Genomic DNA, 66819 nt, shown 5'->3' on the forward strand with positions numbered 1-66819 from the left:
TTGAACATTTATGTAGTAGCTTTTAAAGTGTTTCTGCTACTCGTAATATCTGTGTCAACTCTGGATCTACTTTGATGACTTGTTTTTTCCCTCTGCTTATGGTCACGTCTTCTTGTCTTCACACCTAACTTTTATTGCACGTTGTACACTGCAGATGCTGTAATGCCGCTGAGGACCTGGGTTTTGTTGTCTTTAGACAGAGTCAGGTTCTGTGGCAGCAGTTAACTAACTTGCTGGCACATTTAGTGTGATCTTCTTGAGGACTGGTTTTAGGGTAATGCAGATTTATAGTAACTGTATTTCCAAGGCTTGGCCAATTTGGGGTCTCAACTGAATGGCCTTTTATTTAACTTTTACAAAAGTAAAGTTGTGGCAAGTTCACATACTCAGACTGCTTAAAACAGAGAGCTGCAACTAAATCTTATTTTTATTGTATTACTTCCAAAACTCCAAAGAGATTCTGCTTTTTAATCATTCTTTCAAGAGCTAGACTTTTGAGGGATGAAGGAGATGCCCTTATCACAGTATGACTAGTCAAAATATTTAGTGCTTTCCTCCCTCCCTGAATAAGTAGTTGGTACTGATGGATAATGACAGATTTAAAATAATGGGACAGAAATTGATCAAGAGTATATATTACAACAGCGAAAACACTTTGATGCTACTCCCAACACAGGGCAGCTAGGTCTGAGGGAGAACTTAGAAATGGGAGGTTACTAAAAATGGAATTATTAACCAGGTTTATTAGGGCCCTGCTGAAGTTTTATTTTCCCTGAAGTCGTTCTTTTTTTGGTGAATGTTTTAATTTTAAAAATGCTATTGAATGGGTAAAAGGGACTCCTCCTACCAGAGGAGTCTGGCAGGCTACAGTCCATGTGGTCGAAAAAGAGTTGGCACAACTTGGCAACTCAACAACAAGAAACCATCTTCATAACAAACTCATTTTCAATTTAGAAGCAACACCAAGAAAAGCATCCCATCAACTCCTTCAGAGTTCAAAAGAACAAACAAGAAAGTGCTCCATCAAGTGTACCAAAGGATGTCACACCATATCAATAGGTGTGAAATTAATTTGAAAAGGTTATGATGATAAAAACTGGTACATCAATTCCAAAATCAAGCTCATCAGACATGACATTATCAAGAGAATAAGAATTCATCCAAAACAACTAGTTGTAGATGTCTATTCCAAACAATATTTTAAGGTGAATTAATACTTTTTAATAAATTCTTAAATAAATCTATAAGCACACGGACAGATAAATCCTGACTTCTAGTCCATTATACCAAAAAAATAGAAATAGACTTTGAATAAACACATTCCAGGTGAAATAAATTTAACCAAAAAGAAAAAAGAGAGAGAAAGACCGGGAAATTCAATTTGCCACAGAGAACTTTTTAACACTTCTTTGTCTAACACAAAATGTTTGGAGATTTGTATGAAAATACAGACATTAAGCACACCTAGGTATAAACCAAGACAGAACACATACTTCAATAAATAACCATAGGATTAAATGCTATGTCATCTCCAACAAAGAATTTCAAAGTAACCATTTGAGAATAGGAAAGGCAGATTTTTACCTTCTATATTTTAACCTTTAATAATTCTGATAAAAATAATTCTGGTAATACTCAAAAAGTACTGCAATATTAAAAGTACTTACACCCAAACATCTTTAAGTTTCAGTGACAGAAATTAACTCAGTGTTCACACAGAAATAAGTAGTTCCATTCAAAATTTATTGAAATGCAAATTCGTTTAAGGGTTATGCTAGTTAACTAGAGAATATAGCTCCAGAAACTACCTTGGTAGGTTCCTGAATATATGCCAGCATTATTAAATGGTTTATTAGAAGCTGAGAATATGAATTGCCTGTCAAGGTTTCAACAATAAAAAAAATCCCATCATATTTGTCAATAAATTAGACATACAATTGATAATTTCAAAATAAATAAAACCTGAGTTGATTATCCCCTCTATTTCCACCCACCCTCAGCATATATACATTTATATCCCATTTTCTGTTAGACCAGTGTGTATCAAACTTTAATAAGCATACATATTTGAGGATCTCATTAAGATGCAATTTCTGATTCAGTGAGTCTGCTATGCGGCCTGAGAGGCTACCTTTCTAACAAGCCACAAGTGGAGCTGATGCTGTCTCTGAACCATCCTTGAACAGCACAGTAACTCAATATATAAAGTGAGGGGAAGCTCTGGCCATTTAATGACTGCAGCTTTATAGATTCAATGCTGTTATATTTTGGGAATCAAACATAAATAATCAACAGTGATCACAAAAAAGTAAGTCTTAGAAGAAAAGAATGTTTCAGTTAAGTGAGAACTTAAAGTATATCAGATTGGCAGTGCTTCTATTTGTCTGACAATTGACACCTTTGATACATTACAATGTAATCAGGACAAAAATTCTAGTTAACTTTAAAAAATAGTTATTATCGCTTGAGGCTCTCCTAGTTAATTCAAGTTCAGAAAATTCAAGCCAGTACACTGTAATATCTCTATTAAAAATCTTTAATGGTAAAGTGTCCATATAAATTACTTGTAAACCTGCTCTACACTATGCCATCTCCTCCTCCTCTTTCAACGAATAAATGCTTTTTTTTCTTCTGTCTTATAGCTAAACAGCGTGTAACACCCAGTGCCCCTCCCTTTAAAAATCGAACAAAATTGTCTCCAACCAATGGACCCAATGCAAAAAGGTTGGCTTCTTTAACACACTCATAGGTATACGCATCTATTTCCACAGGATTACCCTTACATGTGATTGGCAGGCTTGAGTTATGGCCCAGGTAACACCCTTGCTCCTTCAGAAAAGACAGATTGGGATGAGAACCTATCAACACTACTGCTGCAGACAGCCTAAATATTTTCTTCAATCCAGAGATACTCTGAAGAATGCATTTCATGTCCGACTTAAAGGCAAGCACATGGTGCTCAGGAAAACTAGTATAAGCAGATAAAAGATCTGAGTCTAAAGAATATGACTGAGTACACATCATATGATAGACTTTATGGTATTCTGGGTAAAGCTTTTTGGGAAGCTGCTTGAAAATTAAGTCTGGATCAGTTACTCGTCTGCGAAACACATGAATCACAGGGACATTATTGTTGTAAGCACACAGTACTGCATCAGCTGCGGTAAGCCCAGAACCTACAATTAACACTGGATCCACTTTGCCACGCAACTTTCCTTTGCTTACAGCAGCTCCAAATTCAGGCATTGAATGAAACACAAAAGGAAAATCTTCCCCTTCGATTTCCAGACGGCCAGGAGAGTCTAATGTTCCAGTTGCCAGAGCTACATTTTCAGCAAAGAGACAGAAGGGAATATGAGAACCATCTCCTACTCGCTGATAACCCCTGATTTCCCAGTTTCTCTTGGCGAATTTTGACTTCTCTATCTGTAAATGCTGTGTTGAGATATTTCGGCCTTGACCATCATTATCAACTTGATCTCTGTAGAGTCTTGATACCGAGGTAATGTAAGTATTCTCTCTGAAATTCTTCTGAAGACCCATGACTTTGACATAGTGTTTATAGTAGCGAGCTATTTCCTCTGGCATAACTCGATCCCCTTTTAGGTTCCTATGAAAAGAAAAGGAAGAACATTCCATGAGGATAATACTTTTAGTTTCCATGATTACTACTTCTCCATCTAGTCCACTATTTTATCTTTTTATTCCTCTGGACTGTCTAAGCTAAAACTAACTCTTACCCTAACACTTCACAAAGAAAGAAAGCCTTTCCTTTTCTCTAAAAACGCTAATAAATTAGGGGCTGTCCCTGGTGGTCCAGTGGATAGGAATCTGCCTGCTGATGCAGGGGACGCAGGTTTGATCCCTGGTCCAGAAGATTCCACATGCCATGGAGCAACTGAGACCGTGTGCCCCAAGTGCTGAGACCACGCTCTAGAGCCCATGAACCACAGCTACGGAGCCCACGTGTTACAACTACTGAAGCCTGTGCTCCGCAGCAAGAGAAGGCACCACAACGAGGAGCTGATGCGCTGCAACTCAGAGCAGCCCCCTTGCTCATGGCACTGGAGAAAGCCTGCATGCAGCAAAGACAACTCAGTGCCACCAAAAATAAATTTTTAAAATGCTAATAAATTATTTTTTATCAATGGAGTAAGTCCCATGAGGGTAGAAACTGTATTTAAAGCATCCTTGTTTCCCCAATGTCTTGTCTAAGTATCTGTTCAGATTAGCTGTCTTTGTCAATAAACTTCTACTAAATAAATGGATTAAAATGTGGCTTACTGAAAATTACTGTTTTACTCTATCTCACAATTGTAATCTAAATAATTCAGCCTACAGTTATACTATCAGTCTGTATTCTATACAACTGTAGACTGAATTAGATTATAACCATCGAGATATTACAGGTCTGACTGTAATATATATACTTCTTAAAGATAATATCTAGACACAATTTTTAATAAGTTGCTTTTCATTTTCATAATGACCAAAAATAATTCAGATCTGTCTTTGGCCGAACAAAATCATCCTACATTTAAACAGATAACATTTCTCTCTGTATTTTCCTACTCATTTATTCTTCATTCACCCAGCTGTGTCCAGTTCTTTGCGACACCATGGACTGCAGCACGCCAGGCATCCCCGTCCCTCACCATCTTCGAGCTTGCCCAAGTTCATGTCCTTTGCATCGGTGATGCCATCAAGCCATCTCATCCTCTGACGCCCTTCTCCTTGTGCCCTCAATCTTTCCCAGCATCAGGGACTTTTCCAAAGATTCAGCTGTTTGCATCAGATGACCAAAATACTGGAGATTCAGCTTCAGCATCAGTCCTTCCAATGAGTATTCAGGGTTGATTTCCCTTAAGATTGACTGGTTTGATCTCCATGCTGTCCTAGAGACACTCAGGAGTCTTCTCCAGCACCACAGTTTGAAAGCATCAATTCTTTGGCATTCTGCCTTTCTTTGTGGTCTAGCTCTCATAACCACACGTGACCACTGGGAAGATCAGAGCCTTGACTATACGGACCTTTGTTGGCAGAGTAATGTCTCTGGTTTTCAACACATCATCTAGGTTTGCCATAGCTTTCCTGCCAAGAAGCAATCGTCTTCTGATTTCATGGCTGCAGTCACCATGCTCAGTGATTTTAGAGCCCAAGAAGAGGAAATCTGTCACTACTTCCACCTTTTCCCCTTCTGAAGTGATGGGGCTGGATGCCATGATCTTGGTTTTCATAATATTTAGTTTTAAGCTGGCTTCTTCACTCCTCCTTCACCCTCATCAAGAGGCTCTTTAGTTCCTCTTCACTTTGTGCCATTAAAGTGCTATCATCTGCATATCCGAGGTTGCTGATGTTTCTCCTGCCTATCTTGATTCTAGCTTGTGACTCATCCAGCCCGGCATCTCTCATGATGTGCTCAGCGCTCAATCGTGAACCAGTTAGATGTTTGATGCAGGATTCTAACTGTTGCTTCTTGACCCCATACAGGTTTCTCAGGAGACAGGTAAGATAGTCAGGTATTCCCATCTCTTTAAGAGCTTTCCTCAGTTTGTTATGATCCACACAGTCAAAGACTTTAATGTAGTGGATAAAACAGAAGTAGATGTTTTTCTGCAATTTCATTGCTTTTTTTAATGATCCAGTGAATGCTGGCAATTCGATCTCTGGTTCTTCTTTTTCTAAACCCAGCTTGGACATCTGGATGTTCTTGGTTCACATAATGGTGAAGCCCAGCATGCAAGATTTTAAGTGTGACCTTACTAGCAAGTAAGTCAAGTCAAGGCTATGGTTTTTCCAGTAGTCATGTATGGATGTGAAAGCTGGACTGTAAAGAAAGCTGAGTGCCAAAGAATTGATGCTTTTGAACTGTGGTGTTGGAGAAGACTCTTGAGAGTCCCTTGGACTGCAAGGAGATCCAACCAGTCCATCCTAAAGGAAATCAGTCCTGAATATTCATTGGAAGGTCTGATGCTGAAGCTGAAACTCCGATACTTTGGCCACCTGATGCGAAGAGCTGACTCATTTGAAAAGACCCTGATGCTGGCAAAGACTGAGTGCAGGGGGAGAAGGGGATGACAGAGGATGAGATGGTTGAATGGACATGAGTTTGAGGAAACTCTGGGAGTTGGTGATGGACACGGAGACCTGGCGTGCTGCGATCTATGGGGTCACAAAGAGTCGGACATGACTGAGCGACTGAACTGAACTGAACTTACTAGCATGAGAGATGAGTGCAACTGTCCAATGGGTGGCACATTCTTTAGTACTACCCTTCTTGGGAACTGCAATGAGGATTGACCTTTTCCAGCCTGTGGTCACTGCTGGGTCTTTGAGATTTGCTGACATATTGAATGCTACACCTTGATGGCATCATCCTTTAGGGTTCTGAATAGCTCTACTGAAATTCTGGGATTCCATGGTGGCTTAGATGGTAAAGCGTCTGCCCGCAATGTGGGAGTCCCAGTTTGATCCCTGGGTTGGGAAAATCCCCTGGAGAAGGAAATGGGAACCCATTCCAGTACTCTTGCCTAGAAAATTCCATGGATGGAGGAGCCTGGTGGGCTACAGTCCATGGGGTCGCAAAGAGTCGGACACGACTGCGCGACTCCACTTTAACTGAAATTCTTTGACATCCTTCCTACTCATAAGGAGATCTATAAATATAATCTGCTCTTATGGGAAAAAAAAAAGCACATTAATACATCTTTTATTTTCCACTTGAACTGTAAAGCAATGGGCATTAGTATCCTTAAACAGTGCCCCAATTGGAGGTAAGTAGCAGAAAAAACACCAAATTAGGGAATTCCCTGGTAGTCCAGTGGTTAGGACTCTGCACTTCCCCTGCCAAGAGCTTGAGTTCAATCCCTGGTTGGAAACCTAAGATCCCACAAGCCATGTAGTGGGGCCAAAAAAACAAAACAAAACCCACCAATTCATTTCACACAATTCAGTGTAACTTGTAACTGGAATAAGTGAGAAGTTTAATAACTATAGTAATTAAGATTTAGAATTTATTAACTCTCAATTTTTATAGAAATCCTATGTAATAATTATAATTATTACTACCTCAATTTTGCAAACTAGGAAATTGATAGCTAATGAAATGACAGCTATTTTAAGTTATTTGACCAGTGTCATAACATTAAAAGTTACAGAATCAGAATTCAAACTCTGCAGTCAATCTCGAGAGGTCTAACACTCTTCTCAACACTATGCAAGAGCAGGAACTAAAGCTAATATTTATCACAAGAGTCATTTTCATATGTTACTTAAACACAACATGCTCAACTTGGAAGGACGAACACTTCTGGTACACAAATCTTAAAGCTTTTCCTTGTTTACCTGCATCATAAAGGGGAAAATAAGTTGAGCAATTTCACTTTTTTATGAAAATCAAGAATTTATACAATTTGCCTGATTTTGCAATTTTACATTTCAAACTTATACAATAAAACTTCTGTTAAAAAAAAAATCCCAAAGTAATATCTGAAAGGTTAAATTTCAATTACCCATGCTGGTTTAAATTTACTCTCCTTAAATCTTCTCAAATTAAGGAAAACTACTGTAGATTAACATGGTTTTTATCTAGCAGGAAGTCAAGCATTTGAACATTACAGCCCTATTTCAAAGGTTTTGTGTAACTTCCTGTTTTAATTTATTGTTTCTCTGAGCGGTCAGAGTAGATTCTCTGTATTGGTAATTCCTATCTGTAGGAATGAAAATGACTTGAAAATGATAAGGCTTTTCATAATTTCTTTCTTTCAACTTTGAATTCTTTCTCCAAAATAAATACAAAATAAACTTGTATTCTTTCAAGTTGAGATTTTCATAATTTCTATTCTCATACTTTACTATTCTTATTAAATATTTACCTCTATAGCCAAGTAGATGACCACATCATAGAATCTATTTTATTCCATCATTCTAAATTATTCATTATGTATACTCTGGTTTTCCTTCAGATTGTATAAGTCTTTTGCCTTTTTAAATTATTCATTATATATACTCTTCTACTCGGAAAAGTCAGATACTTTAGGTATCTAAGATATGCACTAGATGAAGTGATCCATTTATAAAAGTAAGTATATGCATACTTTAGGAACGTACACAAGAGATATGTATACATGAAGATATACATATCCACTTACAAAAATAAGTTATACAAACCCATTCTTAAAAATAAGTAAACAAGTAAAGGATATGTAGGTGGACAAGAAAATAACTAAACAGAGAGTGGTTTAACAGTAGAGTGAGATAAATTGTGGTAACAATCTGCAGACAAGTCCATACCTCTGTGTACTTCGTGTTATAAAATCTCTAAATAGAACTAGCTCATAACCACTACGATGAGGAGGTTTTATTTGAAAGATACAAACATCAATATTATTCATCTAAGACAGGGTCACAACTATTTTGAAATTTGCTGACAGACTCTTTCCCACTGTATATCAAAATTTTAATAGTTTGATCTTTACCTTCGTTTGCTAGATACCCAGTCTTTAAATTTAAGTCCAGGTAGCTCCATCCAATTTCCAAAGCTGATTGTCAACATTGAGCCTTCCATATTCTATTTGAATAAAAATGTGTAAGAAAAAACACATTTTATCAGTAACATGGTCTTTTTTTTTTTTTTAAACCAAACCCATCTCATTTACTCTAAGTCTGGATAAGGAGAGCTCAAAGAAGTCCTAAATGGTCTGTAAATTACCTCTTGAAATTTATTCCAATTAACTTTCAAATACTTTCAACATTTGGTAGTGTGTATACTCCTTTCATACAGTTATACATTTATAAATCAGATTTACAACATTACCCGATGCCTACACAATGGTGATAGCTTTGGCCTATAAAACGTAATTAGATGCAGAATACAGTGTCAGAGGAGCAAATCAGTTATTTTCACACTTTAAACAAAAGGGAAAAAGTTAATTCCTAACACTTTAAGAAACCAGGGAAATAAGCAAGTGGTTCTGATTAAGAACAGACTCACTGCTGAAGCCAAAGCTGCCTTTAAGGAAGTGGGCCCCTTCACGCTTGCCCTACTTATTTCTATTTTGCTCAGCACAAAGCAAGAAAAGCCCAAAGGCCAAAACCATCTCTCCCAATGACCTCAATGATCTCTTTCAACCAACTCTTTTAAGTTGTGTTTTTTTTTTTTTTTTCTCCTAATCTGAATCCTTCTTTCCCTGTTTCTATAAAGCCCAGTATTGGGAATGGGAGTCATTATTATTACTACTGGCTAACATTTATAGAGCAATTACTATGCACTGTGGCTTACAGTCTTACTATTTGTGATAGTACAAAATCACCACAGGAAGACAATGCATAAGGCTGCCACTGCTTTGAAGCAGGCTGGCCTGATACTAGGATCAGAACCAAGTTTCAGGTATATTTCACGTTACCACTGATTCAAATACGTTTCTAGTAATCAAGGCTTATCCATACTTTAACTTTCTGATATGTAAGTGGGAGAAAAGAAAACATGAATTATTGCCTGCAGCACATTTTTCTAAGGAGAAAACAAACAAGTAAAATAAAAACTCGGGAATTTATAGAAGGTAGCCTAAAACTTAAAAACCGTTTCATGGCTGTTTCAATAAATGCAGTTTTGTTAAGAATGCTACTTATTAACAAAGCAAACATAAACATGTGAGCTAAAAGGCATAGATATTTTGATAGCTGTGATCCATTACCATAAAGGTAATTAAGATTTTAAAAAGTTCGTGATATATTTCATCTACAAATGTTCCAAAACAGTTGTTTGATAAATGTAAACCTTCAGTCATATAACATTGCACTAACACAGGAACATCCAACTGAAATTTATACTCAAGAGTTGATATTAAATGTTAAAATTCCCATGAAGTCTGTATTTCATAACAGCAAATATTATTTAACATTTATTTGTACAACAAATGAGTACTTACCATATGCTAGACACTATACTAACTTCTGAGAACACAGGAGTAAAAAACAATTATTAGTTGCTGCCTGCCAATGAAACAGGCTGGCTCTTTGTGTTGGTCAGTTTTGTGGTTTAACTTCTGCTATAGACTGAACTGTATCATCCCCCCAAATCCATTTGCTGAAACCCTAACCCCACATGTGACAGTATTTAGAGATGGGGCTTTTGTAAGTTAATTAGGGCTAGATGAGGTCATGGGACTGATGCCCTGAAAACAGGATCAGTGACTTTACAAGAAGAGTTTACCCTCTCTTTGGTGAGGGCACGAAGAGGAGCCCTCACCATAGACTGAGTCATCTGGCACCACGGTCCTGGATCTTCCAACCTTCAAAATGTGAGTGTGTTTTTAAGCCACTCACTCTACGGTATTTTTGTTTTAGCAACCGAAGCAGACAAATACAATTTTTTTCTTTTACAATACATTTTTTCATTGAAGCTCTTGAAAATGTAGGGAAATAATAGGTAGTAGTATGAAATATTGTGTGAGATTTTGTAAACTCTACAATAAGTAAACAAACATTTTTTTACTATGCCCAACATTCTTAAATATTCTCTATATAATTCTTAGAGAAACACTTATTCTAAGACACTACCAGTAATCAAATTTGGCTTAATTTCTACTAGCAATTAACTTGGATTTAACTGAACACATTAAAATTCTCAGATAAAGATGTGGTAATCATCATATATAACATTATATCATGTTTAAGAATCAAAACGGTCTTATCAAGACGTCATACAAAATAACTCACACTCACTAAAATGCTAAGAAAGATATACTCACGTGCCAAGCTCCACCAGGTGGACCTTTACCAAGAACTAAGTGAGGGATATAATGATGCTGTTCTAATTTCCAATGCAAAACGGATGGATAATCATACCCAAAGTCAGCATCTGGATGAAGAAGTGTGTCGAAAAGTACTGCAACTGGATTGGATGATCGGCCCTCAAGGCCCTCTGACAAATATTCTAAGTCCTAAATAAGTTAAAAAAAAAAAAAAAGACATAAAGAAAAAAGGCAGAGTTTGGAAAAAACAAACAAACTCCAGCTAACGTAATAGTGAAAACCATTACTCCAATCCAGCATTTTACAGACAGCATGCAACAAAACACTGATGTTCCTTAGAGATCTTAATAGATTCTCAGGTCAAATAAACATGGGAAATGGTTTGTTTCAAAAAGCTAATCAGATCGTTTTACTACAAAATTTAAAGATGGCTTTAATATGGCAGTATGCCTTAATATATCTACCCTAACACTTTAATAATAAAAAGCAGCATTTCCAAAACTTATCTGAGCATAAAGCACCTATTAAAAACTCCATCAGGGTGTAATTTGGGAAATTCTGCTCTAATTAATTCAGGAAAATAAATGGAAGTTAACTCAGCAAGATATACTTACAAATCTAAAATTAAAATGTTAGAAAGTGTTATTTAAAAGGAAAGGTTTTCAGCTAAGAAATACAATGCTCATGTAGCAGAAAATTAATCTTGTCTCAGTATAAAAAATTGAAAAGGACTGACATGTAAAAAATAATACCTGATCAACAATGGAAAGATGTCTTGCTTCCTCTAATTTACTATGTAAGATTGTATTTGGATGGATTGCTTCTGATGATAAATACGGTCTGTAGCCTGACAGCATGTAAGAAAGGCAGATTCCTGAGGGTCCATTTCCTATTTTTAAAAAAGGGGAGAGGGGTGTATCATTAATCTTAACACTCACGTTCTTTGGCTTTTCCATTTCACAGATGGCGTTTCTCCTCCATCAATTCTTCCTTCCCTAAATTCTTAAAACCAAGTATTTGCAAGAGAAGACTTTTACTTTCTCTCCTGTTTTCTTCAGGGGATCTCACCTACTCAAAACTTCAACTCGCTACGCTGCTAACCTCAAAATCAGACTTCTAGGCTGACCTCTTACTATCAAAATATATCCCATATTTCCATATGCCACTGTTTCACTCCACCTGACTGAACGACTAATAACCGTGTTCAAAATCAAATTCATGACTTCCTCCATTTTTGGTGCCCTCTCCTTTAAACCTCATTCCTCCTCAAAGTATTATACTTACTAGCAAAATCCTGAGTTAATTAGATTATAGTTCTAAACCTCTTCTGTCACCTTTATCCATTCAGCTGTTATAGCTATTCTCATTCATATACTCTCACTCAGAAGACAAAAAATCTCTTCTTGTTCAAGAGTCATCTACTCCAAATCATTTCACATTTTACATTCAAATGACTTTCTATAACACAGTCTTCACTGTATTAACCAACCTGTCCTAAAGCCTGTCACTGTCTGTTTCTGATTATCAAGAGCTCTCTACATTTTGCTCTCAACCATCTTCTAAGCCCCACCTACCAACCTCCCTCCTGTATTTGTATCTCCTTTACCTAAAACAAAACTGGAAACCGGCTTTTTTTGTCGAACCCTGTTAAACTATGATTTCTATAGTTCCTTTAGTCTGGATTGCCACTTTTCTATTATCTCCATCTACCAAAAATTTAATCCACCTGGGACAACTTTTAGCCATCAGAGAAAATTCTGATCCTTGACTAATATTTTGCCCCAAATAAAATAAACTCAAAGATGTAAATATGAAAAGTAAAATCATGGTAACAGAAAAGAGAGCAATCCTTCTACATATAATGCTCTAGTAGGAAGCCTTTAGGTGTGACACAAACCTCAAAAGAAAGGAAAATACAAACAATTTTACTTCACAAAACTTTTAAAATTACAAATACTGAGGAAAAGAGCTAATTTCCTTGAAAGAAATGAAAGACAAAACTAAAAAAGTAAAATCATAATACCAACAGAACAGAAAATGCATTTGACAAAATCCAATACCTATGCTCAAATTACTGCACAACTGCACTCATCTCACACGCTAGTAAAGTAATGCTTAAAATTCTGCAAACCAGGCTTCAGCAATACATGAATCGTGAACTTCCAGATGTTCAAGCTGGTTTTAGAAGAGGCAGAGGGACCAAATCAAATTGCCAACATCTGCTGGATCATCGAAAAAGCAGGAGAGTTCCAGAAAAACATCTATTTCTGCTTTATTGACTATGCCAAAGCCTTTGACTGTGTGGACCACAATAAACTGTGGAAAATTCTGAGAGACGGGAATACCACACCACCTGACCTGCCTCTTGAGAAACCTGTACGCAGGTCAGGAAGCAACAGCTAGAACTGGACATGGGAACAATAGACTGGTTCCAAATAGGAAAAGGAGTATGTCAAGGCTGTATATTGTCACCCTGCTTATTTAACTTACATGCAGAGTACATACATCATGAGAAACGCTGGACTGGAAGAAGCACAAGCTGGAATCAAGATTGCCAGGAGAAATACCAATAACCTCAGATATGCAGAGGACACCACCCTTATGGCAGAATGTGAAGAACTAAAGAGCCTCTTGATGAAAGTGAAAGAGGAGAGTGAAAAAGTTGGCTTAAAGCTCAACATTCAGAAAACTAAGATCATGGCATCCGGTCCCATCACTTCATGGCAAATAGATGAGGAAACAGTGGAAACAGTGTCAGACTTTATTTTTCTGGGCTCCAAAATCACTGCAAATGGTGATTGCAGCCGTGAAATTAAAAGACGCTTACTCCTTGGAAGGAAAGTTATGACCAACCTAGACAGCATATTGAAAAGCAGAGACATTACTTCGCCAACAAAGGGCTGTCTAGTCAAGGCTATGGTTTTTTCAGTAGTCATGTATAGATATGAGAGTTGGACTATAAAGAAAGCTGAGAACCGAAGAACTGATGTTTTTGAACCGTGGTGTTAGAGAAGACTCTTGAGAGTCCCTTGGACTGCAAGGAGATCCAACCAGTCCATCCTAAAGGAGATCAGTCCTGGGTGTTCATTGGAAGGTCTGATGTTGAAGTTGAAACTCCAATACTTTGGCCACCTGATGCGAAGAGCTGACTCATTTGAAAAGACCCTGATGCTGGGAAAGATTGAGGGCAGGAGGAGAAGGGGACGACAGAGGATGAGATGGTTGGATGGCATCATTGACTCGATGGACATGAATTTGGGTGAACTCCAGGAGTTGGTGATGGACAGGGAGGCCTGGTGTGCTGCCGTTAATGGGGTTGCAAAGAGTCAGACATGACTGAGCGACTGAACTGAACTGAATACCTATTCATGTAAAAACTTTCAACGAGCAACAAAGGGGAACTTGTTAATGAGTATCAACAAAAATCCAATAGCTAACATCATACTTAATGGTGAGAATTTAGGGTTTTTTTCCCCCTAAAAGATCAAGGCAAGCATGTCTTTTCTCATCATTCCTATTCAATACATACCAGAAAGGAAATCCTAGCTAATGCATTAAGACCAGAAAAGGAAATTAAAGATACACAGATTGGGAAGGAAGAAACAGAACTGTCTTTGTTTGTAAATGCTGTAATTATGCAGAAAGTCCAAAAGAATTCACCAAAAAACTCCTGGAAGTAACAAGCTTACAGTAAGGTTGAATGATACCATCAGTCAGTCACCTCAGTCGCTCAGTCGTGTCTGACTCTTTATGACCCCACGAACCGCAGCACACGAGGCCTCTCTGTCCATCAATTCTCAGAGCTTGCTCAAATTCATGTCCATTAAGTGGGTAATACCATCCAACCATCTCATTCTCTGTCATCCCCTTCTCCTCTTGCCATCAATCCTTCCCAGCATCGAAGTCTTTTCTAATAAGTCAGCTCTTCGCATCACGTGGCCAAAGTATTAAAGCTTCAGCTTCAGCATCAGTCCTTCCAATGAATATTCAGCATTGATTTCCTTTAGGATTGACTGGTTTGATTTAGGTCATACCTGAATGGCCTAAATGGTTTTCCCTACGTTCTTCAAATTAAGTCTGAATTTTGCAATAAGGAGTATATGATCTGAACCACAGTCAACTCCCACTCTTGTTTTTGCTGACGGTATAGAGCTTCTCGGAGAAGGCAATGGCACCCCACTCCAGTACTCTTGCCTGGAAAATACCATGGGCAGAGGAGCCTGGTGGGCTGCAGTCCATGGGGTTGCGAAGAGTCCGACACGACTGAGCGACTTCACTTTCACGTTTCACTTTCATGCACTGGAGAAGGAAATGGCAACCCACTCCAGTGTTCTTGCCTGGAGAATCCCAGGGACGGGGGAGCCTGGTGGGCTGCCATCTATGGGGTCGCACAGAGTCGGACACAACTGAAGTGACATAACAGCATAGAGCTTCTCCAGCTACAAAGAATATAATCAATCTGATTTTGGTATTGACCTTCTGGTGATGTACTCATCTCCTGTGTTGTTGGACGTGAGACCTAATATAGAACACTAAATTATAAAACTTTCGGAAGATGACATAGGAGAAAATTTAGGTGACCTTGGTTTTGGTAATGAGTTTTTAGATGTTTAAGACCAAAAGCAAGATCTATGAAAGAAAAAACTGATATGCAGTACTTCATTAAAGTTTAAAATTTCTGCTCTGCCAAGTCACTGAGACAATGAAAAGACAGGCCACAGACTGGGAGAAAATATTTATAAAGCATATATGTGATAAAGCATTTGTCTTCCAACAACATAAGAGACAACTATACACGTGGACATCACCAGAGTCAGTATCGAAATCAGACTGATTATACTCTTTGCAGCCAAAGATGGAGAAGCTCTATACAGTCAGCAAAAACTGTGGAGCTGACTATGGCTCAGATCCTGAACTCCTTATTGCCAAATTCAGACTTAAATTGAAGAAAGTAGGGAAAACCACTAGGCCATTCAGTTCAGTTCAGTTCAGTCGCTCGGTCGTGTCCGACTCTTTGCAACCCCATGAATCACAGCACGCCAGGCCTCCCTATCCATCACCAACTCCTGGAGTTCACTCAAACTCACGTCCACCGAGTCAGTGATGCCATCCAGCCATCTCATCCTCTGTCGTCCCCTTCTCCTGCCCCCAGTCCCTCCCAGCATCAGAGTCTTTTCCAGTGAGTCAGCTCTTCGCATGAGGTGGCCAAAGTACTGGAGTTTCAGCTTTAGCATCAGTCCTTCCAAAGAACAGGTATGACCTAAATCAAATCCCTTATGATTATACAGTGGAAATGACAAATAGATTTAATGGATTAAATTTGATAGACAGAGTGCCTGAAGAACTATGGAGAGAGGTTTATAATGTTGTATAGGAGGTGTTGAGCAAACCATCCCCAAGAAAGAGAGATGCAAAAAGGCAAAACGGTTGTCTGAGGAGGCCTTACACACAGCTGAGAAACAAAGAGAACCAAAAGGCAAGGGAGAAAAGGGAAGATATACCCATCTGAAAGCAGAGTTCCAAAGAACAGCAAGGAGAGATAAGAAAGCCTTCCTCAGTGATCAGTGCCAAGAAATAGAGGGAAACAATAGAATGTGAAAGACTAGAGATCTCTTCAAAAAAATGAGATACCAAGGGAACATTTCATGTAAAGATGGGGACAAAAAAAGACAGAAATGGTACAGACCTAACAGAAGTAGAAGATATTAAGAGGTAGGAAGAATACACAGAAGAACTGTACAAAAAAGATCTTCACGACCCAGATAACCACAATGGTGTGATCACTCACCTAGAGCCAGACATCCTGGAATGGGAAGACAAGTGGGCTTTAGGAAGCATTACTACAAACAAAGCTAGTGGAGGTGATAGAATTCCAGCTGAGCTACTTCAAATCCTAAAAGATGATGCTGTTGAAGTGCTGCACTCAATATGCCAGCAAATTTGGAAAACTCAGCAGTGGCCACAGGATTGGAAAAGGTCAGTTTCATTCCAATCCCAAAGAAGAGGAATGCCAGATAATGTTCAAATTACCACAAAATTGTACTCATTTCACATGCTAGCAAGGTAATGCTCAAATTTCTTTAAGCTAGGCTTAAACAGTACGTGAATGGAGAACTTCTGATATACAAGCTGGATTTAGAAAAGGCAGAGGAAAGAGATCAAACTGCCAACACCCATTGGATCATAAAAAAGCAAGGAAATTCCAGAAAAAAACACCTACTTCTTTTCTTGATTATACTAAAGCCTCTGACTGTGTGGATCACAACAAACTGTTGAAAATCCTTAAAGAAATGGGAATACCAGATCACCTAATCTGCCTCCTGTGAAACCTGTTTGTAGGTGAAGAAGCAATAGTCAGAACCAGACATGGAGAAAAGGACTGCTTCCAAATTGGGAAAGGAGTACATCAAGGCTGTCTATTGTCATGCTGCTTATTTAACTTACATAGAGAATACATCATGCGAAAACACCAAGCAGGATGAAGTTCAAGTGGCAATAGATATTGCTGGGAGAAATTATTAATAACCTCAGATATGCAGATGACACCACTAATGGCAGAAAGCGAAGAGGAACTAAAGAGCCTCCTGATGAAGGTGAAAGAGGAGAGTAAAAACCTGGCTTAAAACTCAACATTCAAAAAACTAAGATCATGGCATCTGGTCCCATCACTTCATGGCAAAGAGACTGGGGGATAAAATGGAAACAGTTATGGATTTATTTTCTTGGGCTCCAAAATCACTGTGGAAGTTGACTGCGGTCATGAAATGAAAAGATGGCTGCTCCTTGAAAGAAAAGCTATGACCAATATAGAGAGCATATTAAAAAGCAAAGACATCATTTTGCCAACAAAGGTCTATATAGTCATAGTCATGGTTTTTCCAGTAGTCATGTATGGATGTGAGGGTTGGACCATATAGAAGGCTGAATGCCAAAGAATTGATGCTTTCAAACCGTGGTGTTGGAAAAGACTCTAGAGAGTCCCTTGGACTGCAAGGAGATCAAACCAGTCAATCCTAAAGGAAATCTACCCTGAATATTCATTGAAAGGACTGATCCTGAAGCTGAAGCTCCAATAACTTTGGCCACCTAATGCAAAGAATTGACTCATCTGAAAAGACCCTGATGCTGGGAAAGATTGAAGGCGGGAAGGAGAAGGGAACGACAGAGGATGAGATAGTTGGATGGCATCACTGACTCGATGGACCTGAGTTTGAGTAAACTCCAGGAGTTGGTGATGGACAGGGAGGCCTGGCGTGCTGTGGTCCATGGGGTCGCAGAGAGTCAGACACAACTGAACAAGTGAACTGAACTGAGTATCTGAGACAAAAAACCAAAAAGAAGTAACACGCGAAAGACTACACAAAAAGAATACAAACAAGCACTTCACAGAGAAATACACACACAAGCAGAATGCACCTCAAGTCCCAAAGACTTTCCATTCTTAACACCAAGAACCTGAGTATGTTATGTTACAAAGAAAAAGGACTTTGTAAATGTGATTAAAGTAAGGACCATGAGCTGGGGTAGAGTACCCTGGATTATCCAAGTGTGCCCAAACTAATCACACAAGTCCTTAGAAACAGTGACCCTTTCCCACCTGTGTTGAGGAGGAATCTAACTATGAAAGGTTAAAAGAAAAACAGCACTGCTAGCTTTGAAGATGTAGAAGTGGTTCAGGAGCCAAAGGAATACCAGTAGCCTCTAGAAACTAGAGGCTAGAAAAGCAAGGAAACATTCTATCTACCCTAGAGCCTCGAAAAGGAATGCAGCCCAGCTGATACCTTGATTTTAGTCCAGTGAGACCAGTGCTGGACTTCCATTCTATAGAACAGTCAGATAACACATTTATGTTATAAAAGCCACCAGGTTTGTGGTAATGTGTTCACAATAGAAAACCAATTACATACAGTAACTAGGACATTAGCCCATTATGGTGCTAGTGCCAGCAACAATGGCCCTATATACATAAGGTTAAGCCACTCTTTGGCTTGCTAAGGCCAAACAGGAACAAATTGTTTTGGGGGAACGTGAGGTGGGTGAGTAGGTACAGAGGATAGTTTTTCCTTTTGTAACCCTGCTATGGCCTAACCAGAAGAAGAAGACAGGCTTCCTTTACCTACTGCAAGATATCCAGAATAGAAAACCAGGTGGACATGCATGGGAAGTGGAGCACGGGGTTTGGTTTCTGGCACGGGACTGCTGCAGATGCTCTATCGGCTCCCTTACAGGAGAATCTAGTACAGAACTCCCTTCCTCCCCTCTTTCTTTCATTTATTTTGTCTCCTAGGGAGAGATGTCCAAATGCCAGTCAGAGGGCAGAAGTTTCCTCTGCATTAACTTTGAAACAGGCCATCAAAGAAACTAAGGAAGTTGTATGCCATCAAGGTTCATTACGTCCCATAACTCCTTCCTTTAGCTTGGCTTCACACTGGAGTACTTGTCCACATTAATGAGTGCCTGCAATGCAGGAGACGTGGGTTTGATTTGTGGGTCAGAAAGAGCCCCTGGAGAAGGAAATGGCAACCCACTCCAGTCTTCTTGCCTGGAGAATCCCATGGACAGAGAGGAGCCTGGTGTGCTATAGTCCATGGGGTTGCAAAGAGTTACAGATGACTGAGTGACTAAACATACAACATACATACTGGGTTTGCCAAAAATTTTGTTCAGGTTTTTTTGCCTCATCTTCTGGAAAAACCTGATTGAACTTTTTGGTGAACCTAATACATAACAGGTAATTAAATACAGGCAATAAAACAAAACCATAAAATTATATAATTCTGAAGTAATCAGGTTTTATTAATAGCTTAACTTTTAATATCTTATATACCTATCTATTGAGGTGGATGGATATATAATAGTAATAGGTGGTTAAAATATTATAAACATAACTGTAGAGTACTATAATGTTCTACTGAGTACTGACTACCAACATACACACGTTACTCAACTACTGAGTTTCCCTGTCTGTCCATACTTTACAACATCAGTGTGCTATAGGATTCTAAGGCACAATTCAATAATGTACATAGGAATCCTCTGTACAGGGTTCTAATAACACTGATTATCATCGTGACCATGACACTGTCATATAAGTAACATAACTGATAGACTACTGATGTTTTAAAATAATAGAGCAATCTCAGCCCTTCAATGAAAAAATGTTTCACTCTAATACAGAATCTAATGTCAGATAAACCAATTCCTCTTTCCAAAGACTTGGTTACTGGTTATCAGGCAACCTAAGAATACTTTTCAATACAATCCTATGGATTTGTGCTACATATAACCATACATTTATAAAGGTAGTAAGGATCATAACTGTAATTTTAAGAGACAAAAGGCAATAAAACTTACCTATTACTACCACAGGCAAAGTCACTGATGAATCTTCAAGTAAAGAAGTTTCTTCAACTAATGGCATAGCTTTAACGTTTTGCCCCAAATTATCACCAAAATATTGCACTAATGAATTTAAAATCTCTCCTTCAGTTTCAGTGTCACTGTAGTTTCTTTTAAAAGAAAAACATGGAACAAAAAACAACAGATATATAGTCAATATAGCCTTTATAAAAATCTGTCTCTATTCACTTTTTATTTAGGCCACAAAATATTCAACAGTTCCATAAAAGGAGAAAAGGAAATCCTTTTTATTAATGCTTTCAAATTAGCTTAGCTACATTTCAATGTACACCACTTTCTCAGAAATCCTAAATACAGTGGTCCCTTGCTATCCAATGGGGGTTGGTTCCAGAACCCAGCCCCCAAACACCAAAATCCATGGATCCTTAAGTCCCTTTTATAAAACGGCATATTTTTGCATATAATCTACCTCCACCCGCCCACAGAATCCAAGCTGTCTCTAGATTAACTATCACCTAATACAATATAAATGCTATGTATGCAGTTGTCTTCATGCAGGAAATTCAAATTTTGCTTTTTGAACTTTTTCTTTCTCAAATATTTCCCATCTGTAGTTGGTTGAACCCATGGATGTAGAACCTGTGGATATGGAGGGCTGACTTTAGCTGCTGTCTCTTTAATGACTTGAAGGCAAGTTTTAAATAAGAAGCTATTTTTAATGACCAAAGACACAGGACTGTATTAGGCATTTTTACAATTCTCTGACATCTCCTAGGACTGGAAAGTGTCTCCTTCACTTTTTTTTTCCTTCCTCATTAATAAAAAGTTGTGTGCATTAGAGGCAGTATATATATATATATATATGTGTGTGTGTGTATATATATATATATATATATACATATACGTAGGCTTTCCTGGTAGCTCAGACAGTAAAGAATCTACCTTCAATGCGGGAGACCCAGGTTTGATCCCTGGGTTGGGAAAATACCCTGGAAAAGGGAATGGCAATCCACTCTAGTATCCTTGTCTGGATAATTCCATGGATAGAGGAGCCTGGCGGGCTATAGTCCAAGGGGTCACAAAGAGTTGGACATGACTGAACAACTAACACTTCCACTTTTCATGTGGAACAAGATAGCTACATACAGTATTATAAGGAAAAGTTACTGAACTTATATATTACAAATTGTGTGTTTTGGCTAAACAATAAGGTTTATACATCTTATTCTCAGAGATACTGAAAAGTGCAAAAATCTTAATGTTGATTTCCAATCTACCTTCTTTCCCAACTGCCTCCCAAGAAACTAGTTTTGGCATTCTGACACGTTCATGCAATAAATGGAGCATCCTTTGAGCACAGTTAATTTTCTGCATTATCCGAGATTACTTCAAAATAGAATTCCTGAGTTAGAAACAGGCCAATTATCTGAAAGTTAACCTGAGTACTGACTAGTGGGCGAGTGTGGTTATTGCTATTCCTCAAATGACAAACATGGGAATCAATCAGTTATTTCACAAGACTCACTGATCCTAGGGGAGGAAGACAAATGGAAAGAATTAGGCAGAGAGCAATAATTTCTCCTTCCTGCTGCTGCTGCTAAGTCACTTCAGTCGTGTCCGACTCTGTGTGACCCCATAGACGGCAGCCCACCAGGCTCCCCCGTCCCTGGGATTCTCCAGGCAAGAACACTGAAGTGGGTTGCCATTTCCTTCTCCAATGCAGGAAAGTGAAAAGTAAAAGTGAAGTCGCTCAGTCGTGTCCGACTCTTAGCGACCCCATGGACTGCAGCCTACCAGGCTCCTCCGTCCATGGGATTTTCCAGACAAGAGTACTGGAGTGGGGTGCCATTGCCTTTTCCTTCCTATAACCCTCCAATTTCCCAAACTACCCTTGGAAAGGGCAGAGTTCCCCCACGAACAGCTTTCCTTCCCCCAATAATTGGACTTCCCTATCAATACATTGGCGCATTATTGCCAGAACAGATTTCATTTAATATGGCTACTCCTCACACTGCAAGGCTGCCCCTGGAAGAAACAACTTAAGATCAATCATCCCTTTCAGATCATTTCATCTCTTATCATTGATCAGATCCAGATGTCCTAGCTGTCTTGCCTTCTGCTTGACAACTTCTTGCTTGACGACTGAACTCAACATGAATGCATTATACTTGGGCTTGCCCCTCATACTTCTCCTAAATGTGTGTCAAGGACAGGTTCCTCAGCTTCCTTTGGATGCCTCTTTTTTCTTAATATATATACTTATATACTTTATTGAAGTATTCTTGACTTACAATGTTTCTGGTGCAGAGTCATTCAGTTTACATATACACATAGATTATTTTTGAGATTATTTTCTATTATAGGTTGTTACAAGATATTCACTATAGCTCCCTGTGCTATACAGTTAACCTTTGGGGCTTTTTGCATATCTATTTCTTTAAAATTAGAACTCTAGCATTCTATTCACACTAAGTCAAACAAGTGGAATCAAAACATCATAAATTTTTCAGTTAGGCAAAAATTCATGTTTTTTAAAAATATATGTATTACATACTATTTAAAAGATTTTCTACTATGCTTGATAAACGTTTGAGAAAGAACATTAAAAAAAAAAAGATGGAATGGCAAAACTGGAAAACAAACTAAATGAAATCGTGGGAGAATTGAATGAAATACAAGAAGTGAAGCAAACTAGATAAAAGTAAAAAATCATCATGTAGTCCAGTAATTTTTAAACAAAGCTACTTATCAGAAACATATCTGGGGCTTTGGAGAAAAAAAGCAATATCTGGGCATTTGTATTTTTCAAAATATTCCAAGATAATTCTGATATGCATTTGGATTTTAAAAAGTGATTACAGGTTTTTCCATTAAATGGTAGGTTTGATGATCTAGAATTCTATCACCTTTCTGTTGAGGAATCATGATACAATGTTATTAAGTGAGTAACAGTTACATAATCAAAATAGTAAAAGATACTAATCAGTTTTCACAACCAATAGGGAGACAAAACATAAAAGAGTTGCAAGACAAAATGGGAACATGATTAACAATATAAAATAATCACATACAATATGAGGGATCAAAGAAAAGATATACCAATCTGAATGCAGAGTTTCAAAGAATAACAGAGATAAGAAAGCCTTCCTAAGGGAACAATGCAAAGAAATAGAGGAAAACAATAGAATGGGCAAGACTAGAGATCTCTTCAAGAAAATTAGGGATAACAAGGGAACATTTCATGCAAAGATAGGAACAATAAAGGACAGAAATGGTATGGACCTGACAGAAGCAGAAGATATTAAGAAGAGGCGGCAGGAATACACAGAAGAACTAAACAAAAAAGGTCTTATGACCACGACAAGCACGGTAGTGTAGTCACTCGCCTAGAGCCAGACATCCTGGAGTGGGAAGTCAACTGGGCTTTAGGAAGCATTACTACAAACAAAGCTAGTGGAGGTGATGGAAATCCTGCTGAGCTATTTAAAATCCTAAAAGATGATGCTGTTAAAGTGCTGCACTCAAAATGTCAGCAAACTTGGAAAATTCAGCAGTGGCCACAGGATTGGAAATGGTCAGTTTTCATTCCAATCGCAAAGAAGGACAATGCCAAAGAATGTTCAAACTATTGCACAATTGCACTCATTTCACGTTAGAAAGGTAATGCTCAAAATCCTTCAAGTTAGGCTTCAACAGTATGTGAACCGAGAACTTTCAGATGTACAAGCTGGATTTAGAAAAGGCAGAGGAACCAGAGATCAAATTGCCAACAACCAATGGATCATAGAAAAAGCAAGTGTATTTCAGAACATCTACTTCTGTTTCATTGTGCTAAAACCTTTGACTGTGGTCATAACAAACTGGAAAATTTTTAAAGAAATGGGAATACCAAACCACCTTACCTGCCTCCTGAGAAATCTGTATGCAGGTCAAGAAGCAACAGTTAGAACTGGACATAGGACAACAAACTAGTTCAAAATAAGGAAAGGAGTACTTCAAGGCTGTCTATTGTCATCCTGCTTATTTAACTTACATGCAGAGCACATCTTGTGAAATGCTGGGCTGGATGAATCACAAGCTGGAATGAGGAGTGCCGGGAGAAATATCAATAACTTCAAATATGCAGATGATATCACCACAATGGCAGAATTGAAGAGGAACTTAAGAGCATCTTGATGAAGGTGAAAGAGGAGAGTGAAAAAGCTGGCTTAAAACTCAACATTCAAAAAATGAAGATCAGGGCACCTGGTCTCACCATTTCATGGCAAATAGATGAGGAAAAAATGGAAACACTGACAGGATTTATTTTCGTAGGTTCCAAGATCACTGCGGACGGTGACTGCAGCCATGAAATTCAAAGACGTTTGTTACTTGGAAGAAAGGCTGTAACAAACCAAGACAGCATGTTAAAAAGCAGAAACATCATTTTGCCCACAAAGGTCTGTATAATCAAAACTGTGGTTTTTCCAGTAGTCATGTACAGATGTAAAAGTTGGACCATAAAAAAGGCTGAGCACCAAAGAACTGATGCTTTTGAATTGTGGTGCTGGAGAAGACTTTTGAGAGTCCCCTGATCAAGGGGATCAAGCAGGAAGATCAAACCAATCAATCTAAAGGAAATGAACCCTGAATATTCATTGGATGGACTTATGCTAAAGCTGAAACTCCAATACTTTGGCCACCTGATGTCAAGAGCTGACTCACTGGAAGACCCTGATGCTGGGCAAGATTGAGGGCAGAGGGAAAAGGAGGTGAAAAAGGATGAGATGGTTGGATGACATCATCAACTCAATGGACATGAATTTGAACAAACTCCTGGAGATAGTGAAGGACAGGTTAGTTTGGTTTGCTGAAGTCCACGGGGTTGCAAAGAGTCAGATACAACTGAGCGACTGAAATGAACTGAAATAGGGGGAACTGGGAAATACTTTTAAGACCTTTAATGAGATATAATTCACAAACATCACAAATTTCACCCTTTTATTTATTTTTTTTGCAAAGTCATACAGCATGTGGATCGTAGTTCCCTAACAGGGTTCGAACTTATGCCCTCTGTAGTAAATGCACGTTCTTACCCAATGGACCACCAGAAAAGTCCAAAATTCACTCTTTTAAAGTGTACAATTCAGGGTTCTAAGTATAGTCACAAGGTTTTGCAATCATTACCAATAACTCCAGAGAAATTTTACCATCCCAGAAGCAGACACTGCACTCATTAGCGCTCTGTCTTCACTCTTCCCTCCCCGCAGCCACTGGCAGCCACTAATCTACTGTCTTACTGCACGTGCCTACGCCGGAAATTTCAAATAAATGGGACCCGTCATCCATTATGTGGCCTTTGACATCTGAGTTCTTCCACTTAGCATGACCGCAAGGTTCACCCATGTTTTGGATGTACTGGTACTTCATTCCTTTCTAGGCCTAAATAATATTCCACTGTTTAGATACAACACGTTTTGTTTATTCATTCATGAGCTGATGAGTATCTGGATGATTTTCTCTTTTTAGCTATTACAAATATTCTATGAACATTTGTGTATAAACCTTTACATGAACATATGTTATTTCTCTCAGGTATGTTCTTAGAAGTGCACGCAATGGCTGGCCCCTAGGTTTAACATCTTGAAGAATCGGCAAAGTGATTCCCAAGTGTGTACCATCTTATACTCCCACCAGTGATATGCAGGTTCCAACGTCTCCACATCCTCACCAGCAAGTGATTTTTTGTGTTTTGTATTTTAGCTACCTTAGCAGCTGTAAAGTAGCATCTCACTGCAGTTTTGATTACCATTTCTCAATGACTACTAATGTTAACCATCTTTTCATGTGCATATTGGCCATTTGTATTTCTTCTTCAGAGAGTAATTCAAATTAGTTGCCCACTGTCCAACTGGGCTGTTGTTTTTACTGCTGAGTTTTCAATACTATTTATATATCCTGGACATATGATTTGTTAATATTTTCTCCCATTTCGTGAGTTGTCTTTTCACTTTCTTTATATTGTCTTCTGAATCACAAGTTTTAATTTTTGATCAAGTCTATTTTTTTGTTGTTGCTGTACTTTTGGTGTCATATCTAAGAAAGCTCTGCCTAATCTAAAATCACAAATCTGTTCTCCTCTATGAGCTTTATAGTTTTGGTTTTTAAATTTATATCTTTCATCTATTTAATTTTTTTTACATGGTATGAGGCAGCAGTCCATTTCATTGTTCTGTTTGTGGATATTCATTCGTGGCACTATCTGTTGAAACACTGTTATTTCCATTTGTCTTGGGATCCCACAGAAGTCAATTTACCACAAGTCAAGGGCATTATTTCTGGACCCTCAGTTCTATCCTACTGATCTATGTTTACCTTTACGCGTGCATCATACTCTCTTGATTATTGTTTCTTTGTAGTAACTTGTGAAATTAGGAAGTGTGAATCCTTCAACTTTGTTCTTTTCTCAAGAATGTCTTGGCTATTCTGGGTTCCCTGCAACTCCATGTGAGCTTTAGAGTCTTTCCATCAATTTCCAGGAAGAAAAAAAAAAAAAGGTAGCTAGGATTTTTATAGGATTACATTGAATTTGTATAGAAATTCAAGGAATATTGCCATCTGAAGAACACTAAGCTTTTCAACCCCTGAACATGGGATTCCTTATCATTTATTTAAGCCTTTCATTCTTCTCAGGGATGTTTTCTAACTTTCAGTGTACAAGTTTCACATTTCTTCTGCTAATTTCCAAATACTTCAATCTCTTTGACGCTAGTATAAACTGGATTGTTTTGTTAATTCACTGTCAGATTGTTCACTGTTAGTATATAGAAATATAACAGATTATTGTATGTTGATCTTGGATTCTGTAATATCACTGAATTCATTTATTAGGTCTAGCAGGTTTTATGTGTATGTCTGTGTGTGGGCCTCAAGCAATTTGATACTAGCCTCTCTCAAGACTCAAGTAGAGTATGTGGATCCAAAGTCTTAACTTCTCTTAATTCTCCACTGAGTACAGGTGATTTGTTCTGATTTTCTACCATTGGTCATAAGTTTAACCTTTGTGTACCTAATCCATAATATTGGTATAAACTATTTGTAATAAACTTTCATGGTACTTGATAAATACTGGTTTAACACAGGCATGAAAAACTGAATCAAGAGATGAAATGAAAATAGGGTTCACTGAATTTACATAAAGCAGCAGTGAAACAAAGGCCTATTAGTAAGTATTCTTTGTAAAAAACTCAAAATCTAAATTATAAATTTAGTATTTCTGAACATATTTTATAGTATATGCATACCACATCACGGTCTAAGAACAGTGAAAATTTCCACTTTAGATATCCAATTTGCTGAATGTTTGTTCTGTTTAAAACAAATACTTATTTTGAGTAATAAAAATATCTACTTTTCCTTTATTCGGGGCAATAAATTAGAAAATATAATTAAATTTTAGGAAACACTAAAGAACAGCACTTTATCCATATGCAAAAAGCCATATGCAAAAAGTTACCCTATTGTTAGGCATCAAGTTAGACGACTATTTGAAATTTAAGATGATTTTACATGCCTTCCATGTTTTGTTTTTGAAACATTATGATCCAAAGTCTCAAAACAAATTAAAAGGATGGCACAGGTAACTTATATGCGGAGTACATCATGAGAAACGTTGGACTGGAAGAAACACAAGCTGGAATCAAGATTGCCAGGAGAAATATCAATAACTTCAGATATGTAGATGATACCACCCTTATGGCAGAAAGTGAAGAGGAACTAAAGAGCCTCTTGATGAAAATGGAAGTGGAGAGTAAAAAAGTTGGCTTAAAGCTCAACATTCAGAAAACGAAGATCATGGCATCCGGTCCCATCACTTCATGGCAAATAGATGGGGAAACAGTGGAAACAGTGTCAGACTTTATTTTGGGGGGCTCCAAAATCATTGCAGATGGTGACTGCAGCCATGAAATTCAAAGACTCTTACTCCTTGGAAGGAAAGTTATGACCAACCTAGATAGCATATTCAAAAGCAGAGACATTACTTTGCCAACAAAGGTCCGTCTAGTCAAGGCTATGGTTTTTCCTGTGGTCATGAATGGATGTAAGAGTTGGACTGTGAAGAAAGAAAGCTAAGCACTGAAGAATTGATGCTTTTGAACTGTAGTGTTGGAGAAGACTCTCGAGAGTCCCTTGGACTGCAAGGAGATCCAATCAGTCCATTCTAAAGGAGATCAGCCCTGGGATTTCTTTGGAAGGAATGATGCTAAAGCTGAAACTCCAGTACTTTGTCCACCTCACGCAAAGAGTTGACTCATTGGAAAAGACTCTGATGCTGGGAGGGATTGGGGGCAGGAGGAGATGGGGACGACAGAGGATTAGATGGCTGGATGGCGTCACTGACTCGATGGACGTGAGTCTGAGTGAACTCCGGGAGTTGGTAATGGACAGGGAGGTCTGGCGTGCTGGGATTCATGGGGTCGCAAAGAGTCGGACACGACTGAGCGACTGAACTGGACTGAACTGAACAAAAGACTTTTCTCACATCTAGCAATACTTTTCTAAATGATCATTCAAACTACAATGAAACGTTTTACTACCTGAGTTTAAACTTTGGAAGCATAAGCTTAGACTGTTACCAAATTGATACTACTATAAGAAAAACTGCTAAGTGTTAGTCCCTCAGTTGTGTCCAACTCTTTGCAGCCCCACAGACTGTAGCTCACCAAGCTCCTCTGTTCAGGGAATTCTCCAGGCAAAAATACTAGAGTGGGCAGCCATTCCTTTTTCAAGGGGATCTTTCCCAACCAGGGATCGAACCCAGCGTCTCCTGCATTGCAGGCAGAATCTTTACCATCTGAACCACTAGGGAAGCCCAAAACAATGTCCTAAAGTCACAAATGAAGCTACTCTTTATCTTCCAGAACAGTTAAGTTTTCTTCCTCTGAAAGTTAGGAGACAACTTTCTCACAGTCCTTATCCTTTCAGATAAAAGACAAGATCCAAAATGTAGACATTATCACAATTGGTTTTAAAATGCATTCCTAATGAAATTGCTCCCCGCAAAAAATAATATTAGTAAATTATAAACCTTTTCCTAAGGAAATGTTTTAAATATTAAATATTTTCTGTTAAAAATTTTATATAAGAGCTGTTTATGCAATGAAAATATGGTTTATCAACCACAATTTTTATCCTTTGGCTAGCAGGCTTGTTTTCTTTTCTCTCTCAAGATCAAACTACAGCAAATACCTTGTTTTCATCTCCTCCTCCAAATTTCTGTACAAAGAGGTAAGCATATGATATCCACTACCTAGAGTTAGTTGAATGGCCATGAATCCCACGCCATGTCCTTAGAATTCAACTGTATTAAAAGGTGTCAAAAAGTTTTCGGACAGTACTTTCTAAAGGGCATATTATTTTCTCAAGGGCTTCAGTCTAAGAAGTTTTCACTAGGAGAACTTGTTTTCTAGAATTCTCCAAAGGGTACCTGATACTCTCAAATCACTGTCAGGTAGGTAACAAATCTGCCTAGCATTTAAAATTCAGCAGTTTATTACATAAAATAATTTCTAATATCCAGAATTTAGAGACTCCTACAAAATTCACTGAGATGGAGGGCAAATCTGGATTACTGAGCTATTACAACAGGAATTCTGAGTTTTCTCTGTGCCTAACACCCAACTTTTGCAATTTGGTGAAGCCTCTGGATCTCTTCTTTGAATATTATTATTAAACATATAATAGGATTTACAAGGAAGCTAAAAAGTAAACTTGGAATACGTCTTTATGTACTCCTCCACTATATTAAATAACCAGTATAGTGACGCAAAATAACTAGTGTAATCTTGAAGAAATAAACAGTATTTCTAGGTATCTGCAACAACCAGTGTGGCATGAAAACATCTGTGATTTCTACTGATGACCAAGTCACAAATACTACTGTGGCTTACTGCTTATGTTCACAATTGAAGAACATAGATTTTGGTTAAAGTTCAGTGAAAATGCCTGGTACCATTCTATACATTCAAGTTCATGATCCATCTAAAGTCTATATATGCATCCCAATTAACTCGATCAGAATCTCATATTTTACAAAAGAAGTTTTGCTTATCATCATCCTAGCACATTTGCGTATATATAAAGCAAAGCATTTTATGAAAGTCTTCGTTAAGTTTAACTTGGCTTCAGGACAAGGTTAAAACTAGTTTCCAGTTGTTTTAGGTCTTTCTATAACTGAATGAGACGTTAGCCAATTGGGCTAGATAGACCTCGTGCATTCACTTTCATTTTAAAACGTATCATCTGTATCAACCCTAAAAACGGTCCCCATAATGTAGGTCAAGAATCGTTTCACATGTTTCAAATTTCTACGATATGCCTGACTTACATGGACTAACATCTTAAAAGTCAGAAACCTATTTGTACCTAGAGCATCACATTTTAAACATTAACTCCCTGCCTCCCTTCAACCCAGTAACTTAGGTTATCAGGTTTTTTTAAACAGAAAAAAAAAAAGTTTAAGATGCGGGTGTTAAATTTCTATGATATTTGTGACTTAACAAGGACTAACATCTTAAAAGTCAGAAACCTATTTGTATACCTAGAGCATCACATTTTAAACATAAGTCCCTGCCTCCCTTCAACCCAGTAACCTAGGTTATCAGAATGTTTTTACAGTTTAAAAAAAAAATGCTTAAGATGTCGGGGCGGGGGTACCTCAGAGCCTTCACTGAAACTTCGCTCTCTCGTTAAGTCTCGGTTCGCAGAGGCTGGGGGCCGCGCCGTCACGCGCACGGCCCAGGGCGAGGAGGAGCGGACGCCGGACGGGCCCGAGGAGCCGAGGCGGGAACGCGGCCCAGCGGGGCGGCCTCGGCATCCCCCTCAGCGTCGTCCCCGAGTCCCCGCCCGCGCGGCCCGGCCGGGCGCAGCCCACCCGCCCCCGCCCGGGAAGTCACCTGAAATGAGCGGCCAGGGAGCAGCGGCAGCACCACACGGGCATCGGGGGCGGCGCCCCAGGCGCCCGAGCGCGACCGCCTCCCGCGGCGGGATGGCCCGGTCGGGGCGCCCGCCGGGTCGCGGGGGTCCTCGGGGCGCCCCGCGCTTCGCCGTGGTCGCGGCCGCCGGAAGCTGCGGCGCGGCGGCGGCGGCCGGGCTCTGAGGCGGCGGCGGCGGCGGCGGCGGCGGCCCGGGGCCCGCCTCAGGGGAGCCGCTTCCGCTCCGGGCCGCGGGTGGCCGAGGTCTCCGTGCGCCGCTGTGGGGGCGGGACGCGGGGAAGGGCGCGCGGCGACGGCGGCGGAGGCCGGCGTGCTCCTCCTCGCAGGTGCGGCGGAGGCCGAGGCCCGCGATTGGCGCAGCCGCGCCCGGGGCCGGCCGGGGGCCGGGCCTGACGACGCGCTGGGGCGGCTGGGGCTGCGCCGAGGTCCGGGCACCGCGGCCGGCCTTCTGGCGTCTGGCCGGCTGGGCCCGGGGCCAGTTACCGGGGAAGAGTGGGCGCTGCTCGCCCCGGCGGCCGGCCGGTCCGCGGGAAGCGCCGGCGGGCCTCGCGGCCTCTGCGGCCGGCGCGCCCCGGCGTCTGCAGTCAGGCCGCGCCGTCCTCTCGCCGAGGGCGCCCGGGGACACCGCGACTCCCGCTCCACGAAAACCGTTTATTTTTTTAAGCGCTTTCCTCGCGCCGGGCCCGGGGCCAGCCACCCGGAGCTGCTGCGCGCCCGCTTTCCGCTCTGGACCCGGCCTCACGGTCGCCTGGGAGAGCTTGGCGAACGGAGAGGGCCCGGGTCCCCAGCCCCCGGTTCTGGTGGGGGGCGTCGGGCGTCCCCGCCGAGGTCCCCCTTCCTTAATAAGTAAGTGGTGATGCTGCTAAAAAATATGGTTGCTCGGCCCTGCCGCAGATTCAGGGACTCGGTGTGTTTTATTTCAGTCCCTCCGAGTGATTATAATGCAGGAAATGGTTAAGAGAGGTACCGAGTAATGAGTGCCCCGTATTCGGTATTTTGAAGAAACGAACACGGGACGAAACCCGGGCAAAGTGCTTGATTGCATATACTGTTATCTGGGAGACGTCATTGGATCACTCCTTCCAAAAAGTGCTGAATATTTTTGCAGTTAAAATCTTGGATGCAGAAGCTTCTGTTTTTAAATACTTTAAGTTCTCAATTTTTGCTGAATGTCGTCATGAACAAACCCGGACTTAGCAGGTATTTTAGAGTCTGTGGCGCTTAAAAGGAAATTTTAGGACTCAGCCTCCCTCCAGGATTATATAATCTAAGATAATATTCATATATATATATTCATTTTACTGTTTATTTTTACTTTAGTGTTTCAGAAAGTTAAGCATAACTTTTCTGTTGACAGTCACATTACCCTTTTAAAGAACTAAATTTGTAAAAGCTATGCCAATCCTGAGAGTTGAAATATGAAGGTTTATGAGTACTTTTGTATACTTTTTTTCTTTTCTTTATGCCTTTTGAGTTTTCTTGCAGTATCTTCAGGTGAAATAATAAAGTGGGCATATCAAATTTTAGCCTTAATCAGGCTTGTATTTAAACCTTGGTAACTTGCTATCATGGTTTACACTTGATAAGAGCTAATGATTAAACCAGGTCACAATAATTACATAGAGGATTTTTCTTATAGCAAATAAGGCACATCAGAGTTTTTGTGTTTTTGAAATTGTAGGTGAGGTACTATTTAAATATAAAATTCTGGTTTGATGAGGTTGTGGGGCAACAGACTCAGATACTGCTGGTGAGAGTATAAATTAGTATGTGATCCAAAACTCCCGTATCTGCGGAGTAGTCTCTCAGCCTCCTTCAGCAGGTGTAGTCACACATTTAGGGTGGAACTCATCTCACACCGGCATCCATTCCAGTCAGCGGTACCTTCTGGGCTTGCTAAACCCTCCTTATTGGTATATAATATACCAGTATTTTATACATTAAGTTATGGAATCTGCCTGCCAAGCAGGAGAAGCATGTTTGATCCCTGGTCAGGAAGAGCCCCTGGAGAAGAAAATGGCAGCCCGCTCGGTATCCTTGCCTGGAAAAATGCCAAGGACAGAGGAGCCTAGCAAGCTATTGTCCATGGGTTTGCAAAGAGTGGGGTACAATTTAGTCACTAAACAACAACATGGGTTAGATTACAGTGTAATAGTTAAAAGGACTGTGTGTACTGGAATCTTCGCTGTGCTGGCAGTGTGATCTTGGGCAAGTTCCTCAGCGTATCTGGGCTTTGGTTCCGCATCTCTAAAATGACATAATACTTGGTTCATTGGTTGTAAGAACTAAATTCACAAATACTTATAAGGCACTTCCCATAGGGCCTGGCATGTGTTAATCACTGAGGAAATGTTCTTTTTCATTATTATAAAAAATACTTTCACATTTTCTAAAATCAAAATTCCAGGACGTATTTGCCCTAATGTTATGTATCTGGAAATAGGGCCTGTAAAGAGGTAATTGAGGTTAAATGAGGTCATGAGTGTGGAACCCTAATCCGGATGGGTTTGTACCTTAGAAGAAGAGGAACTCTTGTTCTGCCAGAGGAGGACACAGGAGAGGGGGGCAAGCCGGCAAGAGAGCTCTCAGCAGGAACCGAATCAGTAGGCTTCTTGATCTCAGACCTTTGGCCTCCAGAACTGCCAGAAAATAAATGTCTTGTTTCAGCCACCCACAGTATGGCATTTTGTTACAGAGATAGTATGTTTGACATGTTTGTTTTGACTGACAAAGATAGTATGTTTTTACATTTTCTAGAAGCAAACAAAAAAATTGAATAGAAATTATTCAAAGTAAACTGTTGCATTTCATATACTAGATAAACCTGCCCGTTGTTGTTCAGTCACCAAGTTGTGTCCGACTCTTTGCAACCCCATGGACTGCAGGACACAAATCTTCCCTGTCCTTCACTATCTCTCAGAGTTTGCCAAGACTCATGTCCATTGAGTCGGTGATGCCATCCAACCATCTCATCCTGTCGCCCTCTTCTCCTCCTGCCTTCAATGTGTCCAAGCATCAGGGTCTTTTCCAGTGAGTCAGCTCTTTGCATCAGGTGGCCAAAATATTGGAGCTTCAGCTTCAACATCAGTCCTTCCAATGAATATTCAGGCTTTATTTCTCTTAGGATTGACTGGCTTGATCTTCCTGCAATCCAGGGGACTCTCAAGAGTCTTCTCCAGCAACACAATTCAAAAGTATCAATTCCTTAGCACTTAGCCTTCCTTATGGTCCAGCTTTCACATCCATATGCGACTAGTAGAGAAACCATAGCTTTGACTATACAGCCCTTTGTTGTCACAGTGATGTCTCTGCTTTTTAATACGCTGTCTAGGCTTGTCATAGCTTTCCTGTCAATGGATCATATCATATGCTTGGTAGTGTAACACTCAGAGGGGTCTAGAACATATTCTACACAGTTCCCTCCTTTACAGAAACTCGGGGAAGTTCAGATGCCTTTCAGATGTCTTTATCCTTAAGCCCAGTGATACTTTTTAGTACAGAGAATACCTCTGTTTAACTGTCAGTTTGGATTTTCATCAACTCCATTCTCTACCTGGGCTTCTCTTGTGGCTCAGCTGGTAAAGAATCTGCCTGCAATATGGGAGACCTGGCTTCAATCCCTGGGTTGGGAAGATCCCCTGGAGAAGGGAAAGGCTACCCCCTCCAGTATTCTGGCCTGGAGAATTCCATGGACTATACAGAGTCAGACACAACTGATCGACTTTCACCATTCTCTATCTAGATGGCAGTTTAAAAAAAAAAACGCTTCCCTGAATACACAGAAAATTGGGGACTTACTGATACTGAGGACTTAGGATGGTGTTTGTTCCTGCAGTTTGAATTCAGGGGATTAGAAAATTCTATACCAAGAAGGCTGCTTGCTAAAAATACAATTTATTTTTGTGATTATTGTAGCAGTCACATTCAGTTATAGAGAATAGAACTCATGAAATTCATTCTACCTCTTAATCTCTTAAGAATGAGAAGACTTTTTACAGGATATTGCAGAATCATAGGAAAGCTGAAGACACATAGGTAGAATTATAAGAAAAGTACCCAAAATCACATTGTAAGAGCAGTTCACTGTTAAGGAGACAGGATTTCCCCTTCTACCCTTCTTGTATCCTTGGGGCTGTTGTTGGTAAGTTGTGTCTGACTCTTTAACAACCCCATAGAGTAACCCGCCAGGCTGCTCTGTCCATAGGATTTCCCAGGCAAAAATACTGGAGGGGGTTGCCATTTCCTTCTCCAGAGGATCTTCCTGACACAAGGATGGAACCTGTATTGGCAGGCAGGTTCTTCACCACTGTGCCACCTGGAAAGTCCTCCTTCCACTTAGTTAAAGGCTTATCCAACAGTACCGAACAGTAGTCAGAGACAAAATATGTCAGAAAAGATAATTCATACAGAATTAACTGAGGTTTACAACATCAGAAGTTTTTAGAATAAACAGAAAAAAATGATTGAAGGAAACATAAAAAGTTCAGAGCTAAAGGGAGACATGAATCTGCAAATGCTTAAGATTACTGAGCCACTAGGGAAGCCCCATACCGAGGTTTCAGTTCAGTTCAGTTCGGTCGCTCAGTCGTGTCCAACTCTTTCAGATCAGATCAGTCCCTCAGCCGTGTCTGACTCTTTGCGACCCCATGAATCGCAGCACGCCAGGCCTCCCTGTCCATCACCAGCTCCCAGAGTTCACTCAGACTCGTGTCCATCGAGTCAGTGACGCCATCCAGCCATCTCATCCTCTGTCGTCCCCTTCTCCTCCTGCCCCCAATCCCTCCCAGCATCAGAGTCTTTTCCAATGAGTCTACTCTTCGCATGAGGTGGCCAAAGTACTGGAGTTTCAGCTTTAGCATCATTCCTTCCAAAGAAATCCCAGGGCTGATCTCCTTTAGAATGGACTGATTGGATCTCCTTGCAGTCCAAGGGACTCTCAAGAGTCTTCTCCAACACCATGGTTCAGAAAAAATACCGAGGTTTACTAGATGTCAAATAAGATTGTCAATCACAAATTGGGAACCACAAATTGACACTTACCATGGGTGCTTGCCAACTACCTCTATAAGGATTAAATTATGCACCACTGAAGCTGCTGACCTCCAACACCCCCTGAAGGAACTCAGGGTGGAGAGTAGAAATGAGGCAATCTGTGCTTCTGGAAACTGGCAAGACAGGTCTTCGGATAGTTAGGTATTCTCAAGAACTGGTTTTATGAGCTCAGTTCTTGTATCTCTTCATATCTAGAAAAGCACTAAAATCCTTCATAGTGACGACTGTTTCTCATGACCAGCAAAACTTCACGAGATCAGCAGAAACTTTTAAAACAAAAAAAGTGTGCTTATTTACATGTACTTCCTCTTTATCCTATATCCTATGTCCTAAAGATATACTATCTTTCCTCCCTCCCTCTTTGGAACAGTTTCTTAGAGCTATCTGTGGTGCTGTTTCCTGGGCTACCATCTTAATTTGCCCCAAATAAAACTTAGCTCACAACTCTTACACTGTGCAATTTTTTAAGTTGAGTTATGAATACCATGAAGGGACCCAGAGCAGGCTTCCCTCCTTCCTTTGCCTGAACTCTACGAGGAACCAGAGCCTTAATACCAGCAGTGGCCCCTTGAGCCCATCCACCTCCTCAGGGAGTCCAGGTGAATTTGGGTAAGTCTCCTAGTTCTTCGATCTCCTCTTCTGGTTAAAGATCCTGAGTTTTATTTGGTGGTAGAGCAAGTTATCTGCCCCCCTTCCAGTTGGAAGATACTGAGGGGGGCAGTTGAAGTGTCCTGGGGTATACCTACCCAGGGTCTGTATAGTGGGTGGAGCTTGCCTGAAAGATACTGAGGAATACCCAACCAGTTGAAAGATACTGGGTATGGCTCAGCCAAGGAATACTCACTCAATTGGAAGATACTGTGGGGTGGGGCTGGTTGAAAAATATCAGAGTTTTCTCAGTTGTAGGAGACCTGAGTAGTCTTGCCTGAAGTGCTTAGGTAAGAGGCTGATCTGACACTTTTCCTCAGTTTGGCTGCCTTCATAGAATTTGTTGGGATAAAAGTGAAGATATTACATGAGAGCTTTGCTCCCAGCTGGTTAGGGCTTTCCCTGGTGACTGAGAAATTCATGGGAGTGGTGGAGGCCAGGTCTTCATACCATGCAGTGGTCCCACATGGAAACCCACTCATTAATTAAACTACTTTCTCATCTGAGGGCTGCAGATAAGAACTGGCCATTCAGCGATCTGAGTACCCATGGTGGTCTTAGACGGCCAGAGGGAGAGTCCATGACGTGTAAGACAAAGTGAAATGTCTCTGGGGTGACGCCTAGAGGAGGTAAACTCACCAGCAGTACACAGGCCCACCACACAATTTCACTAGCGAATTATATCCCTAACGAATTCAACTTAAAATGGGAAATAAAATCTCTCAAAGACAGAAATGAAAGTTGTCAGAAAGTCAACCTTCGACTGACACCCCAGCCAGACTCATATACAATACGTAGGGAGTTCATCCTTACAAGTACTGAGTTCATTGGGAAAATTATACTAAAGGAAATTTCAATCTAAAGTGAGCCAAATTGGGGTTCTTTGATATTCTACAATTGCTATTTTTGCATGCACAGTTAGAAAAGGCCAACCATAAGATCAGACAGAGGAAACGGAATGCTTACTTTGATTGGTATCTAGAATCTTCTAAAAGAGGAAACGATAGAGTAATTTCTCTGCAGGAAACCAACAAGAAATTGCTTGAAACTATATCAGAGCTAAAAAGGCCACAAACCCTGACCCCGTCTTCTGCTCCTCCTATGCCCTCATCTATCTGAGCTCCCTGGTCCAGGTGCTTCCTCCTCTCAGCCTCCTGCTGCTCCCCTTACCTCAGAAAAGGAGAGTAAAAAATCAGGAGTACTTATAGCTCCCTTTAAGGAGACACCTATTACAGGGAGAGGTAAGCCATCTTTGGGGATCACCTATACAGCCTGGACCAGAAGAGAATTTAGAGCCTTAGCTAAAGACTTTCCTGATCCAGTCAGGATCCATTGGGATAAGAAATTTGAATTAACCATCCGGACCTATGAGCCCAGGTTTTCAGATCTATACCAACTAATATAGCTATTCGTTTTTGAAAGCAAACCAAGGGAATGGGTGGAGAAAGCAGGTTGGAAACACCCCTTAATGGACTTTGAATCACATAATCCAGAGGCTTGAAATGAATGTAAGGAATTAGCTCAGAAATTACTTGATCTTATCCCAGAACTTTTCTCTAAAACTGTAGACTGGACAAAGATTTCAACAATGTAAGCAAAAGCCAGCTGAATCAATTCCAGACTGTTAGGAGAGATTTGAAAAAAACTTTTAAGCAATGTTCTGGCTTGACACCTGAGTCATTCTCTAACCATAAAATTGATCTTTTGCTCAACTCCACCTTTTTAGATGGTTTGGATAAGAATTTAGCCACTCTGATCAAAAGACACTATCTAGGTTGGTCTACATTACATACCAATACCCTTGTTACACTGGCTGACCAACTTTCCAAAACCATTAAAAAGAAAGAAAATGGGTTATTTGCAAAATCATGAACCTTCAACTGTGCCAGTTAAGTACCTACGATCAATCCAAGGTCAACCAACCCCCATTTATTTCTCAACTGAGAGCAAAACAAGAAGTTTGTTTTTACTGCAGAAACCCAGCATATCAGAAAATGAACTGTGAGTTAAAAAGAAGCCTAGAAGCAAACTCGATTTTAGATAGGAGTTTCGAGTTAAACAAGAATAGGGCTACTCCCAGGGAACCTAAAGAGTCTTTCCCCTTCTCTCTTAACACCTTGGGAGAAGTAGAAATGATTATACAAGGAGAAGCAATGAAAGCCATAATACATAGGGGCCGCCTCTTCAGTTTTGAAGTGAAGTGAAGTCACTCAGTCATGTCCAACTCTTTGCAACCCCGTGGACTGTAGCCTATCAGGTTCCTCTGTCCATGGGATTTTCCAGGCAAGAGTACTAGAGTGGGTTGCCATTTCCTTCTCCAGGGATCTTCCCCACCCAGATATCTCGGTCTCCCGCATTGTAGGCAGATGCTTTTACCGTCTGAGCCACTACCAAAATTAAAGGCTCTCTTCCTCAGAGTAATACCTTGGCGATGGTAGGGGTTTCTAATGTGCCTATTAAGGTTATTTAATCATTACCTTTAGAATTGTACTTAGGTGAACTTAAAAGAAGATACTCCTTTCTCCTAGTAGAAAATGCTCCTGTTTCCCCCATAGGTAAAGACCTATTGGAAGCTTATGAAGCCCATATTTCTTTGATTCCTAAGGGAGAGATGTTTCTAGATCTAAAGGATCAAGCAGACTTCCTTCATCATATAATGTTTGTGACTCATGATGAGGATGGCACTGAACAAGACAACTTGACAGGCTTAATACCTAAAGAATTATGAGCACTTGCTTCTACTGACATTGGATGAATACATTCCACATCCCCTATTCAAATTACTGTAAGCCCATGCCCAGTATTCGTCGGTATCCATTAAGGCAGGAGGCTGTAGAAGGAATAAAACCTTTAACGTCAGCTTACATTGAGAAGGGGCTTCTTGTGCTTTGCACCAGCCCTTGTAACACTTCCGTTTTGCTAGTTAAAACACCAAATGGCAAGCATTGAAGATTTGTACAGGACTTGAGATCTAGCTCAGTTAATCAAGAATCGCCTGCAATTCAGGAGATCCTAGTTCAATTCTTAGGTTGGGAAAATCCGCTGGAGAAGGGATAGGCTACCCACTCCAGTAGTCTTGGTCTTCCCTGGTGGCTCAGGTGGTAAAGAATCCGCCTGCAATGTGGGAGACCTGGGTTTGATCCCTGGGTTGGGAAGATCCCCTGAAAAAAGGAATGGCTACCCATTCCAGCATTCTAGCCAGGAGAATTCCATTGACTGTATAGTCCATGGGGTTGCAAAGAGTCAGAATGACTGAGCAACTTGACTTCACTGAGATCTATCAATGCTATTATTATCCCTCAGGATTCTATAGTGCCAAGCCTTCACACTTTACTGTCCTATATTCCAAAAAAGAGTGACTTCTTTTCAGATAGATCTCTGCAGTGCTTTTGTTAGTATTCCTGTACATCCTGATGACCCCTGTCTTTTTTACTTCTCTTGGAAGGAATAACAATATACATGGACTGCAATGCCACAGGGCTATGCTGAGAGCCCCACTTACTTCTCTCAGATATTAAAAGCTGATCTAGATGACTAGACTTTCCTCATAAGTCAGTGTTGATACAATATGTAGATAATTTACCTCTGTGTTCAAACTCTTTGTTAAACAGCCAGCAAGACATTCTGTATTTACTCCAAAAGCAAGCGGTAAAGGGACATAAAGTGTTCAAAGAAAACCTGCAATACCATAAGACTAGAGTAAAATATTTAGGACGTAGCATCTCTAAAAAAGAACTGTTAATTGATGTGGATAGAGTTGAAAGGCCTTCTAGTCTTCCCTGCCCTGAAGACAAAAAGACAATTAAGGGTGTTTTTAGGACTTGCAGGTTACTGCAGGAAATGGATCCCCAATTTTTTTTTAAATTGCTCAGCCATTGTATAATCTACTTGAACGAGACCAATCTGAACCTCTTTGCTGGAAAGTAGAGCATTCTGAAGGCAAGGAGACTTTAAAAGAATTTTTGACCAAGGCCCCAAATTATGATCGACCCTTTTCCCTCTCTGTTCTTGAGCAAAAAGGGATTGCATTAGGAGCACTTACCCAGCAACATGGTGGTTACTGCTGACCTAGAACATTAGAGCCAACAGCTAGATTCGGTTGCGAGCACCACCCTCTTGTTTCCAAGCTGTCACAGCAACAGCTAGGCTGTGTTAAACCAGAGAAGAAATACTCATGAGTCACCCTCTTACTGTCTTTGCTCTTCACATTACTAAACTCTTATCATACACAACATTATGCAGCAAGTTGATTAACTTCCCATGAGATTATCTTGCTCTTGCCAAATGTAACTTGACACAGATGCAGCAAGCTTAATCCAGCTACCTTGCTATTGGAAGAATCAGATGTCAATGATGAAAAAATATATATATGATTATGTTGTTTTAACTGACAATTTTTTTTACCTCCCAGGATTGATCTCTGAGAAAGCCCTATTGATAATCCTGATTTCATATTATTCACTTATGGTTCATATTTGCAAGGACTTCATGAAAAGTACCAGGCTGGTTATGCTGTTGTTTTTCCAGTATAAATCCTGGGGAGTAATCCCTTACCTAACATCTCTTTTGCCCAACAGACCAAATTAATAGCACTAACAAGAGCCTGCCAGTTGGCAAAGGGAAATCTGCTAACATTTACACTGACAGCCACTACAGTTTTGGGGTAGCACATGATTTTCTCATTCTTTGGAAACAAAGAGGATTTCTAACATCCTCGTTGTTATTCAGTCGTTCAGTCCTGTGTGACGCTTTGCAACCCCATGGACTGCAGCATGCCAGGCTTCCCTGTCCTTCACCATCTTCCTGAGTGCGCTCAAACTCATGTCCATTGAGTTGGTGATGTCATCCAACCATTTCATCTTCTGTCATCCACTTCTTCTCCCACCTTCAATCTTTCCCAGCATCAGGGTCTTTTCCAATGAGTCAGTTCTTCGCATCAGGTGGCCAAAGTATTGGAGCTTCAGCTTCAGCATCAGTCCTATCAATAAATATTCCAGGTTAATTTCCTTTAGGATTGAATGGTTGGATCTCCTTTATGTCCAAGGGACTCTCAAGAGTCTTCTCCAACACCACAGTTCAAACGCATCAATTCTTCGGTGTTCAGCTTTCTTTATGGTCCAATCTCACATCCATACACGACTACTGGAAAAACCATAGCCTTGGCTAGACGGACTTTTGTTGGTAAAGAGATGTCTCTGCTTTTTAATATGCTGTCTAGGTTGGTCATAGCTTTTCTTCCAAGGAGCAAGCGTTTTTAATTTCATAGCCACAGACAACATCTGCAGTGATTTTGGAGCCCAAGCAAGTAAAGTCTGTCACCATTTCTACTGTTTCCCCATGTATTTGCCATGTTCTTTCCTGCATAAAAATTAAAAGCCATCTTGGTAAAACCTTAAACAAGGCCTTCTAGGGGGAAGCTCAGATTTCCCTGTGTCTTTCAGACATAAATGTTCTATCTGATCTTCCTCAGTTCTTCTATTGTGTGTTTGTTCCTATTAGGCCTAGAAGAGGTCTTTTTTTTTTTTTTTATTCTTAATGGATTGCATCTCTGTTGAGATATAATTTATTGTTAGCCAAATGATGGATCCTTTTAGAATTAGAGGAACTAACAAATTATTAAGTCTAGAGTGCTCTTGTTGCAAACAATTGTATTGTTGGTACTTGCAAAACAAAAGTCAAACTACCCTAGGAACTTATTTTTAGAAGGAAAAAAACCAGTTTAGGAAGCTTCATTGTGGCCTTCGGCTCAGGCGACCTTACAGATGCTAATAAGAACAATTAAGAATATCAACAAAAAACCTTTAGAGAAAGAGAGTCTAGCTATTATTTCAATGAGGTAAAAAAAAAAATTTAAGGAGTTACCACAAATGAATAAAAATCTTTGGATGGTTACTTAAAATGGCATAAATAAAATAGACATCTGTGTGATTAAAACAAGACTTGGTTTTAATCAAGACAGTGATTTTTTTGGAGCCCAAGAAAATAAAGTCTGTCACTGTTTCCATTGTTTTTCCACCCATTTTCCATGAAGTGATGGGACTGGGTGCCATGATCTTCATTTTTTGACTGTTGAGTTTTAAGCCAGCTTTTTCACTCTCCTCTTTCAGCTTCATCAAGAGGGTCTTTAGTTTCTCTTTGCTTTCTGCCATTAGGGTGGTATCATACCTGAGATTATTAATATTTCTCCTGGCAATCTTGATTCCAGTTTGTCCTTCTTCCAACCCAGCATTCTGCATGATGTACTCTTTATGTAAGTTAAATACTCAGGGTGACAATATACAGCCTTGACAGACTCCTTTCCCCATTTGGAACCAGTCATTGTTCCATATCCGGTTCTAACTGTTGTTTCTTGACCTGCAAACAGGTTTCGCAGGAGTCAGGTAAGGCGGTCTGGTATTCCTGTCTCTCAAAGAATTTTCCACAGTTTGTTGTGATTCACATGGTCAAAGGCTTTAGCACAGTCAATGAAGCAGGAATAGATGTCTCTCTGGAATTCTCTCGCTTTTTCGATGAACCAGCGGATATTGGCAATTTAATCTCTGGTTCCTCTGCCTTTTCTAAATCCAACTTGAACATCTGGGAGTTCTTGGTTCTTGTACTGTTGAAGCCTAGCTTGGAGAATTTTGAGCATTACTTTGCTAGCGTGTAAAATGAGTGTAATTGTGCAGTAGTTTGGACATTCTTTGGCATTCCCTTCTTTGGGACTGGAATGAAAACTGACCTTTTTCAGTCCTGTAGCCACTGCTGAGTTTTCCAAATTTGCTGGCATATTGACTGCAGCACTTTCACAGCATCATCTTTTAGGATTTGAAATAGCTCAACTGGAATTCCATCACCTCCACTATGTTTGTTTCTAGTGATGCTTCCTAAGGCCCACCTGACTTCACATTCCAGGATGTCTGGCTCTATGTGAGTGATCACACCATTGTGGTTATCTGGGTCATTCTTTTTTGTATAGTTCTTCTGTGTATTCTTGCCACCTCTTCTTGATATCCTCTGCTTCTCTTAGGTCCTTACCATTTCTGTCCTTTATTGTGCCCATCTTTGCATGAAATGTTCCCTTGGTATCTAATTTTCTTGAAGAGATCTCTAGTCTTTCCCATTCTGTTGTTTTCCTCTATTTCTTTGCATTGGTCACTTAGGAAGACTTACTTATCTCTCCTTGCTATTCTTTGGAACTCTGCATTCATATGGGTCTATCTTTCCTTTTCTCCTTTGCCTTTTGCTTCTCTTCTTTTCTCAGTTATTTGTAAGGCTTCCTCAGACAACCGTTTTGCCTTTTTGCATTTCTTTTTCTTTGGGGTGGTTTTGATCACTGCCTTCTGTACAGTGTTACAAACCTGCATCCATAGTTTTTCAGGCACTCTGTCTATCAGATCTAATCCCTTGACTCTATTTGTCACTTCCACTGTATAATCGTAAGGGATTATGAATCATAATATTTACAATAAGTTGATATTCCTTTGTTAGTTCACCTCTGTTCCAGAAGTACCACTCAAAGTATCGTCCTTCCTGGGCTTTGAATGTTCACAGGGTGCTGTATTACAAAAGAGAAACATGCCTTATGTGTAAAATAAAAGTTTCCAAAGTGCTTTTGACAAGAAAGTGCCTGAGGTCACTCTGTGTGTGCTACTGCAGTTGCAGATATTGTGAAGTCAAAGACACTTGTAAATATGATGGTCAGGACATTGCCTTGACTCTAGAATCAGGTGGACAGAGGCTTGGCTTATTCTATGATTCAGTATGTAGTGCTCCCTTTAAATATATGAAAGTATAACCCTTGATAATTAACATTTTATATTGAGTCTCAGGTGTGAGATTTGTGATAGCTTGTATCATGGAAATAAAATCACATTATGCAGTTTTCTTCATAATAAATACTGTCATTATACAAACTCCCACACTAAATTTCTTTCCATTTTAACTCATGTTTAGCTTTGATAGGAATACAAGATTTTCCTAAATGTTCCCTGCTAACAATAGAATGAAAAGAATAGCCATGGATAATCTGCTGCTGAATAATCTATGTTTTGAGTCATAAGGATTTTCAAAAATCACTCTGTTGTCTGTCAGTTTATCAAATAAAGCACTTAAAGCTATACCTTACCCAAGTCAAATCATTCTCAGTAGACAATATTTTATAAAAGGGAACATAAAATAGCTTGGTTTTGCAAAATGGTTTTAAAATCTTATTTTAGGTGTCCACTGCCATTGGCTTCAGCGTTCACATTAATCCCCTTCTGTAACAAAAGGGTAACATGACTACCACCCAACCCCTTCAAAAAAAAAAAAAAAAAGGTTGAGAAACCAATGCCATCTGAATAGGGGCCTGGCTGCCGCTGGGAGCTGACTTTCTGAGTCAGCAGAACCGAGGTCCGTTTCTGGGAGCGATGCGGCCACTATTGGCAGCCTGAACCGAGAGGCCTGAACGCGCTTCAGAGTCTGATTATACCGAAGACAAAGGATTGCTGGCATCATCAGTTCCCTGAACAAGCAGCAAGTGGGCATTCTGCCGCAGGGTGGAACTGGCTGACCTCGTGATCCTTCCCCAACTGTGAGAAAGTTACTTTTAGCTCAGTCATTAGGAAACAAAGAAAGATTTATATTTTGTGAAAACTGTCGCTTGAGGGGTTTTTTTTTTTTTTTTTTCAGGACTTTTGATTTGGGAAAAACTAAACATGATTCAAAGTATGCCTAGTTTGAAATATTAGGTATTTCTATACAACAAATTCAAAAATTAGTTTTTTTTTAAATTAAACATTTATTGAGCTGCTTTGTCAAGTACCAGAGATATAAAAATGATGAAGACATACTGTGCTCAAGGAATATACAGTTTAGTGAGCTACATGAACATATACATATTTTATGTGTGAGGTAAATCCAACCCCTCTGATCATTACAGATTTACCTGTAGAGAAGACCTGGGTGGGATGCCACTCTCGTCTTTTTAAAGTCTCAGTTTCCTCATCTATAAAATGAAAGCAATACTACCTGGATGAAATTGTTACATCATCTGCAAGTGTTTAAAGATGTATCTTTTAATTGTGAGGGAGACAGCAAATTAGCCAAGATGGCTTGTTCAGGCTCTCTCGTCCCATGTTTTGTCAATAATGACCGTGTAATGGCTGAGATCACTTACTGCACTGCGCATGCACCTCACGAGGTACTTGGCTTGGTCACTAATTTATGCTGTGCTGATATGAACGTGAAAGTCGCTTAGTCGTGTCCGACTCTTTGTGACCCCATACAGTCCACGGAATTCGCCAGGCCAGAATACTGGAGTGGGTAGCCTTTCATTCTCCAGGGGCTCTTTCCAACCCAGGGATCCAACCCAGGCCTCCCGCATTGCAGGCGGATTCTTAACCAGCTGAGCTACAACGGAAGCCCAGGAATGCTGGAGTGGGTAGCCTATCCCTTCTCCAGGGGATCTTCCTGACCCAGGAATCGAACTGGGGTCTCCTGCATTGCAGGAGAAAGAGCTATCAGGGAAGCCCTGCTGATTGATTGAGCTCCACCTGCAAAGTGGCAGCATTACTGCTGAGTCATGGCTGTGTCCGTTGGGTCAGCCAGGAGAGAGAATACAGCGTGTATGCTGTGGCTGCTGCATCAGCCAGGAGAGAGGTTGTGTTGTGGTAGGTTTTGCTATCTGCTGCTACAACTGAGGCGCCAGCCAGGAGAGAATACATGCATCTGCAGTTCTTACGGCCCCTTGAGTTTTCTTCCAGCTTCACTGCTTGAACCTTGTCTACCCTGGGTTCAATGAACAGGGTGCACAGCGAGACACAGCAAGACGACTGGTGCTGTGAACAGAACCAGTTCAGTTCAGTCGTTCAGTTGTGTCCGACTCTCTGCGACCCCGTAAACTGCAGCACGTCAGGCCTCCCTGTCCATCACCAACTCCTGGAGTTCACCCAAACCCATGTCCATTGAGTCGGTGATGCCATCCAACCATCTCATCCTCTGTCGTCCCCTTCTCCTGTTCTCAATCTTTCCCAGCATCAGGGTCTTTTCCAATGAGTCAGCTCTTCGCATCAGGTGGCCAAAGCGTTGGAGTTTCAGCTTCAACATCAGTCCCTCCAATGAACACCCAGGACTGATCTCCTTTAAGATGGACTGGTTGGATCTCCTTGCAGTCCAAGGGACTCTCAAGAGTCTTCTCCAACACCACAGTTCGAAAGCATCCATTCTTCGGTGCTCAGCTTTCTTCACAGTCCAACTCTCACATCCATACATGACCACTGGAAAAACCATGGCCTTGACAGGATCAGCAATACACTAATATTTCTCAACTTGTCATCTACCTGAATTTATATCACATTGGGTGCTGTGCTTGTTAAAAAAGACAGCTTCTTGGGCTCTCTCCCAGACCAGTTTTATTAGAACCTGAGGGTGGAGCCCAGAGATCTGTATCTTAATGATGGCCCTCAGGGGATTCTTATGCCAATTGAGTTTGAGAAACTTTGCTTTATTCAAATGTGTTATACAGTTATTATTAAGTTATTGCATTCAGAACTAAAATTTGAAAATCTGCACAAGATTACTTAGTATGTGGTGGAAACAGGGCCCCAATTCAATTATCTGTAAATCTAATTCTCTTTCCATAACATCAAGTTGTGTCTTATACGAAAGGGGTTACTTGAATGAAAAATTTCATTACTTTTCCTAATGGGAGCCACAAACTACATTTCAAAACTAGTCATGTTAAGAATAGACAGTGGTAAGGGGTAGTGGTTCTCTTCTGAGAGGTTGGCAGAGATGATTCTGGGAAACAATGAATTAGCAGGTCAAGAGATTAGCACAGGTGGATTTTAGCACTTGGATCCAACTTCCTTTTCTAGTCTCAGTCAGAACAGGTCTCTCCAGAGTAAATACTTAGAAACTGGAGGCATTCCACCTGACTTCCTTTTCTGAGAGTACAATTGCCATAGCTTAGTTTCCAAACTGTGTTCTTCAGTGTTCTCAAACTCACAAGGGTTCGTGGAATATTTTAATTTTTCAAGGGGACCACAGTGACACCTTTGCAAATTTCTAGTTTGAGATGGTTCACAATTTCAGCATTAGAACATGCTACGTTTCTTTCTGTTACATAATAACAAGGAAAGTGGTATAAAATCTGGTTCTAAGGTTTGAGAAGTTGTGTGTGGTGCCCAACCAGCACATTTGTACCATTAATAAGTAGTTGGGGACCTTTTCAGAGCAAAGTGGTATTTTTTTCTATTTATGTGTATCATTTTTTTTTTTCAAATGGCTACTACATTGATAAAACATAAATATTATCAAAGTGTTTGGCCCTAACTACTTAACTAACCTGGAGAAGGAAGTGACAACCCCCTCCAGTATTCCTGCCTGGGAAATCCCATGGACAGAGGAGCCTGGTGGGCTACAGTCCCTGGGTCGCAGAGTTGAACACGACTGAGCGACGGAGCCCATGCATGCGTGTAATTAACCCTTGAGGTCTAGGGCACTGTGAGAAAGTACTGACTGCTGAGGATGCCATGAAGCTATAAAGTTGGGGAATTTCTGCTTAGGGTGGAGAAAGAAAAGAATTTGATTGATTCAGTTAAATACATTTATTCATAGAGAAAGCATTCATTTCACTAAGTATCATAAGGCAGTGGTCAATAAGCTGATGGCCTAGATAGTCCGGGCCCTCTCAGATGTGACAGAACTCACGAGGACGCTGGTGCACAGCTGTTTCTTCCTGAAAATAAGACTGTCTTTTCTGCTATTTCCTCTGCAGTCTACCAAAATCTTATCTGACTTACTGGGCTTTACCACTTCCTGTGACTTTGTGTCTTGGAGCACTGACTGCTTTGAGCCTTCTCTAATTGAAAGATGGAAATAGGAAATAAAAGGCTGTCCCCTATCTCCCGACTCTGCTAACTGCTCACAAGTAGGTGTAAAAGGGTTCAGTTTTATGGTTCTGAGAGCACTCAGCATAGAGATGACTTAGCAAATTATCATCATTACATTTCTGCTTTTTCTGGGACTTCTAGTCAGTTTACAGAAATACCTTACAGTATTTTTCAAGAAACACAACCAGAAACTGGAAAAGAAATTGATTCATTTTGCTGGTGAAGTGAAAGTTACTCAGTCAGGTTCAACTCTGCGACCCCTATGGACTGTACAGGAATTAGGCCAGAATACTGGAGTGGGTAACCTTTTCCTTCTCCAGGGGATCTTCCCAAACCAGGGATCAGACCCAGGCCTCCCACATTTCAGGCGGATTCTTTACCAGCTGAGCCACAATGGAAGCCCAGGAACACTGGAGTGGGTAGCCTATCCGTTCTCCAGCAGATCTTCCTGACCCAGGAATCGAACCACGGTCTCCTGCATTGCAGGCGGATTCTTTACCAGCTGAGCTCTCAGGGATCATTTTGCTGGGATGTAGCTTTAAGTAGTGAGAGGATGTTCTAGGTGGAAGATGTGTGGGGCTCAGCGCAGCTATGGAGATGATTGGCACTAAATTCTTGGCTTTTTTTTCCTGGCTTATCGTTTTGTAAAATGGGCATAATAATGTCTATCTCAGAGGGTTATTAAAAGTATGTAAAGTTATTAAAAGGTTATTAAAAGGATGTAAAATGAGTGACAACGTGGGGCTTGGAACATTTGAAATGTCCAAGAATTGTAGCATTTTCCACAGATATCTCCCAAACGTTACTTTCGTTAAACTTCCGAGACTCGGTTTTCATGCTGACCTCAGTGCTGCAGATATCTACATTTGTAATATCAGGAAGCAGACTCCCATGTTGCCTCAGGCTTTCTGAGAAAGAGAGCTCTGTCTCTACCTTCTTCTCAAACGGTCTGTTTTAGCCACAGCTGCTTGGCTTGCTCCTCCTCTGTCAGGAGTGGCTCGGCTAGTGGAGCAGCATCGTGCCCTTGACCCTGCTCTGTGGAAGGGGAAGCAAAGGCCTGCCCACCCCCCAGAGCTGCCCCCCACAGCACCCGTCCTGCTATTCAGGCTTACTTACGTGAGGAGCCGCTTGCTCCGCAGTACAAATAAATGCTCAGTGCCAACTTTCTGCAGGACGGGTCTGTGTCTTTGCTTATGCTCAAAATTACCTGTTCCCTCTCCAGTTCCTCTCTCTCCATCCAAAATTTACACATTCCTTGAATTATACCTTTTCTGGTGAACCCATTTTACAAGAGTTCTCCCCATTTAAAATCCCCGAGCACTTGCAGTCCTAACTATTCATTTAGCACATTTAATATTGTATAGCACAATGTATTACTTTTCCTTTTTCCCCCCCGGTTTGTAGTTCATCTCCGGAGCCATATCCTGAACTCCAGTTCTGGCTGTGTGGCGTTTTGTAAGTTGGTCTCCTTAAGGCTCACTTACCTCAGGTGTAAAAAGCCAGGATCACCTTCTATTGCCACCCTTTGGTATCCTTGTTGCACGGGGCCTTGTATGCAGCAAACTTCCCTCAAATTCTCAGCAAATACTGTGGAGGTTATGGACTTGCAGAGGCACAAGTGAAGAAGACTGCATAAAATGTCAACTCGTATCCTAAATTAATTTCATTCATCTGCTAAATGTGTTGTGTTGTTATTGTTTTTCCCCTGAAAGTGAGTTTGTTGGAGTTTGCTAAAATAAAGGCCTTTCTTCTGTATCTTCAGCAGAGATCTAAAGGAAGACATAAGAGATCATTAGCCTCTTGATGAAAAGCTCGAACATTACCAGACAACTAGAGTTCACTGACTCAACAGTACCAACCGCAAGTCATACATAAAAGATGTTAGTGAAAGTCACTCAGTCATGTCTGACTCTGTGCAACCCCATGGACTGTAGCTCACCATTGAGAACTTACGATGAACTGAACGGTGTCACCGGATTCATGGTCTCCAAAGGAGAAGCTTTAAGTCTGGGACCAAAGACAGTCTCGGACACTCAGAGCTTTGTGTAGATTTTATTTAAAGTGAAAGTGATAGAAAAAGCTTCTGACGTAGACATCAGAATGAGGCAGGAGAGTACGCGCCTCGCTAGTTTAAGCGGGATCTTCCATACTTCTCAACTAGCTGCTGACAATAGATAAAAACAATTACCTCAAGGCTGTGAGAATTTTACCCAGATCCTTTCCTGTAACATACATCCTGGGGTGACATCAGCATGAGATTAGCCAAAAGGAACCCAGAGCTTAAGGCAGTGGAAGTTTTACTTTCCAGGCCTTCTCCTATGACATTTGTCCAAAGCTCAAAAAAAGGCATGTCCTTGAGCAAGAGATAATGCTGCCTACGAGGCTTACTTGTCTAAGGCAAAAGAGTGCGAAAAAGAATGTTTACCTCCTCCTTAAAGGGACCCTGGGCTTGGACTCCTTATCCACCTGCCTAAGTTAACTCTCCCACTAGGCTCCTCTGTCCATGGGATTCTCCAGACAAGATCATTGCAGTGGGTTGCCATTTCCTTCTCCAGGGGATCTTCCAGACCCAGGGATCGAACCCAGGTTTTCTGCACTGCGGACGGATTCTTTACCACCTGAATTGAAGTGTTAGTCGCTCAGTCGTGTTCTACTCTTTACGACTAACACTTTACCACCTGAGCCACCAGGAAAGCTCAAAAGATGTTATGTATAACATGTTTCCAGAGCTTACGATGTGTCAGGCGGATTTCCTTGCTTTTTAAATATATAATTGATATAATCTGCACAACAACCATATAAAATAGGTAGTGCCTTTATTCCTGTTTTATAGATGAAGAAATAAAGACAGTTTAGGACACAGACTTCAAATTTAGAGCTAAAATGATGGGATGAACAATGACCTCCCAAGGAAACTCATGTCCTAAGTCCATAGAACCTGTGACTGTTATTTTACATTGTAAAAGGGCTTTATGGATATGATTGGGCTTCCCTGGTGGCTCAGACGGTAAAGAATCTGCCTACAATGCAGGAGACCTGGGTTTGATCCTTGGTTTGGGAAGATCCCCTGGAGGGAGGAACAGCTTCCCACCCCAGTATTCTGGCCTGGAGAATTCCATGGATAGAGGAGCCTGGCAGGCTACAGTTCATGGGAAACAGATATGATTAAGTTAAGGATAGTGAGATGGAAAAAATGATTCTGAACCATCCAGGTAGGTCTAATGTATTTACAAGGATTTTTCTTTTCTTTTTTTTTTTTTGATTAATACATACAACTTGTCTTTTGGGCTTCCCCTGTGGCTTAGCGGTAAAGAATCTGCCTGCAGTACAGGAAACGCGGGTTCAATCCCTGGGTCAGGAAGATCCCCTGGAGAAGGAAATGGCAACCCACTCCAGTACTCTTGATTAAGAAATGCCCCAGACAGAGTCATGTCACAATATTGAGTATAGTTCCCCATGCTCTACAGTAGGTCCTTGTTGGTTATCTATTTTATATACAGCAGTGTGTATATGTTAACCCCAAACTCCTGATTTATCCCGCCCGCCACCCACCTTTCCCCTTTGGGAACTATAAGTGTGTTAGCCATGTCTGTAATCATAAAGGTTCTTAAAAGAGGGAGACATAGAGGGTCAAAAGCAGAAAGAGGAGATGGCACAGTAGAAGCAGAACTTGGAGAAATGTGCTTTGGAAATGGAGACAGAAGGCCGTGGGCAACGACAGACCCTATCTCGCAGCTGGAAAACACAAGGGAATGGATTCTCCCCGGGAGCCTCCAGAAGGAATGCAGCCTCGCCAAAACCCTCAAGACCCACTTGGACATCTAGCCTCCAGAACGCTAAGATAATAAATTTGTGTTGTTTCAAGACACTAAATTTGTTGTAATCTGTTCAAGAGGAAACAAATGCAACACACATATGTTTAGTCCTGAAGGACTTAGTCTAGAAGTAGAAACAGGCTGAAACTGGGGGAAAAAAATTTATTTCTTGGAGATACTGACAGAGAACAGGCATACTAAAAAGGGATAAACTCAAAGGGTTTTGTCCAAAAAAGAGCTCCATGAGAAGCACCATTTCAAGACCTGGTCCTGACACTGGCTAACTTTTCTTGTGTAAACAAATCACATCAATTTTCTGAACTGTTGTCTCATTTTTAAATTGAGAATATTGTATTAGTGTGGTTTGATCATAAAGATACTATTAAAAAGTTATTTGACTAGGTAATATATACATGGTCATGGTACAGAATTGAAAAGGTTCACAGTGAAAATCAAGTCTTTCTCTCACCTCTTGTCCTGAAGGTGTCCAAGTGCCCTTTGCAGGGGCAATTGTTACCCATTTTTTTTTTTTATGGTTTTTTTTTTGTTTTGTTTTGTTACCCATTTTTTCTGTATCCTTTTAGAGATATTTTATGCATTTACAAATATATACATATGAACATATACATGTGTGTGTGTGTATATATATATATATATATATACATGTGTGTATTATTTTTATCATAAAAAGGATAGCATATTAAGCACATTGTCCTTCACCTTGCTGTGAAGTTAACTTGGTGATAACTTGGGGATTATTCTATAGGATTCTGTAGTAGTATGTAATGTGATTCCTTTTTCTTTTTAGTAGTGTAATCCATTGTTTCAGTGTATCAGAAAGTATTTAACCTGTTTCTTGTTTCTAGAAACATTTAGATTGTTTCTAGTTTTTTAACTGTTGCAAACAAAGATGCAATGCATAGCTTGTTACAATGTTACTTTGTATATGTTCTAATACATCTTTAGGATAAATATTAATGTATGAAGTTTCTAGGTGATGGCATGTATTGATTAACATTTTGATAAATATCAAATATTGAGAGTGTAACACTCTCAAGAGGTGTATTCTAGCTATCTGTGTATCAGACCACTCCAAAATTAGTGACTTAAAACAACCATTTATTATTATTTTTCATTCTTCTGGGGTTGATGAGGTCAGCTGGATAGTTCTTGCCTGGAATTTCCCATATATTTGCTGTAAGATATATGGCTGTAAGGGTTTCCCTGGTAGCTCAGCTGGTAAAGAATCCACTTGCAAAGCAGGAGACCCCGGGTCAATTCCTAGGTTGGGAAGATCCCCTGGAGGAGGGCATGACAACCCACTCCAGTGTGCTTGCCTGGAGAATCCTCATGGACAGAGGAGCCTGGCGGGCTACTGTCCATGGAGTTGCAAATAGTTGGACATAACTCAGCAACTAAGCACAGCACAGCACAGCACATATGGTTATAAAGGCAGAGTTGTCTGAAGGTCTCTTTACTTCGTCAACAATCAGCAATCAATAATAAGAATAGAAGAGTTATTTGAGCCAAACTGAAGACTAGCCTGCTTCACCAGGGGCTCAGAGGTAAAGAATCTACCTGTAGTGCAGGAGACACAGAAGACACGGGTTCAATCCTGGATCAGGAAGATCCCCTGGAGGAGGGCATGGCAACTCACTCCTGGATTCTTGCCTGGAGAATCCCATGGACAGAGGAGCCTGTGGGCACGCACACGTGCGCGGAGACTAGCGCAGAAGTCTGGTCCCAGATACTCTGAGAAACTGCTCTCAGAGAAACACGGTTTCCAACACGGTATTAGATCTCGTCAGGACAAAGAACATTAAACTAGTCAGGACTGCATTTCTTCAAGGTCTCAAAAAACAAAAACAAAAAATAGGCCAGCACATTCACAGTAAGTCAGTATGGCCTTGGTGCCTGGGAAGGGAGTCTTATCGTCAACGGAGTACTAGCACTGGCGTCCCAGGAAGACAGAGATTTAATCTTTATGTTTAACCTGGACACCGTACAATGTATGTTTGATAGGCCATAAAACAGGCTATTTTAGTTAGCATAAAATTCAAGTTAAGCCAGAATAACCTCCCTCTATCTCAGTTATGTGAACATTTCTTTTATCAACTTACATGTGTGGCATTTGGTCTAGGAGGAACTGGAACTGGAGACTAAGAATTTTCAGACAACCTTTACCCTAGTGTAGGGTCAATCTATGTCTCCTCCTCACTCCCAGGAATATATTCTGCATAAGAGAAGAATGGCAGAGTTCATCTTGATAAGTTAAAGATGGTATCTCATAATTTTTATTTGCTTTTTTCCTTTAGGTGAGAGAAATTTAATATTGTTTCATATATTTAGGAAGTATTTGTATTTACTTTTATGTGCATGTCCTCATAACTGTTCTCATAAATTGTGCCCATTTTCCTATCAAGTTTTTAGTTAGGGAAGCAAAAAAGGTTGATGGGCCCATGGAATAAACTTCACGGGCTGACAGAGGAAGAGAGAGAAAAAGAGGACCATGGGTCAGCTGTGCAGAAGGCATCCACTATTTTTGCATTGTCTGTGAAAGTGATAAGGCCCAGAAAGAAATGGCTGAATGTCTCGACTTGTGGATACAGACCTTTGTGTAGGCAGCCTTGTGAGAAAGTTCATGTGTTCCAGACATGTTGTAGAAGCTAGGAAGAGGGGCAGACCTAAAGAGACCGTGCAGTAAGGAACAGTGGGTAGGTAACACATGTGTCCAGATCATACAGATCTGATCTCATCTTCAATGCTTTGCTCCTTTATAGGATCCAGTAACTAGGACCCAACAGGCAGTGAGAGAGGCAAGACGTAGAAACCCCTCAGCCTGACTGAACTTAAGTTTTCCGCCAACCCTGTAGAATAGGGACACAGAATATAGAAAAATAAGTCGCATTTCTTGCCCACTTGATATGGTGGACTTGTTACTTCACAATCACTTAAAACCTATAATTTTTTGGTTTATTCAAGATGTATTTTGAATGTGTGTTGTTTTGCTAGGCACTGTGTTAGTTACTGTAGACCCAGTGGTGAATTAACAGTCAGGATTCCTGCCCTTGCAATTTGAACAGGTCAGCAGAGTTAAACAAATCATCATAAAGTGAACTATATGATTAAAATAATGAAAAATACCCTGAAGGACAAATGAAAGGTGTAATGGAGACATTATAAAAGAGGCCTAATCTAGATCAAGGGCTCAGGAAACTGCCTAGAGAAAAATGACTCTGGGAGGAAGGGGGAGCTTTTCAGGAAACATGTTCAGAGAGAAGTGAATTTCTTGAATTTGAGATCGATGGGGGTGATGATGTACTTGGACAACGTTCTATAAAAAGTTATCAAGGGCGTAAAAGAATATATTTTATTTTTGAAATAATTTTTGAAAAGATTAAAAGGTCTTAATTTCTAAAAAAAAAATAAGCAATCAAAAAGAAATAAGAAAGAAAAAATGCAAATGTATTCCAAAAAGTGAATCTGCAAGAATTTTTTAGGAATTCATCTAATAGCCAAAATACAAGAACTACCTAAAATGTCCAACGGTAGTGAATTATTTAAATACAGTACAAACACCCAGTGGAATGCGATTCAACTTCTACAGTGTTGATGTAGATGAATTATTAGTTGGTTCCATGAATAAAAAGGTTTAGTAAACAAAATGAATGATACCCTATTTTATTTTGGCAAAAGATTTAATAATGAATATATGTTAACATAGAAAAATAGATTATTTCTGAGCAGTAATTTTCTTCATTTGGCATGACTGACTTTTCTAATTTTTCTAGAAACATTTTTTTCCTAATTTTTGTAACAAGAGAAGAATGATAAAGAGTGCCTTTTAACAAAACTATGAACAAGATTGTAATGTTCTGGCTGTGTATAAATAGTCTTGGTGGGAGGGGCACGGGGCAGGGGAAGAGGAAGTAGCTCTGGAGCATGTAGTATCCATGTTCAGATTCAATGCCTTCCATGAGAACAATAACAGCAAAAGACTGTTTCTGGCTTGTGAAAAAAAATGTGTGATATTAATATTAAAGTGGGAGATAGGTGGAGATAGCCTACAAGAGGTAAACAATCTTGGTTATTCTTTAGCTGTTTCTACTAACAAACACGTGTCACTGGACTTGTCCTTCATAAAGCTAACTGCTGTCTGAGTCCATGTAGATTATCCTCCGTATCTGGCATTCTTCTCCTATGCTCTCTTGTAACACTGTGCATTTCAGAAAGAAGGTCATGGGCAGAAAACTTCAGGGACACCAGACCCAATCGCTAAGTTGCATGATGCCCGCGGTGTTTGTTTTGAAGCTTTGAAAAAGAAAAAAGTGTGAGACCTTCAAGAGGATATAAAACCTCTCCCTATTTCTGAGAAGCAGGGGCACAGTTCTTGAGGCCCTAGCCTGTTGTGTTTCCCTTTTGCCTGACAAAATTAATAAAGCTAATCTTTTCTATTTTCTCCAAACTCCCTCTCATATTTCTATTTGGCATTGGAGCCAAGATTTTGGCAAAAATATCCTCTTCATTCTTATTTACAAAGCTCATTTGAGTAAGTTATGTTTATGAGGCCTAGATTTGTCTTTTGTTGTCGTTGTTTAGTTGCTAAGTCGTTCAACTCTTTGCACCCGCATGGAATGTAGCTGCCAGTTTGAGCCATAAATAGTGGCAATAAAATAAAGGTATCATTTGGTTTTTAAAAAATGTATCCATCACAAGAGGTGTACTTATGAGCAGTTCCATATAATAATAATACAGACTTTTATTTTCTTGGGCTCCAAAATCACTGCCGATGGTGACTGCAGCCATGAAATTAAAAAATGTTTGCTCCTTGGAAGAAAAGCTATGACAAACCTAGACAGTGTATTAAAAAGCAGAGACAGCACTTTGCTGACAAATGTCTGTATAATCAAAGCTATTGTTTTTCTAGTAGTCATATTTATGGATGTGAGAATTGGACTATAAAGAAGGCTGAGCACTAAAGAATTGATGCTTTCAAACTGTGGTGCTGAAGAAGACTCTTGAGAGTCCCTTGGACTGCAAAGAGATCCAACCAGTCAATTCTAAAGGAAACCAACCCTGAGTATTCATTGGAAAGACTGAAGCTGAAGCTGAAGCTCCAATACTTTGGCCACCTGATGCAAAGCACTGACTCATTGGGAAAGACTGATGCTGGGAAAGGTTGAGGCAGGAGGAGAGGGAGGTGCAGAGCATGAGATAGTTGGATAGCCTCATCAATTCAATGGACACGAGTTTGAGCAAACTCCAGAAGATGGTGAAGGACAGGGAAGCCTGGCATGTTGCAGTCCATGGGGTCACAAAGAGTCAGACGCGACTGAGCGACGGAACAAGGGTGGAGTACCATTTGAGGTCCAGATTCTGTTCCTGAGATAATTGTGCTGATCACCCTGAATAGACTCCCCTCCTGAGACTGAGTGAAGCATATTTCAAGCATCACATTCGAGTCTCCACTCATGCATTCCATTTTGTACCACTGCAAAGAGCATGAGCCATTTCAGAGGTGCTTTCAAAAAAGCGTGTGTGTTATTTTGACAGCGGCCTTACGGAGATGAAGGTATTTATACCTGCCCCATTACAGTGAAAAGCATGAGAATTAATGCTTTCAGTCAATTTCATTTTCTTGGAAAGTTAATGGTGTTGCTTCATTTGGAAACAAACAGTGCAATGGGGCGTGTGTGATGCGATTGCCCAGACGCTGGACTCTTAGAATACAAGCGCTGAGCTCCCTCTAGTGACAATAAAATAGACACATTTGAGAACTGTGACTCTTGTACTTATTTTGCAATTCGATTCAATAATTTTTAATTTCATTAATTCAGTTGCTTTCCATTCCACTTAATTTACACAACCAATATTTTGAATCAGAAAGCTTACTAAGAAAACATTTAGTAAAACTATAATTTTAAAAGATCATTAAAAAACAATTAATTATAATTGTAAAAACTGAGAATGTTTCATGTTGAGTATAGCATAGTGTGAAAAAGAAAATATTCCAGCTCAGTTTGTTTCTGTAAGGGCCCCCTCCACACAACACACACACACACACACACACACACACACACACACACACACCCAGCTCTGTTCCAGTACAGTACTCATCATGAAGCTCATACCTTCCTTCCTTCCTTCTTCAGCCTGCTTGCAGAAGGTAAGATGAGGGTTGCTCCACGGATACAGGGGCATGAGAATACAGGGGGATGAGGATACAGGGGGTTGAGGATACAGGGGGATGAGGATTCAGTGGGGTGAGGATACAGGGGGGTGAGGATACAGGGGGTTGAGGATACAGGGGGATGAGGATACAGGGGGTTGAGGATACAGGGGGATGAGGATACAGGGGGATGAGGATACAGGGGGTTGAGGATACAGGGGGGTGAGGATTCAGTGGGGTGAGGATACAGGGGGATGAGGATACAGGGGGATGAGGATACAGGGGGTTGAGGATACAGGGGGTTGAGGATACAGGGGGTTGAGGATACAGGGGGATGAGGATACAGGGGGGTGAGGATACAGGGGGATGAGGATACAGGGGGGTGAGGATACAGGGGGGTGAGGATACAGGGGGGTGAGGATACAGGGGGATGAGGATACAGAGGGGTGAGGATACAGGGGGTTGAGGATACTGGGGCGTGAGGATACAGGGAGGTGAGGATACAAGGGGATGAGGATACAGGGGGGTGAGGATACAAGGGGATGAGGATACAGGGGGTTGAGGATACAGGGGGATGAGGATACAGGGGGGTGAGGATACAGGGGCGTGAGGATACAGGGGGTTGAAGACACAGGGGGATGAGGATACAGGGGGGTGAGGATACAGGGGCGTGAGGATACAGGGGGTTGAAGACACAGGGGGGTGAGGATACAGGGGGGTGAGGATACAGGGGGATGAGGATACAGGGGGGTGAGGATACAGAGGGGTGAGGATACAGGGGGTTGAGGATACAGGGGGATGAGGATACAGGGGGGTGAGGATACAGGGGGTTGAGGATACAGGGGGGTGAGGATACAGGGGGGTGAGGATACAAGGGGATGAGGATACAGGGGGGTGAGGATACAAGGGGATGAGGATACAGGGGGTTGAGGATACAGGGGGATGAGGATACAGGGGGGTGAGGATACAGGGGGGTGAGGATACAGGGGGTTGAAGATACAGGGGGATGAGGATACAGGGGGCTGAGGATACAGGGGGATGAGGATACAGGGGGGTGAGGATACAGAGGGGTGAGGATACAGGGGGATGAGGATACAGGGGGGTGAGGATACAGGAGGGTGAGGATACAGGGGGGTGAGGATACAGGGGGGTGAGGATACAGGAGGATGAGGATACATGGGGTTGAGGATACAGGGGGTTGAGGATACAGGGGGTTGAGGATGCAGGGGGGTGAGGATACAGGGGGGTGAGGATACATGGGGGTGAGGATACAGGGGGATGAGGATACAGGGGGTTGAGGATACAGGGGGTTGAGGATACAGGGGGATGAGGATACAGGGGGTTGAGGATACAGGGGGATGAGGATACAGGGGGATGAGGATACAGGGGGTTGAGGATACAGGGGGATGAGGATACAGGGGGATGAGGATACAGGGGGATGAGGATACAGGGGGATGAGGATACAGGGGGTTGAGGATTCAGTGGGGTGAGGATACAGGGGGATGAGGATACAGGGGGATGAGGATACAGGGGGTTGAGGATACAGGGGGATGAGGATACAGGGGGATGAGGATACAGGGGGATGAGGATACAGGGGGTTGAGGATACAGGGGGTTGAGGATACAGGGGGATGAGGATACAGGGGGATGAGGATACAGGGGGTTGTGGATACAGGGGGTTGAGGATACAGGGGGATGAGGATACAGGGGGGTGAGGATACAGGGGGTTGAGGATACAGGGGGATGAGGATACAGAGGGGTGAGGATACAGGGGGTTGAGGATACTGGGGCGTGAGGATACAGGGGGGTGAGGATACAAGGGGATGAGGATACAGGGGGGTGAGGATACAAGGGGATGAGGATACAGGGGGTTGAGGATACAGGGGGATGAGGATACAGGGGGGTGAGGATACAGGGGCGTGAGGATACAGGGGGTTGAAGACACAGGGGGATGAGGATACAGGGGGGTGAGGATACAGGGGGATGAGGATACAGGGGGGTGAGGATACAGAGGGGTGAGGATACAGGGGGTTGAGGATACAGGGGGATGAGGATACAGGGGGGTGAGGATACAGGGGGTTGAGGATACAGGGGGGTGAGGATACAGGGGGGTGAGGATACAAGGGGATGAGGATACAGGGGGGTGAGGATACAAGGGGATGAGGATACAGGGGGTTGAGGATACAGGAGGATGAGGATACAGGGGGGTGAGGATACAGGGGGGTGAGGATACAGGGGGTTGAAGATACAGGGGGATGAGGATACAGGGGGCTGAGGATACAGGGGGATGAGGATACAGGGGGGTGAGGATACAGAGGGGTGAGGATACAGGGGGATGAAGATACAGGGGCGTGAGGATACAGGAGGGTGAGGATACAGGGGGGTGAGGATACAGGGGGGTGAGGATACAGGAGGATGAGGATACATGGGGTTGAGGATACAGGGGGTTGAGGATACAGGGGGTTGAGGATGCAGGGGGGTGAGGATACAGGGGGGTGAGGATACATGGGGATGAGGATACAGGGGGATGAGGATACAGGGGGATGAGAAGACGGGGGTGAGGACAGGGGGATGAAGATACATGGGGTTGAGGATACAGGGGGTTGAGGATACAGGGGTGTGAGGATACAGGGGGGTGAGAAGACAGGGGGTGAGGACAGGGGGATGAAGATACATGGGGTTGAGGATACAGGGGGATGAGGATACAGGGGGTGAGAAATCAGGGGGGTGAGGATACAGGGGTTTGAGGATACTGGGGCGTGAGGATACAGGGGGATGAGGATACATGGGGGTGAGAAGACAGGGGGTGAGGATACAGGGGGGTGAGGATACTGGGGCGTGAGGATACAGGGGGATGACTGCTACCACTACTGGAAAAGTGAAACCACATGAGAGTGTGTCCTACTGATGAAACATTAAGATTATGCCTTTTTGTTTTTAGAAGTCCAAAGAGACTTTGCTACTGGTTGTGAGTTCTGCTTTTCCAGACCAAAGCAACTCATCTCACAAATCAACTACCATCCTACTTTGTATTAATTAAGTGTAAGAAAAATTGAAACCAAAATAGTTATTAGAACAGAAGCATTTATTGGACACAGGTATCTGCAATCCCTCCCCTACCCTACCACCAGAATGACATTTCAACAGCCCCAATCTCATCCTGTTACTTCTCTTCTTAAAGTTCTTCAGGCCTGAAAGAGGAGGCACAGTCCAGTAATTGGAGCTTGGGACCTGGAACCACACTGCTGAAGTTCAGGACCTGCCTCTGACTCTTGAGAGCTGGGTGACCTTGAGCAAGCTAGCGAACTTCGTCTGCAGAATGACGGTAAACAATAACAGTGTCTGCTTCAAATGACTAAAGGATCCCTTGGCATATGGCAAAGCCATATGATCTGCTCTCTTATGAGAATGGCAGGACCGGGTCCTGGGCTGGTTATTTAAGTATGTCTTTCATCACTAGGCTTCTCCAAATAGAAAATAGTACTTTTCTATTTGAAGAATGAGATTTGGCAGGGTCTCCTCAATAACAGAAGCCAAGTTTTTCCCTACTTTATCTTTCTGAGCTCAGTGGAGTCCGTATTCTTTGTCATGTGCTGAAATTTCTCAGCAATCTACCTGAGACATATTTTTACAAACTTAACACACTACTCTGTCTATCAGATTAGTCCCCTAACTCTATTTCTCACTTCCACTGTATAATCATGAGGGATTTGATTTAGGTCATACCTGAATGGTCTAGTGGTTTCCCCTACTTTCTTCAATTTAAGTCTGAATTTGGCAATAAGGAGTTCGTGGTCTGAGCCACAGTCAGCTCCTAGTCTTGTTTTTGCTGACTGTATAGAGCTTCTCCATCTTTGGCTGCAAAGAATATAATCAGTCTCATTTCGGTGTTGACCATCTGGTGATGTCCATGTGTAGAGTCTTCTCTTGTGTTGTTGGAAGAGGGTGTTTGCTATGACCAGTGCGTTCTCTTGGCAAAACTCTATTAGACTTTGCCCTGCTTCATTCCATATTCCAAGGCCAAATTTGCCTGTTACTCCAGGTGTTTCTTGACTTCCTACTTTTACATTCCAGTCCCCTATAATGAAAAGGACATATGTTTTGGGTGTTAGTTCTAAAAGGTCTTGTAGGTCTTCATAGAACCATTCAACTTCAGCTTCTTCAGCATTACTGGTTGGGGCATAGACTTGGATTACTGTGATATTGAATGGTTTGCCTTGGAAACGAACAGAGATCATTCTGTCGTTTTTGAGATTGTATCCAAGTACTGCATTTCAGACTCTTTTGTTGACCATGATGGCTACTCCATTTCTTCCAAGGAACTCCTGCCCACAGTAGTAGATATAATGGTCATCTGAGTTGAATTCACCCATTCCAGTCCATTTCAGTTCGCTGATGCCTAGAATGTCGACGTTCACTCTTGCCATCTCCTGTTTGACCACTTCCAATTTGCCTTGATTCAAACATTCCAGGTTCCTATGCAATATTGCTCTTTACAGCATCGGACCTTGCTTCTATCACCAGTCACATCCACAGCTGGGTATTGTTTTTGCTTTGGCTCCATCCCTTCATTCTTTCTGGCAGAAAGTGAAGAGGAACTAAAAAGCCTCTTGATGAAAGTGAAAGAGAAGAATGAAAAAGTTGGCTTAAAGCTCAACATTCAGAAGATCATGGCATCTGGTCCCATCACTTCATGGCAAATAGATGGGGAAACAGTGGAAACAGTGTCAGACTTTATGTTTCTGGGCTCCAAAATCACTGCAGATGGTGACTGCAGCCATGAAATTAAAAGACGCTTACTCCTTGGAAGGAAAGTTATGACCAACCTAGATAGCATATTCAAAAGCAGAGACATTACTTTGCCAACAAAGGTCCATCTAGTCAAGGCTATGGTTTTTCCAGTGGTCACATATAGATGTGAGAGTTGGACTGTGAAGAAAGCTGAGCGCCGAAGAATTGATGCTTTTGAACTGTGCTGTTGGAGAAGACTCTTGAGAGTCCCTTGGACTGCAAGGAGATCCAACCAGTCCATCCTAAAGGAGATCATTCCTCGGTGTTCATTGGAGGGACTGATGTTGAAGCTGAAACTCCAATACTTTGGCCACCTGATGCGAAGACCTGACTCATTTGAAAAGATCCTGATGCTGGGAAAGATTGAGGGCAGGAGGAGAAGGGGATGACAGAGGATGAGATGGTTGGATGGCATCACCGACTCAATGGACATGAGTTTGGGTGGACTCCAGGAGTTGGTGATGGACTGGGAGGCCTGGCGTGCTGTGGTTCATGGGGTCTCAAAGAGTCAGACACAACTGAGCAACTGAATTGAATTGAACTGAACACTCTACTACTTCAAATATAAATTCTTCACTGTTTCTAACCTGGTTTATTCACTATGTTTAGCACAACCTTTTCTATCTCCTTTTCTCCTCCCTTTTCTACCTCCAGCCTTCCTTTCTCCCTTCCTTCAATTCTTCCTTCCTTCCTTCCTTGGCTGGCATGCACAGCAGCCACTCCTTTTACTATCCTTAAGGATTAGCTCAAACTCCACTTCCGTAGTGGACATTTTGATCAGGGAAATTATTGTCGAGTATAAAGTACACTGTATGAATTCTTCAGTAAATAACTTAAGAATACACTGGCTTATGCAAGGTTTGGGGCATCTTAGGAAGAACACACTTAAGGTCTTGCCCTTGAATGGGAGCAAAAGTATGTTAACTTTCTCACCATCCTGGTTTCTCTAGTCGTGGGAAAAGAATACTGGGTTTACTGCTCACCAGAGGTTGCCTGGTTAGTGTCAGAATGTTTCCCAAGTCTCTGATTTTGCCAAGTTATAGGCCCTGACACTTCTATGACATAAGAAACTTATTTTAAATATTTTCCTAGTGTTTAATTTAGGGAAATTGAGCATTTAAAATTAAGATTACAAAATCACCAATTTTTATTAACATGACTGAAGACACTAAAAAGAGAATTTATCTTCAAAATTTAACATCATGACTTATGCCTGTTAACTTACTTATTTTTTTATTTTACAAATTTTATTGAAATGTTGATTCACAATATTGTGTTAGTTTCAGCTATACAGCAAAGTGTCAGTTTTATTTATATATGTATTATTTTTACTGGAATATAATTGCTTTACTTTGCTGTGTTAGTTTCTGCTGTACAAGGAAATGAATCAGTCGTGTGCACACAGATATCCCCTTCTGCTTGGACCTGCCTCCTACCCCATCGCTTCTTGCCCGTCTAGGTCATCACAGAGCACCAACCTGAGCTTCCTGTGCCTTTTATCAGCTTCCCACGGGCCATCATCTCCCACACATGGCAGTGTATATGTGTCCACCCCAATCTTCCGGCCTGTCACACCCTTCCCCTCCTCTCCACGTCAACGTGTCTGCTCTCTATGTCTGCATCTCTGTTTCTGCCTTGGAAATAGGTCCGTGTGTACGATTTTTCTAGATTCCATATACACATGTTAATGTATAATGTTTGTTTTTCTCTTTCTGATTTCACTTCACTCTGTATGACAGACTCTAGGTCCATCCATGACTCTCTAAGTGACCCTGTTTAATTCTCTTTAGTGGTGAGTAATATGCTCTTGTATATATGGACCACATCTTCTTTATTCATTCATCTGTCAGTGGACATCTAGGTTGCTTCCGTTTCCTGGCTATTGTGAATAGTGCTGTAATGACACTGGCATACATGTGTCTTTTTCAATTATGGTTTTCTTGGGGTACATGCCAAGTAGTGGGATTGCTGAGTCATATGGTGGTTCTGTGTTTAGGTTTTGAAGGAAGGTCTGTACTGTTCTCCACAGTGGCTGTATCAATTTGCATTCTCACAAATAGTGTAGGAGGATTCCCTTTTCTCCACACACTCTCCAGGATTTGTTATTTGTAGATTTTTTGATATTGGCCATTCTGACTGGCATAAAATGATATCTCATGGTAGTTTTGATTTGCATTTCTCTAATAACGAGCACTGTTGAGCTTTTTTATACGTGCCTTTTGGTCATCTGTATGTCTACTTGGCACCTGGTCCCATCACTTCATGGGAAATAGATAGGGAAACAGTGGACACAGTGTCAGACTTTATTTTTGGGGGCTTCAAAATCACTGCAGATGGTGATTGCAGTGAAATTAAAAGACACTCCTTGGAAGGAAAGTTATGACCAACCTAGATAGCATATTCAAAAGCAGAGACATTACTTTGCCAACAAAGGTCTGTCTAGTCAAGGCTATGGTTTTTCCAGTGGTCATGTATGGATGTGAGAGTTGGACTGTGAAGAAAGCTGAGTGCTGAAGAATTGATGCTTTTGAACCGTGGTGTTTGAGAAGACTCTTGAGAATCCCTTGGACTGCAAGGAGATCCAACCAGTCCATCCTAAAAGAGATCAGCCCTGGGTGTTCATTGGAAGGAATGATGCTGAAGCTGAAACTCCAATACTTTGGCCACCTCATGCAAAGAGTTGACTCATTGGAAAAGACCCTGATGCTGGGAGGGATTGGGGGCAGGAGGAGAAGGGGACGACAGAGGATGAGATGGCTGGATGGCATCACTGACTCGATGGACGTGAGTCTGAGTGAACTCCGGGAGTTGGTGATGGGCAGGGAGGCCTGGCGTGCTGCGGTGCATGGGGTCGCAAAGAGTCGGACGTGACTGCGCAACTAAACTGAACTGAACTGAACTTTTTAAAAGCCCTTCCACATTTGTCATTTCATTTCATACTTCCAGCAAATTCACAGGAATTGTTCTTCAAATGTGCTTTAAGTGATCATGACTGAGAACTTGAGGAGCGTACTTAGCTTCCTCTTTTCCAATCAGTGAGCCACTTACTAGAGGTCTTTCACTGGGTCTCTGTATGAGTGATTATTTACTTTGAATTGTCTAAGTAAGGTCTTGGTTCAAAATCTGGGCTGGATTAGATTTCTCTGCACCTTCTTGTATGATTTTTTTTTAAAAATTGATTTTCAAGGATGTGGAGTATGGGCAGAGGAGGAAAGACATAGGAATGGAGAAAGACATGTCTGAAGTCTGAAAAATATGATACGCACACCAGAAAATGTGGAAACGGAGTACATTTTGAAGGACAGACAGGAAAGGGCGTGGTCAGCTGTCCTCAGCGCTGGAGGCCGGGGAGTGATTGTCTGGGTGCTCTCTCACTGCCTTCCTCCAACACTGCACACTCTCT

General features: G+C 41.1%; 2 protein-coding genes and 1 long non-coding RNA gene across 5 annotated transcripts in view; 1 reads left to right on the plus strand and 2 right to left on the minus strand.

The window, feature by feature from the left end:
- Positions 1-1722: 1722 nt before the first annotated feature.
- OSGIN2 (oxidative stress induced growth inhibitor family member 2) lies at positions 1723-31187 on the minus strand. Of its 3 annotated transcripts, none has more exons than XM_002692849.4 (6): positions 31049-31187; positions 20109-20263; positions 11507-11643; positions 10752-10943; positions 8478-8569; positions 1723-3610 (listed from the first exon to the last, which is right to left on the minus strand). In XM_002692849.4, the coding sequence occupies exons 1-6, from the start codon at positions 31090-31092 to the stop codon at positions 2578-2580; spliced, it is 1653 nt and encodes a 550-aa protein (XP_002692895.1). In that variant the 5' UTR covers positions 31093-31187; the 3' UTR covers positions 1723-2577. The 3 variants fall into 3 exon arrangements, with proteins under 3 accessions (XP_002692895.1, XP_005215761.1, XP_005215762.1); XM_005215704.5 differs by lacking the exon at positions 31049-31187 and adding an exon at positions 30810-30972; XM_005215705.5 differs by lacking the exon at positions 31049-31187 and adding an exon at positions 24148-24420.
- A 27395-nt stretch (positions 31188-58582) lies between these two features.
- On the minus strand, positions 58583-61132 carry LOC101906456 (uncharacterized). Its single transcript, XM_005215722.2, has one exon. The coding sequence runs from the start codon at positions 61130-61132 to the stop codon at positions 58583-58585; it is 2550 nt and encodes an 849-aa protein (XP_005215779.2).
- Positions 61133-66622: 5490 nt separating this feature from the next.
- LOC100848958 (uncharacterized) overlaps positions 66623-66819 on the plus strand; it is a 9653-nt gene continuing 9456 nt past the window's right edge. The window contains exon 1 of the long non-coding RNA XR_237420.5: positions 66623-66819. This exon is cut by the window's right edge and continues 691 nt beyond it. This is a non-coding gene — a long non-coding RNA (uncharacterized lncRNA).

This window comes from Bos taurus, chromosome 14 (assembly GCF_002263795.3).
Source record: "Bos taurus isolate L1 Dominette 01449 registration number 42190680 breed Hereford chromosome 14, ARS-UCD2.0, whole genome shotgun sequence".
NCBI lineage: Eukaryota > Metazoa > Chordata > Mammalia > Artiodactyla > Bovidae > Bos > Bos taurus.

Coding starts and splice junctions, on each gene's coding strand:
- OSGIN2 (XM_002692849.4), bottom strand. CDS start 31,092: ATGCCCGTGTGGTGCTGCCGCTGCTCCCTGGCCGCTCATTTCAG. Junction 20,264..31,048: donor TCCCTGGCCGCTCATTTCAG/GTGACTTCCCGG, acceptor TTCTTTTAAAAG/AAACTACAGTGACACTGAAA. Junction 10,944..11,506: donor ATCTTTCCATTGTTGATCAG/GTATTATTTTTT, acceptor TAACTTATTTAG/GACTTAGAATATTTGTCAGA.
- LOC101906456 (XM_005215722.2), bottom strand. CDS start 61,132: ATGTATCCTCACCCCCCTGTATCCTCACCCCCCTGCATCCTCAACCCC.